This window comes from Henckelia pumila, chromosome 1 (genome assembly GCF_033568475.1).
Source record: "Henckelia pumila isolate YLH828 chromosome 1, ASM3356847v2, whole genome shotgun sequence".
NCBI lineage: Eukaryota > Viridiplantae > Streptophyta > Magnoliopsida > Lamiales > Gesneriaceae > Henckelia > Henckelia pumila.
The window spans coordinates 75,341,239-75,413,327 of NC_133120.1; the positions used below are offsets into that span (position 1 = coordinate 75,341,239).

At 37.8% G+C, this 72,089-nt stretch overlaps 2 protein-coding genes and 1 non-coding gene across 4 annotated transcripts; 2 read left to right on the top strand and 1 right to left on the bottom strand.

Moving 5' to 3' along the window:
• The first annotated feature begins 10,365 nt into the window (after nt 1–10,365).
• On the top strand, nt 10,366–40,297 carry LOC140875477 (protein SABRE). 2 transcript variants are annotated; one of them, XM_073279160.1, is made up of 23 exons: nt 10,366–10,671; nt 11,911–12,022; nt 12,428–12,688; nt 14,103–14,350; nt 14,678–14,900; nt 20,015–20,185; nt 20,252–20,329; nt 21,689–21,940; nt 22,613–24,709; nt 25,190–27,047; nt 28,240–28,340; nt 29,402–29,758; nt 29,866–29,984; nt 30,791–31,040; nt 31,455–31,679; nt 35,692–35,831; nt 36,226–36,298; nt 36,879–36,980; nt 37,075–37,257; nt 38,269–38,598; nt 38,682–38,849; nt 39,214–39,583; nt 39,784–40,297. In XM_073279160.1, the coding sequence occupies exons 1-23, from the start codon at nt 10,601–10,603 to the stop codon at nt 39,891–39,893; spliced, it is 7,899 nt and encodes a 2,632-aa protein (XP_073135261.1). In that variant the 5' UTR covers nt 10,366–10,600; the 3' UTR covers nt 39,894–40,297. The 2 variants fall into 2 exon arrangements, with proteins under 2 accessions (XP_073135261.1, XP_073135262.1); XM_073279161.1 differs by lacking the exons at nt 10,366–10,671; nt 11,911–12,022; nt 12,428–12,688; ... (1 more) ...; nt 14,678–14,900; nt 20,015–20,185 and having other exon boundaries at nt 20,259–20,329; nt 21,672–21,940.
• A 12,742-nt stretch (nt 40,298–53,039) lies between these two features.
• LOC140876879 (small nucleolar RNA R71) lies at nt 53,040–53,146 on the bottom strand. The gene has a single exon (XR_012149109.1). It is a non-coding gene; the product is annotated as a small nucleolar RNA R71 (small nucleolar RNA).
• A 14,640-nt stretch (nt 53,147–67,786) lies between these two features.
• LOC140865407 (uncharacterized) lies at nt 67,787–68,308 on the top strand. The gene has a single exon (XM_073270049.1). It carries the CDS (start codon nt 67,787–67,789, stop codon nt 68,306–68,308), a length of 522 nt encoding a protein of 173 aa, XP_073126150.1.
• Nucleotides 68,309–72,089: the final 3,781 nt, after the last annotated feature.

A 72,089-nucleotide genomic window follows, 5' to 3' on the forward strand; every position in this document is an offset into this window, starting at 1 on the left:
TAAAAAGAGATCTGAATGCTTAGCGTGTAGATTTTAGAGAGAGAGCTTGAGCGTACAATTGAAAGATCTGAGAATAATATTGGACGCTCGTTTTACAGCCGTTGTTGCTGAATTTATTGTTCGTAGATGCCATCTTGAAGATTTGAGAGCATTTGAAGATTGGTCGAAGACTTGTTGCTCTCGTTTTTGGCATCTAGGGCCAACTCCTTCTTTGTTTTATTATTATGCTTTAAGTAGATTTTTAAGGGAGTTGTTTTTATTATTTATTTTCTCACTTGTTTAGAGAAAATTGATTTTTAATGTCACTCACTAGTATTAGGGTTTTGTAAAACGATTTACAAAAAAGCCCAATAAAATTTCAAATATTTACTTTGGCCCAAGAATACACTTAAACTAATAATTACTTAAAAATAAAAATACCCGAGCCCGACTCACATAACCCGGACCCGGACCCATCTAACTTAACCCATGACCCGATGGACCCAACCCAGACCCTTAGACCCGACCGGCCCGCCAGAAAACCCAAACCTGATCCCCCTCCCTCTACCCCTTCTCGGCCACGAGCCCGGATCCAGCCACCCCTGGCCGGAGCACCATCGCCCAGACGTAGCCCACGTTTGGGCGGTCCTAACCTACCCCAGCCCCGCCTGGATCCCAGCCCTGCATGCCCCAGCCGAAGCCTCTTCCCTTAAACCCTAACCTACGCTCTCCTTGGCCCCAAACAGAAGCAGCTTGGTCCAAGCCTCATTCTATCCTTAAACACCGATCTAGTCCTCCCCTAAGGACCCTAAGGCAACCACGAGCCAGCCCCCAGCAGACCGGAACCGCCCCATGCTATGAAAACGTGAGGATGCACCATAGACAAGCCACAAAACGTGAGTTATGAAAATACAAATCAAGATCTTGCATAAATTCGATGATAGCAGTACAAAACATGGTGAATCTGACATAAAAAAAACGTGTATATAGCTTATATGGTGTTAAAGAAGAGAATTCGACATGCCTTGTAGAAGATAAACGAGAAACAACGCCTATATCGCATGTACGGCTCTCCGAGACGAACGGATCTCCAAACTAATTTTAAAAAAAACCTTGAAAAAATCGCCTATGGAGGTTTCTGGAGGATGAAGAACTCGGCTGGGAGATGGGGGTGACGGTTAGGAAAATGGGCGTAAGTTTTGGGTAGATTTAGGGTGTAGTTTAGGATAAAATTAAATTATTATTTAATATACCATAACATAATATTTTGAAACTCATAATTAAAATTTTAAATCTGATAATATCATGAAAATCCCGAAATAATATAGTAGGGGATTTTTAAAAGTTACTAAAAGTCATTAAAATGACTTATTTTGGGTAAAAATGGGCACATATTTAAATATATTAATAAATACTATAATTTTTATGAAATAATACCTTAAAATAATATTTTAAGGCTCCTAAAAATCTCATAAAATATTTTGAATGAAAAACTAATAATTCGTCCGTCCACGGTCCCGTCTACGTGATAAAATTAATCATTTACTCAAAATTCTAAAAATTTCATAATTGCTGGTTAAATGCTAAAATAAACATTAAATCATGCACATAATTCACATAATAACACATAAATATCATTTAACCCACATTTCTAAATTTTAAATAATTACTTTCCTAATCATGCATGCGAATTTACGTATAAAAATACCGCGTGTTAAAATTCTCCCCCCTTAAAATAAATTTCTTCCACGAAATTTAAGGTACTTACCCAAACAACTCCGGATAGCAAGTCCTCATGTCGGCCTCGGTCTCCCAAGTAGCTTCCTCCTCAAAATGACTCAGCCACTGGACCTTGACCATTGGTATGACCCGTGTTCTAAGCCTCCGCTCCTCCCTAGCCAAAATCCGCACTGGTCTCTCCTCGAAAGCTAGATCTAGCGTCAACTTTAGAGGCTCGTAATCAAGGACATGCAACGGATTCGAGATGTATCTCCGAAGCATGGACACATGGAACACGTTGTGCACTGCCGCAAGCTCTGGTGATAGCGCCAAATGGTAGGCCAACGTGCCAACCCTCTCCAAAATCTCGAATGACCCAATGTATCTCGGATTGAGCTTGCCTCTCCGACCAAAGCGCATCACACCCTTCATAGGTGACACTTTCAGAAACACATGATCACCAACAGCGAAATTAAGATCCTGTCGTCGTGTGTCAGCATAACTCTTTTGACGACTATGAGTAGTCCTCATACGATCACGAATCTGAGTCACAACATCTGCAGTCTGTTGCACTATCTCGGATCCAAGCAGAACTCTCTCTCCGACCTCATCCCAGTGTACGGGAGATCTGCATCTCCTCCCTTAAAGAGCCGCATAAGGAGTCATACCTATAGACGCCTAATAACTGTTGTTATAGGTGAACTCCACTAGCGGTAATCTCTGTTTCCCAAGAGCACTGGAAACCAATGACACAAGCCCTCAATAAATCCTCAAGGACCTGAATCACCCTCTCAGACTGACCATCTGTCTGGGGATAAAAAGCGGTGCTGAACAGTAGCCTAGTCCCCAATGATGTGTGTAGACTCTTCAAAAATGCAGACGTGAACCTTGGATCTTTGTTTGACACAATAGACACAGGTATGCCATGCAGTCTAAAAATTGCTCTGATATAAAGCTTTGCATACTGAGTCAAAGGGAAAGTAGTTCTCACCGGTAGAAAATGAGCTGATTTTGTGAGTCGATCTACAATCACCCAAATCTCTGTACAACCTCTGGCACTCCTCGGAAGACCTACCACAAAATCTATCGTGATGTTCTCCCACTTCCATTCCGGAATGGGGAGAGGCCTAAGCAAACCTGTTGGACGCTGATGCTCTGCTTTGACTTGCTGACAAGTTGAACACTCTGATACAAATCGTCCAATGTCTCTCTTCATTCCAGGCAATCAATACAAAGACTGCAAATCTCAGTACATCTTTGTACTTTCGGGATGAATGGAGTACGGAGATGTGTGAGCCTCTGTCAGGATCTCTGTCCTCAACTGATCGATGTTCGGTACCCACATCCGACCTCGGTACTGAAAAATACCATCTACGACAGTATAAAGAAGATTGCCCTTAGCCTCATCCTTCTGCCTCATCCGCTGTAACTGCTCATCAGCAGGTTGTCTATCTCTGATTCGATCTCGAAGAGTCGGCTGCATTGTCAATGCTGATAAACTCGGTGCGTGCCCGCCAGTAAACCTCTAGCTCAAACCTTTGAATCTCTATCTGAAGTGGCAACTGCACCGATAAACAAGATACTACTGATGTCTTCCGACTCAAAGCATCGACCACTACATTAGCCTTACCCGGATGGTAGCTAATGTCACAATCATAATCCTTCACGAGCTCTAACCATATGCGTTGCCTCATGTTTAACTCCTTCTGGGTGAAGAAGTACTTGAAACTCTTGTGATCGGTAAAAATCTTACACTTCTTGCCATACAGATAGTGCCTCCAAATTTTCAACGCAAACACAACTGATGCAAGCTCCAGATCATGCGTCGGATAATTCTGCTCATGAATCTTCAGCTGTCTCGACGCATAAGCAATCACTCTGTCACAATGCATAAGTACGGTGCCTAAACCCAACTTAGACGCATCGGTGTACACCACCAACTCCTAGTGTGCGACGAACATCGCTAACATTGGTGCAGAAGCGAGTGCCTCCTTCAACTGATCGAAGCTCCTCTGACAATCAGGACTCCACACAAACTTCGCATTCTTCTTGGTTAAGAGTGTCAAGGGCATTGCAATAGAAAAAAAACCCTTGATAAACTTCATGTAGTATCCGGCTAAACCCAAGAAACTGCGAATCTCTGATGAATTCTTCGGAATCCCCCAGTTTTGCACTGCCTTAACCTTAGACTGATCCACTGCTATCCCATCTCTAGAAATAACATGACCAAGAAATGCCACTTTCTCAAGCCAAAACTCACACTTGCTGAACTTTGCATACAATCGATGCTCTCTCAGAGTCTGCAAAGATGTCTACAAGTGCTGTCTATGCTCCTCAATGCTTCTGGAGTAGATCAATATGTCATCAATAAATACTATGATGAACTGATTGAGATACGGCTGAAATACCCGGTTCATGAGATCCTTGAAAACCGCTGGACCCAAAAGGCATCACTAGAAACTCATAATGCCCATAACGTGTCCGAAAGGCAGTCTTGGACACATCTGCATCTCTGATACGCAACTGATGATATCCAAATCGCAGATCGATCTTTGAGAAAACCGAAGCTCCATGCAACTGATCAAATAAGTCCTCTATCCTCGGCAGTGGGTACTTATTCTTTATTGTAACCTTGTTGAGCTCTCGGTAGTCAATACACAATCTCATGCTACCATCCTTTTTCTTCACAAATAATACTGGCGCTCCCCAAGGAGAAAAGATAGGGCGAATAAAGCCTTTCTCCAATAACTCCTGAATCTGCTCCTTCAACTCTTTCATATCGGTAGGAGCAAGTCGGTACGGTGCCTTAGAGATAGGTACAATATCAGATATCAACTCAATATTGAACTCCACCTCTCTCTCTGGTGGAATCCCTGCAACATCATCCGGAAATACATCCGAAAAGTCACGAACAACCTCTATATCTGATAAGGATCTGCTAGCCGGTTCTGACGCTGTAACAACACTGTCAAGAAACCTCTGGCAACCTCGTTGCAATAATTTTCTCGCACGCACAAAAGAGATGATATGCGAAGCATTACTGCTGTGGGACGCAAAGAAAATAAACAGGTCACCCTCATAAGGTTTCACTGATACTGTCCTCCGCCAAAAATCAACCGAAGCTCCATTGACTGTCAGCCAGTCCATGCCCAATATGAGATCAAAGTCTGTCATAGGCAATACAACTAGATCGACCTTGATTGTATGCCCCTGCAACTCATATTACAGGCCTCTGATGACACTCTTAGTAGTGAGAATCCTTCCAGATGGAACAGTGATAACATAACCTGTGGTAGCAATCTCGGGTGTGATACCTACCCGCATGATAAACTCCTTTGAGATAAACAAATGCGTAGCTCCAGATTCTAGCAACGCAAAGGTAGAGTTATTTCTAACCAGAATCCTCTCTGAACGCAAAAGATTTCCAAGCAGATGCACCCAAAACTTAAATTACCCAATTTCACACCTATGAACTACTCTTCTCCGAGGCATAATGCATCACCACTTATTCTTTACGTAAATCGCAATGCATAACTAAGTATTTTAAAACTTTCATAACATAAAACCTTAAATCATGAACACATGCTCCTAATAAAACATATTTAAAGCGCTTAAAACTTGCATATGGGTAGTGTGGCTTCTGAGCTTCACGTAGCAGACTAGTCACCCTCCAAGGACCGTGCTCTGATACCAAATGAAACGACTCGATCTGATAAAATGCTAGAAATTTTTTTTTTAAAAAATAATAATAATTAATAAAAATACAAATAATACATATATGCGCATACATATATGTATAAAAACTAAAATTAAACTTTTAATAAAAACTAATATAAATGATGTTCAAATATTTAATAAAATTCTCGAATCATGCAATAATAAAATAATATCTCAACTCAAAATCCGTAAACCATACATACATAATAAAAATAATAATTTTCAACCACAAAAAATGTGTAAATGCGAAATTTGTTTAAAAACACTGTTAAAATCTATCATGATATAAAAGTACTAATAGCATCGGTCACGGGCGCCGTCTGCAGTGAACTCATAGACCCTCACCGTCGGTCGGAGCTAGTGTGCTATCATCATACTCACCTGCACCATATAAGCGTAGTGAGTTTAGAGGCCCAACATGTTTTATCTCATAATAACAAGCTTTAAAAATCACACAAGCACATAATCATACTAATACATATAACTTACATGAACATGCATGCATGATCTTAAAAATAATGCATCATAAACATCTATCATCATCAGTCCATACATAAATCATAACTAATCATACATAGCATAATTGAGCATGTCATCATCATAAACGGTCTATGTTCATATCCATGAATGTGACTAATAACTGTGCCGACTGATCAGTCTAAAGAACCAACGTACGTGGCGGTGAATAATCACCTCTATGTTGGTGGTAAATTACCTCAGTGCTGGTAGTAAACTACCTCTATGCTTGTGATAAACCACCTCTGTGCTGTCACATCACTTCAATTTCCATCAAAAATATTTTTCATGCTCAATTCTCAATCATTAACACATCATAAAATATTTTATGTTTGCATGCACTTAAAATATGTTCGTAATATATATTTAATTAATTTTCATAATAAATATACTTATACTTAAAATAAACTTCATGCATAAAATAAATTAAATATATATTCCGGACTTAGTTATTTTTCATGGGATTGTCCAGACTGCTGGTCACTCAAAATTAAGCCCATAAATTTTTAGACTGGCTCATTAACTTAATTTAAAGCCTAAATTAAAATACTTAAACATAATTGAACCCAAATAAAATATTTAATCCCAATTGCTTAATCAAGTTCAATAGTAATCACTGACAGGCCCAAAAATTCGCAGACTGGCCCAATAATTCCCATGGGCTCCCAAGCCCACGAAAATTATTGGGCTCCCTTAATTAACTAATTTTAAGGCCTAATAAAAATAATTAAAAGCCCAATAAAATTTCAAATATTTACTTTGGCCCAAGAATACACTTAAACTAATAATTACTTAAAAATAAAAATACCCAAGCCCGACTAACATAACCCGGACCCGGACCCATATAACTTAACCCATGATCCGACGGACTCGACCCGGCCCGCCAGAAAACCCAAACCCGATCCCCCTCCCTCTACCCCTTCTCGGTCGCGAGCTGCAGCCATTCTATGGCTGGTGCCGCCCGGCTCCGGCCGCCCCTGGCTGAAGCACCACCGCCCAGACGTAGCCCACGTCTGGGAGGTCCTAACCTACCCCAGCCCTACCTGGATCCCAACCCTGCATGCCCCAGCCGAAGCCTCTTCCCTTAAACCCTAGCCTGCGCTCTCCTTGGCCCCAAACAGAAGCAGCTCGGTCCTAGCCTCATTCTAGCCTTAACCACCGATCTAGTCCTATCCTAAGGACCCTAAGGCACCCAAGAACCAACCCCCAGCAGACCGGAACCGCCCCATGCTATGAAAACGTGAGGATGCACCATAGACAAGCCACAAAATGTGAGTTATGAAAATACCATTCAAAATCTTGCATAAATTCGATGATAGCAGTACAAAACATGGTGAATCTGACATAACAAAACGTGTATATAACTTATATGGTGTTGAAGAAGAGAATTCGACATGCCTTGTTGCAGATAAACGAGAAACAACGTCTATATCGCGTGTACGGCTCTTCGGGACGAACGGATCTTCAAACTAATTTTAAAAAAAAACCTTGAAAAAAATCGGCTATGGAGGTTTCTGGAGGATGAAGAACTCGGCTGGGAGATGGGGGTGACGGCTAGGGAAAAAGGGCGTGAGTTTTGGATAGATTTAGGGTGTAGTTTAGGATAAAATTAAATTATTATTTAATATACCATAACATAATATTTTGAAACTCATAATTAAAATTTTAAATCTGATAATATCATAAAAATCTCGAAATAATATAATAGGGGATTTTTAAAAGTTACTAAAAGTCATTAAAATGACTTATTTTGGGTAAAAATGGGCACATATATAAATATATTAATAAATACTATAATTTTTATGAAATAATACCTTAAAATAATATTTTAAGGCTCCTAAAAATCTCATAAAATATTTTGGATGAAAAACTAATAATTCGTCCGTCCACAGTCCCGTCTACGCGATAAAATTAATCATTTACTCAAAAATCTAAAAAATTCATAATTGCTAGTTAAATGCTAAAATAAACTTTAAACCATGCACATAATTTACATAATAACACATAAATATCATTTAACCCACATTTCTAAATTTTAAATAATTAATTTCCTAATCATGCATGAGAATTTACGTATAAAAATACCGGGTGCTACATGTGTACTTTGTACTTGCACTTAATCATTCGTGTGTGTCTATTTATTTGTTGCTATTTTATTCATGCTTTTTAATATAGCTGTTGCATGTTGTGTCGAATGTTGTCAACATCTGAGACAACATCTTAATTTGTTTTTCTTTCCACACCACAATATTCCTTATAACATATTCTTTAAAGTCTTTGTGCAAAGACACTCATTCAACTAATCTATACAAATCATCTAACAAATGTGTGTGAGTGAGTTGATGTGTGAAAAACTTGACAGTGAAAGCTCAAGAGATCTGTTGCGTTCTTCACACCAAGGGCAATCTCTTGATATAGCTGAATGGATATGTTTTTACGCCTCATCGTCATGTGAAAAAGCTCTAACTTAGCTGAATAATCTTTTGGTTGTCCATACTCTCTTCTCCTTAACATCTTATTATATTTATAACCTCCAAGAATGATATGGACATTAGACACAAGAATATGACCGTTGAAAAAGATTTTGTATTGTTTCTGATAATACAATGGCCATATTTATGCTTTTGGACAGTAGCTTTGACCGGTTGACTAGATCTGGATCTGGAGCAGTCGAGTGACGAGAGCAGGTGACAAGTTTGGTGATCGGTCGAGTGAGAACAAGTGACAAGCTTGGTGACCGGTCGAGTGAGAGTTAAAACATGTGAGTGAATGCTGTCTGTCCAGGTGCTTACAATTCTTTATACGTTGGTTTTTGGGCAAATTAATAAACATTAAAGTTGTAGCCCTTTGTCTTGGATTTCCAACGAAATCAAGAATTACTCAATTAGGAGTTTATATGAGAAATTTATGCTCGAAATACTAGAGCTGCTCAACAACAGCCGAGGAGACTTTTCACCGGTCGAGGACCCCAACGGTCGAGGGAATGTTGACCAATCGAGTGCTTATAGTTATAGATCTTGTTGCGTTGATTTCTGGGAAAAGTGATGAACATAAAGTTGTATCTCTTTGTCTTGGTTCTCCAACGCATCAAGAAACACTAAATTTAGATTTCATATGAGAGAAAAACACTTGAAATACCATGCCTGCTCCAAAACGGTCGAGGACAAAATAGGCGAGTGAATATAGTTTGATCGAGTGATTATATCTCTTGATTCGTCGATTTTTGGACAAAGTGATACAAGTAAATGTTGTAGCCCTTTATCTTAGCTTTTCATGGAATCAATAATCTATCTACTTTGAGTTTGTATGAGAGAGATATGCTCAAAATATCATACTATGTATAAACTTGAGTTCTGCCATCAACTTGTACATAACCAACAAATTGCACTCAATATAACAGCAACTTAGGCTCTGATTCAAACTTCAACTTGTGAATATGATTTGTAGATCATTTTCTTATCTTTTCAACACATACTGAATCATTCCATTTGGATAACGGGGCTGAGAGATATGACAATTAAACCAGAGCTGGTCCGTCAAGCCATTTGCTGCTATACTTCATCCAACTCTATCTTGAGACGATGGTTTGGCCTAGATATCATCCGAATTGGTCCACCTGGAATGAGATACGACTTGTAGAATTTTGCGTTGGCTATGAGACTCTTTTGGCGGATGGTCATTTGGATCATCGAGCTATAAGATATGTTTAAAACAAACAGCTGTGACATAAACTAAGTTGAGCTAAAATTGTATTCCAACAACTTAACACTTCCAATTTGTGATCTATGAGCTGCACACTTAGTAAATATGTTAGAAACACAATAGCAAATTTTGTTATCATCAAAATCAAGATTAATCGTATTTTCGGACCCAACACTTTAGTAAAAGAATCTTGTTTTTTTGCTAATCAAAGTAACCGGTCGAGTCCACCGAGTCACATTGGCGATATTGTAGCTCGAAATATTTTTTTTGCGCAATAAAGTATTTTCGTTGGATTCAAAAAAAAGAAAAAAGAAAAAGAAAAGAATAATAATAAACTAGAAAACTAATAATATGGTTTCTAATTTGTTTTTAACTTTTTAATAACAAGAAAATCTTTTAAACTTGATCACAATGTTAAGGATGTTTTTTTTTTTTTTTTTTGAAAAAAGAGTAATGCTGTAGGAATTCTTACACCATAACAAACAAAATACGAAAATTTCATTTGTCAAAAATCTCTCTTATTTTGAATATAAAATCCGAGAATATAATAGCAAATCTTCACCATATAATTGACATAGATATCCATGTATTGGATTTAGGTTTAATATTATTTCTGGAAATTTTATTTATTTCAATTTCAAGGACCAAAAGTGTGAATTAAATTGTAACCAAGAATCATATATATTATGCCGGGTAAGCATCCCCATCTCCCCCATTACTATAATTATCGATTCTCTCTGTCCTACAAACACTCCCTTCACATCTACGACCATTTCTTCCTCACTTTCTGTCTGATCATATCCCAGGATAATGAATGCCCGATTCTCCATCCACTTATGTGATGGGCTCTACATGGAATCATCTAATTTGATCGAAAGATTCGTTTTTTAATTGCTTTTTTGCCAAATGCGTGCAGCTCGTGGAGCAGATATTGGTGCCGGATCGGAGAAATTTTGATAGGATTACAATGGGGGCTTCCCCGGCCAAGTTCTTGTTTGGATTCCTCATCGTTTCCATCTTACTATGGATTATATTCATGTAATGCCCCTGTTTTTATTTAGGATTCATGCATGTGGTGTGATGTGCACTCTCTTCCCCGTGTTTCTGTTGAAATTATGATGCGCTCGATATAGCTCTTGCTTGAGTTCTTGATTTGTTAATAATGGTGATCCTTTTGTTTAATATTGCGGGGGGATTTTGATTCCTTGTTTTGATCATCATGCCCTTCTGAATGTTTATTTAATAACTCATCAGATGGTTAAGATGTTTTATCGTGAATAATGCATCCAAGTGAAGCGTTAATTTGTTAAAAAATTGCTTGTGACATTTGAAGTTCTTCGGTGGACCGTGCCACTTCCTCCATGCCGATTCCTCCTCTGGATGACTATACTCAGTTCTTACCATATGTAGCTGTTCGTACTTGAATGTGACCCTCGTGGCACATCATACTTCCAACAACTTGAACTTTTAAACTAGCATTGTTTTTATTCTGGGCACCAGAATACAAACTGAGTGTCAACGCATCCACATCTTACTACCCAACAGTTGGAAATGGATTGGTAAGATGACTTTTCTGTTCCCAAGTTTGATTTCAAAAATAGACTGTGGTGGTATCTTTGCTACACCATGGTACCCAGCGATGTATGGTGATGGAGTGCTAAACAACTGATAAAATCTAAAGTCAGGGCATTCAGATAAATTTATTCGGAACAAACTTAAATACATTATAACTTATCATTCACAAAAATAGTTGTAAAAAATTTCTCTTGCAAAACATTTAGCTTTTTGGTGGTGGATGGATAGAAAAACTGTGAGGGTGGCATAAAATAATGGAAGTTAATTTGCATTGAAGGCAAGCTTGCACAACCTAGATGTCTACATGAATCTTCTTTTGAGTTCATCATAATTTTCACATGAAAGAGACTGATTATGTTTGTGTGACATTGCTATTTCTTGCTTATCGACCCATCTCTGCATAGGCATTAAATATTGAAGTGATGCAACATAATAGTTGCTAACTGTTCTATTTTCCTTCTCGTGTGCTGATGTCTGCTTGTTGTACAAAACACGCGTTGTCTATGAGTTCTCCGTGTCTTTGACTTTGTTCTTTCTATGTGCAGGGGCTTGTTGCTACTTGTAACACAATTTAATTATTTTATAACTATTCATGCCAATTCTTCATTAATTATTTCGATGTGCTACATGATATTCAAGTTTGTCTGCCAATGAAGGATTGCTTTACTATCATTTGACTTTGGGTGATGCATCTTGTTTCAGGTTTGCTTCCAGGTTGCTGGCATGGGTCCTCAGCCGAGTCATGGGAGCATCAGTTGGATTTCGTGTTGGTGGATGGAAATGTTTGAGAGATGTTGTTGTGAAGTTCAACAAGGTATTTTTTTATTTTAATTACTTTCTCTAACATATCTCTAAATAAAGATTCATTCAATCGTATTATTGAAAGCTGCATTGACTCCTCTAAATGTACGAAGTATTTGTGGACACTTAAACTTAGAAAAAAATGTTATGTGAGGAGAACTTTGGATTTTTCCTGGTTTTGTGTTGCTCATGTAGTTGAAAATGTGAAAAGCATTTTAAGTGGTCTCTACTTCGTAGAGTTCGTGCAATCGGTTGGATCATGTAATATCAGTTGCCACTGATGAAACGATATTTGTCACATTGGTAATTTTATTGATTTTCTGTTTTGATGAAAACATTTTTATTAAATGTTCATTCGTACTGCAGCAGTTCATTATTGAAATTTATTTGCATGTTCTGACGGGTCTGATGATTACAGGGTGCTATTGAATCCATATCTGTAGGAGAAATCAGGCTAAGTTTGCGGCAGTCTTTGGTCAAACTAGGAGTTGGTTTTATTTCCAGGGATCCAAAATTGCAGGTGTTAATATGTGATCTAGAAGTTGTTATAAGGTCTTCAAAGAAAAGCACACAGAAATCTAGATCAAAAAAACCTAGAAGTGCAGGCAGAGGAAAGTGGATGGTTGTGGCTAACATGGCAAGATTCTTGTCAATTTCTGTGACTGACTTGGTTCTAAAGGTACATGAACTTGTTAACGTCCACGATTCTTCCTGGCCTCTTTAGTCCTATATCGCTACATATTTCTCGTTCAATTCTTATTTGAAGACATAGGAAAGTTATTTGCGTTTTTGTCTACATTTAATTATATCTATATGTTTTAAATAAATAATTGTAATGAAAAGAGGTCTGTTGGTTGACTGCTGCAAAACTTTTATCCGCGCATCCATGCCTTTTAGATTTGTAAGAGATAGCCACAATAAATCTGCAAGAACATGTAATCAAATGAAGTGATCACAACCTTTATTGTTGATAATCTTATATAGGGATTGGAGTTTAGCTCTGATTTAGAATGATAGCTTACTTTGTTGGTGTTGGGCACTAGCACGCTTTTGTGGACCACTGGTTCACTGTTTGTATTCAAATCATTTTACATTATTAATAATATTATAGTTTTTTATCAAAAAAAAAAAATCTTATATAAACAATGTAGGAACACAAAAAAGGGAAATTATAGGCAAATAATTACCGAAGGAAAGAATAATAAAGTTGCGGTTATTTAAGAAAAAAAGTCAATAGATTAATGTGCGGTAGCTCCTGAGTGAGAACTCACTGCTGCAGCACAAATTGAAATTTTACTTTTTTTTTTTCAAGGTATAACACAGTGAAGTTTACTTTTAAGTCACTTAGCAATGACAATATTCTTGCATTAACCTCCTACAAAACATAAGCTTGAATTCACCAAAAGGAATCATAGAACTAAGCCTTTGATTTAGCCTTTCACAGGAAAACTAGATATGAAGAAGCACAACAATTTGAAAGTCCAAAACCGTTTAAATACAGCCAAAAAATTTCCCCTTGAACATTATCTCCAATCATACAGAGGCTGTGAGGACCATGTATTTAGGTTACAAAATTATTGCAGACAGACAATAGATTTTTTATTGAATTACTTGATATAATTTTGATTTGATTGGTGATATGTTATGAACCCCTAAAATTAGAGACATGGGAATGAAATGGGTAGTTATGACGAGGTCATATGGCCATAGCCCATAGCACTAAATTTATGATGGATACAACTAAGACAGACGAAGAATGGAGGAGAAAGAAACTAAGTTTCTATCGATATATTACAGTTTTCCATAACTTATATCTCTATTATTGCAGGCACGGAATAAAACTAGGGAAAAGGGGGATAGTTATATCTATTAAGTTCCCATTTCAGAAAAATGAAGAAGAAATAAAGTGTGGTGTTATGTACTCAAGGGAAAAGCTTCCAAATTTTATTACACTCATAGATCATTTACAACTTAATTCACTTTTTTTCTTCTCACGATCAGGATCTCCATTATTATCATGATATATACTAAAACACATTTCAAGGATCTTTACATTGTAAGTTGATATTGAATTCTGTATTTTAATGCCTCAGACATCTAAAGCTTCCTTGGATGTCAAAGAACTGAGGGTAGACATATCTAAAGATGGTGGAACAGAGGGAGGCTTGTTTGTAAAGCTGCAGCTTGTTCCCATTAATGTTCACTTAAGCCAATCACGAGTGACATCCAATCAGTCAATAATCTCTGATGGATCCATCACCACTAACCAGTTTATAGACAACACCTGTCCTCCTTTTAGCTGTGAAGAATTCTCTCTCTTGTGTGAGTTTGGCCATAATAGGTAAGTCTTAGTTCATTTCTGCTCTCCATTAATTTTCTTTAGTTTTTTATGAAATTAGATATATGATGGAAATATTGGTTTTCAGAAATTGTTGGCTTAGAAGCTTATGTAATGGAAAATGGAAATTATTTCTTAGGCTTTTATTTTTTTAGGAATTTCTACTTCAAAATAACCGGTTTGCAGATATTTATTAAGCCATGGATTGCTCAGTTAGTGAGATAAAAATATTATTACCGTGGTGCTCCATTCATCCCCAATGATTTCTCTAAATCTCAATATGAAGTGGTTTGTGAAGGTGTTTAATGAGCTTTATAACTGTTGATGCAGGGAAGCAGGTGTAGTTGTTAAAAATTTGGATACTACCTGTGGAGAAGTCCGCATAAATCTATGTGAGGATCTGCTGCTTAAGGAGAAGGATCTGTCTGACGCCAGTTCTCAGCCTTCTGCAGAAGTTTCCTCAGAAAAAAAAGAATCTGTGCATGCAAAAAAACCAAGGGGAACTAATGCATTGTATGCTATATCCAAATACAATTCTGTATTTCCAGAAAAGGTTGAGTAATTTTCTGTTCATAGTCTCCTTACTTAGCAATGTCTACTAATATGACATACCTATCATTTGGTAGATTGAATGCATCACTGTATTTGGAGGACGATGATATTACGACAACTTTTTTTTTTTTGATCAGAAACAAATGTCATGTTATTAATAGGTAAAAATGTTAAAAGTTACATACAAATGTGGACCAGAGGTCCACGAGTTAGTCTAGGGGTCTAATATGAAGATTATGCTAATTCAAAACCAGACTCCAACCCCTATACAAATCTGAAATCGCAAAAGCTTGGAAATCATTTAAACTATGTAACCACACTGCTACTCTCAGTTTGATCTTATCCCAAATCTCTTCAATCGAGTCTTCTACGTCTTCGAAGATTCTTCGATTTCTTTCCAGCCATACATTCCAACAAACACAATGTATTGTAAGTTCCCATAGAGTTTTCCCTCTTTTGCCCAATGAACATCCCAAATCTGCTGCGTACAAATCCTTCGTTGTCTTTGAAGTCACCCACAACAATCCCAGATCCTTTAGCACTGACCACCATAAGGTACTCGTGAATGGACAATGCACCAGTAGATGATCTATACTCTCTCCCCCTTTCTTGCACAGCACACACCAATTAGGATTTAAAAGACATTTCGGAGACCTCTTTTGGATCAAATCACAAGTCGGCAACCTACCCAACACTGCTGTCCATGAGAATACCTTTACCTTAGAAGGAATTGGCGCTTTCCAAATGGTTCGAAACAGATCGAATTTTGGGAACAGAGCTTCTGGAAAGAAAGAATCAAAGAAAGATATCACTGAAAACTCTCCCGAAGCATCCCACTTCCAAAGCCTGACGTCCTCTCCCCTCTCTGAAATAATAATCCTGCCCAAGATATCCAATAAAATTATTAAGTCACTAATTTCCTCGTCCCTAAGATCCCGACGGAAGTGGAGATCCCAAGATAATGAACTGGACGAAGAGGCTGGATTTAAAGAAATAAAATGAGATATTGGATTATTGTGAGATCTAGAAATCTGAAAAAGCAAAGGAAAACGGAATTTAAAAGCTGAATGCCCTACCCAACAGTCCTCCCAAAATCTAATTCTATCTCTCCCCTTGACCACTAACCTCAAAGATTGGATAAAAGCCGGATAAATCCTAGAGATGAACTTCCAAGGACTCCGAAAGGTGTTATTCCTTGCCAGCCCCGCGTCCCAACCATTTTCTTGCAACCATGGTTCTAAAATTCGCTAGGCGCTAGTCGGGCGCCAGACCAGCGCCTAGGCGAGGACTAGGCGGCACTAGGCGGATTCCACGGTTTCAACTTAATAAATGAAATATTATAACTCCAAGACAATAATATCAAATTTAAAATGAGTTCAGCATTTGAAGAAAGAGCAAACACCAATTTTTTCTTCAAATATGGCACTCAAAATGTGGGCTTCTTCATTCGCTTTGATTCTTCAGCCTTATAATTTGGGAGATGCTCTGGTTACTCAATCATGCAGACAATGAAAGATGAATTTTGATCTAGGGCAAGCCAACGAATCAATTTTCTTGTCGTACATCAGTTTAGGGCTTATAAAACTTTAAGCCCAACAAAAAAATTACATTTCAGTTTTTTTTTTGTAATTTGGGTTTTGAATTTAAAAGCCCAAATTAAAAAAAAAATCTGAAAATCCTACCCTATTTCCGCCTAGCCCCGCCTAGGACCGCCTAGGGCCGCCTAGGACCGCCTAGGCGCCAAGGCCGCCTAGGCCGACTCGATTAGCATGTTTTCGGTGCGGCCACCCGGCGCCTAGGCGGCCGCCTAGCCCGAGTTTTCGAACACTGCTTGCAACCCGTATTTGCTGACTACGATTCTCTTCCACAGTGAATTCTCTTCCTTTGAAAAACGCCACCACCATTTACCCAACAAAGCTTTATTCCTCAAGTGAATGTTTCCAATTCCCAAACCACCTCTGTTTTTCGGGATGTTAATCTTATCCCATGCTATCAAGTGGTTGTGTTTGTCTCCGTCCGGTCCATCCCACAAAAAATCCCTCATTAGCTTCTCCATGAACTCAACTACCTTTCTTGGGATTCTAAATAGCGACAAGTAATACAACGGTATGACATTCATAACTGCCGATATCAACGTAAGTCTTCCTCCCCTCGATAGGAAAGCTTTCTTCCAACTTGCTAGTTTTTTTGTCAATTTAAACATTACTGGTTCCCAAAAGGAGACTTTGACTGGATTTCCTCCCAAAGGAACCCCGAGGTATTGAATGGGCCAAGACTCCAACCCACAACCAAACTCAGTTGCCATGTCCATTTCTACTTCAGCCTCGTAGTTAATGCTCAACAAAGCACTCTTCTCTAAGTTTATTTTTAAACCCGACATGTCACAAAATGATAGCAGCATGTCCTTCAGAAATCTCAAATGTCCTTCGTCCTTCACAAAAAATAGTGAGTCGTCAGCAAATTGTATGTGTGAAACCTCGATCCCCTCTCTACCTACTTCCCATCCCTGAATAAGGTTCATTGACTTTTTCTTGTCCATCAATCTTGCCATAACGTCAGCCACCAGGTTAAAAAGAAAAGGAGATAAAGAATCACCCCGCCTTAGACCTTTTTCTCCTCTTATTTTGCCACAAGACCTGCCATTAATCATGATCGAGTATTTAACATTGTTGAGGCAGCCCTTAATCCATTTTCTCCATCTATCACCAAATCCCTTCTTCATGAGCACAAAATCTAAAAATTGCCAATCCACATTGTCGTATGCTTTCTCGAAATCTGCCTTAAAAACCCACCCTTTCTTCTTCTTCAATCTGAATTCTTCTACCATCTCATTTGCTGTGAGGCAGCAGTCGAGGATCTGGCGTCCTTCGATGAAAGCTCTTTGTGAATCTGCTATAGTTGTGTTCATCACTTTCTTCAGACGCAGAGCCAGCACTTTGGCCATTATCTTGTACAAACTTGTTACTAAGCTGATAGGTCTGAAATCCTTGATTCGACAAGAATCTTTCTTTTTTGGAATCAAACAAATATAAGTTTCGTTTGTCACTCCGTTAATAATACCTTTCTCATGAAACTCATCAAAAACCTTCACTAAATCGCTTTTGATCACATGCCAACACTCCTTGTAAACCTCGAGTGAAAAACCATCAGCGCCTGGAGATTTCGATCCGTCACAATCAAACACTGCCTTTTTGATTTCTTGTTCCGAAAACGGCTGCTCAAGCTGTAGCATTTCGTCACGATTAATTGGGCTCCACTCCACACCTTCTATGCCATAACTCTGATTTCCAGATTTACAGAACAACTTGCGATAGAATTCAATCAACTGATCCTTAATAAGCTCGCTGTCCGTACAGAGATTCCCGTCCTCCAATTCCAGCTTCTCGATCCTTGACCTACTCCTCCTCTGACTGAGTAGCGAATGGAAAAATTTCGTGTTACAATCCCCTTCCTTCAGCCACTTAATTTTCGATTTCTGTTGTTCCTTTAGCCACTATATTTATATTTTTCTTAGTTAAGTTTATTAGTTTGCCAAATGATGTTGCATTCTGTACTGTGCATATAGGACAGTTTGAACAATCCTGTTCTGTTGTGGGTTTTGAATGAAATTGATAGCATAAACTTGTGCTGTGACTTGGTGTATTATTCTGGAATGTTTTGGATGGAACTAAACCTGAATTTCAAATATGTTTGAAGCATACGTCTGTTAATCTTTGAACTGGAATTTCTAGAAATGATGCTATTAAAATTGTCTCGATAAAAGTAGTTCTTTGTTGGAGTTAATTTTGGTTGATTTTTTGTTAGTGATAAAACGTAAGGGATATAGAATGGAAATTAAATTAGCGATCTTGCATTTTGGGAGAAACATAGGAAAGAGAAAGGGAAAAAAGAGATGGGACTGCGCTTACCCTTAGCAGGAATTGAAATTCAGGAAAAACAGTTTGAAAACTCAATAATTTAGGATAGGTTACACAGATTTAAAATATTTCTGCAACGAGGAAAAAGTTTAGCACCGGGATTCAAATTTGGATTAATTACTTAATCAGTTTGATCTAATCTATGGGTTTGTATTGATCCAAAGAAATTTTAAAGTTATGGTATGTCCAGCAGAATCATGAAAAAGATCACAAATCTAAAACGTTGCCAGATAATCCTTTTCCTTATTAATTCTGAAATGATGATGTGACAAAGATTCTGAAGACGAAAAGGATGTTTTTTTTTTTTTTTTAAGTCAATAACCTTTGCTGGTAATAGGAACCGCCAATCTGATTTTGTGCATCAGAGTATCATTGTTTGTTTCCAGTATTAAATGACGGAATCTCATGAGAAAACAGAGAAGCTGAAGTTGGATATATTTAATAATTAAACCGTTCGAACAGTGTTGAGGGACATGATATTTTATCTGTGTTTGGTGGCTTTGAAGAGTTTACTGTCAAAAACTACAAAGCAAAAGGAATAAAAGAAGATTTCGGAGTATCTGGTTTGATGTTTATACTGACATGAACATTGGTCTGAGATATATTAAAACTTGATGATTGTGACATGAATCATTTAACCGCCAGGAGTATAGAACAGGATCACAAACTATGTTACATATTCTCCATCGTGGATGCAAGTTGTGGGGTTGATTTAGGAATGAAAAAGGTTGATACTAAAATAATTTGTGCCAGATCGCAGATCCTGGACTTTGTAAGGTGGACCTCTATTGTGGATGCAGTGGTTGGCTTTGAGAGAGGCAGAAGTTTTGGTCAATTATCACGATTGATTGTTATCCAGAGTGTGGCGAATGAATGAGAGAAATGCATGGTAACTAGAAAAGAGAGGTTCAATTATCCCAAACATGGTTTTTAATTTTTATTGTTGCTTGAATGTTGTCTTCAAAGACCTTGGTTTCAATACATCAATCCTCTTATAGTTTTGTATGAATTAAAAATTTATAGTTACATCAAATAAATACTTTTCCCCTTTATAAGAAAAGGACATTCTTGTGTAGATATCACAATGTGGTGTTTACAATTGGCCGCTTCTATTCTTTTTTTGCCTCGTTAAAGTGGGTGTTGACTTTGGCTATTTTCACTGATTAACATTGACGTGTCTGTGATATTTCTTCAACAGGTTGGCTTTACCTTGCCAAAACTTGATGTAAAGTTTATTCACCGTGGTTATGGTTTGGTGGTTGAGAATAACATAATGGGAATTCAACTGAAATGCATAACATCTAAATCTGTTGAAGAGCTTGGGGAAAGTGTGAGACTTGATGTTCAGTTGGAATTCAGTGAGATTTATGTAAGTTCAAAGATGTGCTTGTATTGTTTATTATCCTCTTTTATTAATGTAATTATCATGCTGTAGCTGCTCAGAGAAGTTGGCATCTCAATTGTGGAAGTGCTGAAACTTGATGTTGTTTCTTCAGTTTACATACCCCTACAGGTATGGTTTTCTCAAGTTCTATTCAGTGGAATTATCTTTTGTTGAAACAACTGAATCGAAATGTTTGCCTGTATCTGTTTTAGAAAATCCTTAGTGGTTTAGGGTGACTACCAGGGAAGTTATGGATCGACTGGAAATTTTCTTTCATTTTCAACTTCTGTTTAGATAAAAAAAAAAGAAAATTCATCTGCCTTGCTATTCCTAACTAATTTAAACCTTTTGAAATGTCTTTCCTCTTTCTTATTAACCGGATATTTTCTGTTTTCCTCTTGCTTACATAAGCCTTTTGAGATTAGTATTTGTTGCATATTCAAGGGGTAATTCAGAACGAAGTCAGGTTAATCGAAACTGTAATAGATGTTTTCTAGTTGTAAAGGATGTTAAGTTGGAGAAAGCTTGATGCTATTGAACATTTGTGATGGATTTCGGCTTTCAAGTGCGTCATGGATATTAGCTTGCCCAACATCCTATTTAAAAGTGCGAAAAACACACCATGGATTAACTAATTAAGTTATCTCAAGTCACTGATCGCTTTAGCACAGAAATTAGCAGACCGTTGAATGTCTAAGCGCCAATAACAAAAACGATGTTCCATGTACATGCATTTAGTTCACATGATATTCCATTTTTGTTGAAGATAGGTCACTTTAAAATAGAGATAGCAGGAGATTAATTATCCTCTCTTCAAACTTATTGACTAATCTATTAAGGCTCACGTATGTTTTCTTTTTCTTTCTTTTTAATGAGTCATATCACCACAAAATTTATTTAAAATAAGTCACTCTCTCTGTGAGAATTGCAATTTAAGAAGTTCATATTCATAGTTTCTATATGGAAGCCTTAGTTCTGATAACTTATCAACTAGTCATTTTCATGCTGTGGATATAGAACTGACAGACATCATAATGTCCATAAAGTTATTACCCCGTCAAACTTCATAATGCAGGCAAAATTCTGTGCTATTGACTCATCTTTAGTCTAAAATAGGCACTCTGCAGCTCCTAAATCTCTACTCATTTATCTACTTAACGAGGGTGTTTCTGCGGGCTTCCAGAATCACTGTTAAGGTTTAGACATGAGACAAGCTCTATGTAAGTTGGAGTAGCACTCGAACAAAAATAGGAACTGGGCAAAACATCCGTTTGGTTTTGCATGCAATTTCATACTGGAAATTTATGAGGTTGACTTTATCATTGCTATAACTGCCGAGACTTGGCACTTGCATTATATATGTAAATAGATCGGTGGAATGATTCAATTAACATCTACTGGACGATGTGAGACTCATATCGGTTTCTCGAGTCTTTCTTGTTAATTTTAGTCTTATCATTTACGTGTGTAGGATGCTTTCCTTTGCAGCATAACTCTCCCATCAGATCTGAAATTGATGTCAAGCTTGGAGGCACACAGTGCAACTTAATTTTGAACAGATTAGAGCAATTCATGCGTGTGCGCCAGCCGCGAAAGCCTAAAAGGGGACTCTTGGAAGAAAATTCTGTTAAAGAAAAATCACAGTCTCCTGAACAGAAAGCTGTTATGTGGACTTGCACTGTTTCAGCCCCAGAGATGACTATTGTTCTTTACAGTTTGGACGGTTCTCCTCTGTATCATGTAAGAATCTACTGGAATAAATTACCAGTCTTTTTTTTTTTTTTTTATAGGAAACGAAAAATTACCAGTCTTTCTATAACTTCAAAGAGCTATAATGTACTGAAATGTAATTTCAATCAATGGAGGCATGCGTGCTTAATGTATTTATGCTATAAGAATGAAAAGACACGTGATTTATGAACTTATTAGTCATATATATGGTTGGATCGATCGTAATTTTGGAATTATGGTGCTTTGGCGACCCTTAGCTCCCTGCATATTACATGATTTTGCATGGGTTAATGCAAGTTATCTTAAAAACTTGAATTTCAATGCTTTTATGCTATGGTCCTTTGTCTTTCAAAATTATGGTGAGACGTACTTGTTACATGCGTCTGTTGATTTTTAAGGTAGTTCCCTTTGCTTGTTTACCTTTTACATTGTGGTAAGGCACTATTTTTTAAAATATTTTTAGTTAGTTACTATAGGTATATATGAAAGACATCAATTAATTTCTTCGAAAAAAGCAGAAAGACATCAATTAATTTTGAAAGACGTCAACAAGTATATTAGTTTTATGACACTTCATGGGCCTCGTCTTTTATTCCTAAAAGTAGTTGCTTCGGCTCATTTTTCCCTTTAGCGTTGATTGCAATGCCATTTACTAAATAATTAGCTATTTTGCAACTGCAGGGTTGCTCACAATCATCACATATTTTTGCAAACAACATATCCAGTACTGGTGCAACTCTACACATGGAACTTGGTGAAATAAATCTACACATGTCTGATGAATACCAAGAATGCTTGAAAGAGAGCTTGTTTGGCGTGGAAACAAACACAGGCTCATTAATGCACATTGCTAAGGTGAGCTTGGACTGGGGCAAGAAAGACATGGATTCCCTTGAAGATGGGTTGCAGTGTAAGATGGTTCTTGGAGCCGATGTCACTGGCATGAGTGTCTGCTTGACTTTCAGGCGTCTTGAATCACTGATATTAGCTGCTCTATCCTTCAAGGCTTTATTGAAGGATTTATCTGCTTTGAGTAAGAAACCATCACAAAGCAAAGAAACAAGGGCTTCCAAGCCATCAGGGAAAGGAATTCAACTATTGAGACTCAACCTAGAAAGATGCTCTGTAAATATATGTGGAGATGTGGGGTTGGAGGATACAGTTATTCCAGACCCCAAACGTGTTAATTATGGATCACAAGGTGGTAAGGTTTTAGTTACTAACTTGGTAGACGGGTCTCTGCGAACTGCACATGTAATGTCGAATGTGTCACATGATTGCACAAGGTTGAAGTATTCTCTTTCTCTCGATGTTTACCATCTCAGTTTCTGCATGAACAAAGAAAAAAAATCAGTACAGATGGAGCTTGAAAGAGCTAGGTCTATCTATCAGGAATTTCCTGAAGACAACAATCCTGGACCAAAAGTTATGTTACTTGACATGCAGAATGCGAAGCTTCTTAGGCGATCAGGAGGTCTCAAAGATATTGCTGTTTGCTCTCTCTTCAGTGCCACCGATATATCAATAAGGTGGGAACCTGATGTGCATATTGTATTAGTTGAACTAGGATTGCACTTGAAGTTAATGGTCCACAATTACAAGCTGCAGGAGGAGTATAACAAGGAAAAGATTTCTGTTATGAATGACAATGAGCCAAAGAAAGAGACCACTTTGGAATCATCCAACAAACAACTGAACAAAAGGGAATCCATTTTTGCTGTTGATGTGGAGATGCTTAGTGTATCTGCTGAGGTTGGAGATGGGGTTGAAGCCTTGATCCAGGTGCAGTCCATCTTCTCTGAGAATGCTAAAATAGGTGTGCTTCTTGAGGGACTTCTTCTCCACCTCAACGAATCCAAAATTTTTAGAACCAGCAGAATGCAAATATCTCGAATTCCTAATGCTTCCGTTAGAGTTCCAGATGCGAAATCTGAAACTGTAACTATCTGGGACTGGGTTATTCAAGCCATTGATGTGCATGTATGCATACCATTTAGGTTGCAACTGCGAGCCATTGATGATTCTGTGGAGGATATGCTTCGAGCTTTGAAGCTTGTGACTTCTGCGAAAACTAAATGCATGTTTCCAGAGAAGAAAGAACAATCAAAACAGAAAAAGGCTAGTTTATCTAGAACTGGTTGTATAAAGTTCAGCATACGTAAATTAACAGCTGATATTGAGGAGGAACCAATACAGGGTTGGCTTGACGAGCATTATCAACTCTTGAAGAATGAGGCTCGTGAATTAGCTGTAAGGTTAAATTTTCTTGATGAGTATATTTCTCGGAATGGACAATGCCATGATGTTGAAAAAGACGACTCTTCATTCGAAGGAAAGATTCATCACAATGGGGAGGAGATAGATCTTCGAGATGCTTCATCCATTCAGAAATTGCGTGAGGAAATATACAGACAGTCATTCCGGTCATATTACCAGGCATGCCAGAACCTTGTACAGGCACAGGGATCTGGGGCATGTAAAGATGGCTTCCAATCTGGTTTCAAGCCTAGCACTTCCAGAACTTCTCTTTTCTCTGTTTGTGCTACAGAATTAGATGTAAGCTTGACAAAAATTGAAGGTGGTGACGCAGGGATGATTGAAGTTCTGCAGAAGCTAGACCCTGTATGCCGTGCTCATAACATTCCATTTTCAAGACTTTATGGAGGAAACATCCTTTTGCATACAGGCTCCCTTGTAGTTCAGATAAGAAACTACACATGTCCACTATTTGCTGCTAATGCTGGTCGATGTGAAGGTCGGCTTCTGCTGGCTCAACAGGTCTGTGTTTTTTGGTGTTTTTCTCTCTTGCATGCACTTTTATGCCCTGATTTGGCAGTTAACTAATTGATAAATTTCAGAACTCACCAAGCCCTTTGTATAAATTTTCAACAAATGTCTTCTAAGTGCTACCGTTCTATTTGTACTTGGTAAAGCGGAGACATACTTCTAGCGGTAGAAAGAAAAGTATTTTCCATCAATCAGAGAAGCTAAAAAGGGAAATATTCTCTTGCATAAATAAAAAAATATTGGTTCTGGTTGACATGTGTTGCAAATAATTCTTTTAGCCTGACGGCTAACACACACCAATGTCAAAATCATACGCTGGTAACAAAGGCACCTCACATGTTTGACTTCCCAGTCAACAACCTTGTACTCTATTTAATATCATACAGATTTGTTATGCGGTTTATATTTAATATCTTGAGACAACATGAGCATACACACAACATTCTCAATCGTGCCTATTTGTGATTGCAGGCAACTTGTTTTCAGCCGCAGATTCACCAGAATGTTTTCATTGGAAAATGGAGGAAAGTGGATATGCTACGTTCAGCTAGCGGCACAACTCCTCCGATCAAAACTTATTGTGATTTGCCCATTCATTTTCAGACAGGAGAAATTTCGTTTGGCACTGGTTTTGAACCGTCTTTTGCTGATATTAGCTATGCATTTACTGTGGCTCTTCGTAGAGCTAATTTAAGCACAAGAAATCCAAATCCAGATGTTCAACCACCTAAAAAGGAAAAGAGTTTACCTTGGTGGGATGAAATGAGAAACTACATTCATGGAAACACAACTTTATATTTTTCTGAGACAAGATGGAACATTCTTGCAACCACTGATCCCTATGAAAACTTAGACAAACTTCAGGTTATATCAGGTTACATGGAAATTCAACAAACAGATGGTCGTGTCTACTTGTCCTCGAAGGATTTCAAGATTTTAGTGAGCAGCTTAGAGAGCTTATTAAAGAATTCCATCTCGAAACAATTTGTTGGATTTTCTGGGCCTTTCCTTCAGGCCCCAATTTTCACGGTTGAAGTGACTATGGAATGGGATTGTGAGTCTGGAAATCCCCTAAATCATTATTTATTTGCACTTCCTAATGAAGGTAAAGCTCGTGAAAAGGTTTACGATCCCTTCAGATCCACATCTCTTTCTCTCAAATGGAATTTCGCCGTTAGGCCACCCGTTCCTTGTGGTGATCGCCAGTCACAACCCTTTTCCATTAATGATCAGGTCATTCAGGGTGGAGCTTCAGTTTTTCCCGCACAATTAGGAACCGAATCAATTGATTCCCCGATTATGAATCTTGGACATCATGATTTGGCATGGTTGATCAAGTTTTGGAACTTAAACTACCTGCCTCCCCATAAATTGCGAACCTTTTCTAGGTGGCCCCGTTATGGGATCCCTAGGATTCCAAGATCAGGTAATCTGTCATTAGACAAAGTAATGACAGAATTTATGTTCAGGGTTGATGCCACCCCCACACATATCAGGCACATGCCTTTACATGACGATGACCCAGCGAAGGGACTAGCATTTAAGATGACAAAGGTGAAATATGAACTCTATTATAGTCGAGGTAAACAAAAATATACGTTTGAATGCAGACGGGATCCTCTTGATCTTGTGTATCAGGGTCTTGACCTACACATGCCCAAAGTATTTATAAATAAGGAAGATTGCCCAAGTGTTGCAAAAGTAGTTCAAACGACAAGGAAGCAATCCCTGCCTGCATCAACGGGCAGAGTTCTCGGCGATAAACATAGCTCCTCTAGCAACCGCACAGAAAGGCATCATGATGATGGGTTTTTGTTGTCATCTGATTACTTCACAATCCGCCGGCAAGCTCCAAAGGCTGACCCTGCAAGGTTATTAGCATGGCAAGAAGCTGGACGAAGAAATCTTGAGATGACATATGTCAGATCTGAGTTTGAAAATGGGAGCGAGAGTGATGAGCATACAAGATCTGACCCTAGTGATGACGATGGATATAACTTTGTCATTGCTAACAATTGCAGGCGTATTTTTGTTTACGGACTGAAGCTTCTGTGGACTCTTGAAAACAGAGATGCTGTTTGGTCTTGGGTAGGTGGGATATCTAAGGCATTTGAACCTCCAAAACCTTCTCCTTCTCGTCAATATGCTCAAAGGAAATTGCACGAGGAGAACGAGGTCCTTGACAGACCTGAAACACCCAAAAATGATAACCAAAAGTCGCCATCTTCCTATCATGATTCCACACCTTCTCAGTATATTGAGACTTCTAAAGCCCTGCCTTCTCCGTCAGATTCAGTTGCAACGGAAAATCCCTCCTCTAGTGTAACTGGTAAATTCAAAGTTCTTTCTCTCAAACAATGGTGCAATTTCTGTTTCCATGTGCATTTGAGTGTCTGCATAATTCATTTATGCTACCATAATGTGTTGCACTTATGTTTTTGTTTTAATCATAACTTATAGTTGTAGTTTTGTACTTTTGTTTTAATCTTAACTATAATGTGTTGCACTTATCAGTTTCTTATATAAAAAAAGTAGTCTTGTAGATTTTTAATTAATAACAATGATAGAGCAGTTGGTGAGAGGCTGCTTTCTACTTGAGTTGATTACTTCTATTAGACTCCAAAATAATATATTTATGGTAGCAAAAGCTAGTTGCAACTATCTTCTCTCTGTAATACATGATGTGTTGAGTTGACAAAAAAAGATGGTATAACAAGTTGTAAAATCTTGCATATTGTTGTATTATATATAGTTTAACAAAATGCATGAACTTTCATCTCTTGCGTAATCTGTTTATTTTTTAAATGTCCCTTATTCTCTTAATTACATTTCCAGATATGAGATTATTAAAAAAAATTATACTCTTATTGTTTCACTTGACCATGTAATTGTTTGGAAACAACTACCTTAAATTGTTGTGGAAATGTGGAAGTTCTCGAGTACAGTACCACTTTAACAATCAGCCTCTTTGCAAAGTTGTTACATGAGTTAGTTATTCTTAACATGGTGCCATATATCTGAAAATATATTTTAATTTTATTAAACCGTCAATTGTGTTCCCTAGACAGTCCCTTCTAGACTGTATCTGTCTTTTTTTTTTGGGAAGAACATTATATTAATTACAAAAAACAGACAAATGGTCCGCAGAAAACCAAGCAAAAACCCTGATAATATTAAAAGTAAATAAGACTCCAATCCCTAACTAAATCTGAGACCGAAAGTATCTTAAACTCGTTATGCCTCCCAATCCAAGTAGGTGCCTTTAAACTGGATCTTATCCAAGCATTGTACCTGTCTACCACTGATTTTATTTTGCCAGCAATGCTGTTGCCTTTTACTTGGAATTGTTTTCATGCATTGATAAATTAGTGTTGTTACTTAGTTATAGGCTTTCATGCCGTGAATCTATCCTCTATCATCCATAAGCCACATCATGCCTCCTTGATTGAAATCCTCCAGTTATGCAAACATTAGCTACCTTCTTTTCTCCATAAATGTGTATCTTTTGTGCCTATCTACAGCAAAATGTAGCAATCTCGATGACTCCGAGGAAGAGGGAACACGCCATTTCATGCTGAATGTTATTGAGCCGCAATTCAATCTTCACTCAGAAGAATCTAACGTGAGTTACTATATGCTACTAAAGTGTTTATTGGCATCTTCATAGTTTATGTATCCGAATGTTGATAGGACAACTTTGGGGAACTTATTTTCAAAACCTCCTAAGATAAATCTCCTGGTACCTCATTTACCCAAAAATAAAATTGGTAATTTTGTGATTACATGCTCCATGGGTTTTTATGTTTGTTAGAAACGATATTTGAAGGGAAGGAAAAATTTTAACGAGCTTCTTGGCTTTCTGGTGCTGATGTACATTGACAATAATCTTATGAGGAGAGTAAAGAGAGAGCAGATATGAATACCAGTGGTCTTATTCCTTAATCTCTCAAGCAATGCATGCCACAAAATTTTTCATCAAACGACCTTTAATAGTTAAAGATGAACTGGTGAATCTTACTCGAGAATCCTAATATTGATTATTTGATTTTTAGATGATTGCTACAAAACCCATGGCCGTTGGCTATTCATTACAGTACTTATTGATGCATGTGTACCCTTGACAGTAAAAATGTCATAGATATTAATTAAGACTTGTTCAACATCAGATTAAGCTAGGTTATTCTTTCAAAATGTGCTTATACGATGTTTAACTCTTATCACTTTAGACTTTGTCATCTTGCCACACATGTTTCACTGCCCTATATGTAACACTTGTATCATATGTGAAATTGAGGTGTTCAAGCTTGTGAAAGCCACCTTCATGCTTTAATTGTGGAAATATTGAATTTCACGCTGATTAGGGTGAAAATAGTATATATTAGCAGGGGAATCTAAAACACAATACAACACAGCTGATTTGTGGACATTCTTAAATAATAAAGCCTTTGTTTAACCACTTAGCAAGATGGGTCTATTTTTTAAGAAAGGGTTTGAGCCATATCAACTTGCTCTACTGGTGGAGGGTCACAAACGAGATCAAGGTAGAAATCAACAAAATAGTGAAAAACCAAGCAGATGGATGATTGAAATATTAGTAATAAATTCTTTTTAATTCTTAGTCATGATTAATTCTTATCAAAAAATTATTAGTCATGATTAATGCGATAAATACTTGATTGACAGGGTAGATTCTTGCTTGCTGCTGTAAGTGGTCGTGTCTTAGCTCGGTCATTTCATTCAATCCTTGCTGTTGGCTATGAGATGATCGAACAAGCACTTGGGGGAGAAAAGATTCACCTACCCGAATCTCAGCCTGAAATGACATGGAATCGCATGGAATTCACTGTTATGTTGGAGCATGTGCAGGCTCATGTAGCCCCAACTGATGTGGATCCAGGGGCTGGGCTGCAGTGGCTTCCTAAAATTCGTCGGAGTTCACCCAAAGTGAAGCGCACGGGAGCTTTACTTGAAAGGGTTTTTATGCCCTGTGACATGTACTTTCGCTACACACGGCACAAAGGAGGAACTAATGATTTGAAAGTAAAGATCTAGGTTTCAGGGGATAAAAGTTCATAACGGCTGAAAGAAAGTTAAATATGCTAAATATTAATGCTGAATTTATGACATTTACTTTATTATTATTGCAGGTAAAGCCTTTGAAAGAGCTGTCATTCAACTCTGATAATATTACAGCTACAATGACGTCCAGACAATTTCAAGTCATGCTTGATGTGTTGACCAATCTTCTTTTTGCTCGGCTTCCTAAGTATGAATTCCACAATCTGCTATTTGTTTATTTTTACGTGATATACTGGCAATGTAGTACATGTGAATGCCTTAAAGTGGGATTTTCTCATTTCAATTATGCTAATGCCAAATTTGATGCAATGATTATGGAAAGGCATATGTTTTGGCACTGGTTAAAACTACAGTGAGTACAAATATTGCTCCTCTAGATCTTATAGCATGGGGACCACTCACATGATATATCATTGTTAAACTTTTAATGTTTCAGGCAAGAAATGATATGGATGACCAAAATTTTCTTTTTATGTGAAATTAGATACTTCATCACTTTAAGAATTTTTGTTGGTAAAAATTTTAGTTGATTCTGTCAAATATGGATAACATCTTTATTTAACCTGTTCTAGATTAGACTGGTGTTTATTTGTCACATATTTTAACTTGCTGGATGGGGTTCCTTTTATATTACTGATATTACTGGATTACCTATTTTGAAAGTTTTGTGCGTGTGTGTGCGCGTGCGCATGTGTTTAAACTTGAAATTAACCATCAACATAGAATTATGAGTTGATGATACAAAGTAAGGTTGATAATTGAAGTCTTGATGTCTATTATGCTATGGCAGATTGTGTTCCGAATTTAAACTCGAAATTGATTTTTTCAACAAGTAGTAAGTTTGGTCCTTCCAGGTATATTTTCATGCTAAGCAGAAACTTTGTAGTCTATCTAGAATCAACAGTGCACTTTGATTTGACAGTATTTATGTTAATTGCAATTTGTAGTTGATTTCTTGTTCATGCACTTCAAGTGATGAGGTTGATTATTCAGGCCTCGAAAAAGCAATCTATCATATCCCGTTGATGATGATGAAGATGTTGAAGAGGAGGCGGATGAAGTGGTCCCTGATGGCGTTGAAGAGGTAGAACTGGCAAAAGTAAATCTTGAACAGAAAGATAGAATCCAGAAGTTGATTATTGACGATATGCGGAAATTGTCTCTTCGAGTTGACAATTCTGGAGACCCATACCCCGAAATTGAAATGGATCTATGGATGATAACTGGTGGAAGATCCACATTAGTAAGACTTTTGAACACGTTGAGGATCTTTATATTTGCATTTTGCAATATTTCTCTTTCTAATTTTTATTGGGATTGTGTCTTTTTTGGTGTGCTAGCATTTGCTTTGTTACAGCATACGTTCTTCTTGTGTTGTGTGTTTCACGAGTTCACTTGCAATGAAACCGTGATCTACAAACGTTGCAAGGATATATTCAATGTTTGATTTTGCTGTTTATAAACAAACGCCAATTCTTGGAAATAATCTGAATATGAGAATCTTTAAGTTTTTGTGGTCAAAGAGTTGATTCCTGAAAATTTTGTTAATACTTTGTTGACTTGAAATTTTAATTATAAAAATATAGGCACCTACTTGCTCCTGCATATGCCTGATTCAATGTGATGGAATTTATTACTTAATCGGGGCCATTCTCAGGTGCAAAGACTGAGAAAAGAGCTTATGAATGCGCAGAAGGCTAGGAAGGCTGCATCAGCTTCACTAAGAATAGCTTTGCAGAAAGCTGCACAGTTACGATTAATGGAAAAGGAGAGGAATAAAAGTCCATCCTATGCTATGCGAATTTCTTTGCAAATTAAAAAAGTTGTTTGGGGCATGCTCGTTGATGGAAAATCTTTTGCAGAAGCAGAGTTAAATGATATGGTGAGTCTATTTATAAAGATGCTGCGTGGTGCATGTTGATTGTCTGTTGTAGTGTAAGTTAATGAAAGAGAGGAAAAACTACTTTTTATTTTATTTCATCTTACACCTTCATACAAAGCACGGTCTTATAAAGTAGAAAATAATGCAATAAAAGGAAAGAGTACAATCCCATATATCATGGGATTTAAATCAGCTAATCTCTTAAATCATGGGATCATTATTTTCCTTGATTTATTAACACTCTCCCTGAAGTTGGTGCAAAGATGTTCGTCATGTCCAGCTTGCTGACTTGATCTTCAAACAGTTGCTTAATAGTCCCTTGGTAAGAATATAAAGTGCTTAATAGTCCCTTGGAACAAATGGAATACAATATCTCCCTTCTTCAGTTTCTTTTATAAAGTGCTTATCAATCTCTATGTGATTTGTTCTGTCGTGCAAAACAGGATTATGAGCAATGTTGATGGCTGATTTGTTGTCACAGTACAACTTTATTGGCAAAATCACCGGCATCTCAACATATTCTAAAACCTTTTTTAACCACATGATCTCACTCCTAGAGCCATTGCTCTGAATTCGGCCTCGGCACTGCTTCTAGCAACCACACTTTGTTTTTTGCTTCTCCGGGTTACAAGGTTACCCAAAGAAACATACAATATCTAGATGTGGATTTTCCATCAGTATTTGATCCTGCCCAATCAGCATCTGTATGTCTCAAATCTTCTTTCTTCATTTTTCTTGGAAAGAAGTCCTTTCCCTGGTGAATTTTTCAAGTAACGAAGAATCCAATATATTGCTGCAAGATGTGAACAGTGTGGAGTGTAAATGAATTGACTGACCATGCTAACTACAAAAGGAATGTTTGGACGTGTGTGGGATAGATAAATCAATTTTCCCACCAATCTTTGATATCTTCCTGTGTCAACTGGGGGACAAGGGTTTCTATATGGATAAGGAAGCATAAGGAGTTTAAAGCTTTCTCAGTTTCAGGCTTATTAAGGGATTGGAGTTTTATATGTTGTTAATATGATCCGAGCTTTTTTTTTTTTTTTAAATGAAAATAGCTTCTTTAAAAGAGGGTAAAAAATACAAGATACACTGGGCATCCCCAGGAGATATACAGGCTCGCCGTCTAGTGTGCGGATCTCTTGTCCGCCTTTTGTAATTACTTACTGTTTATAATTTAATACAATATTGTTCCTATAAAAGATACTGGGGTATCATTCTTTACTTCTCCAAGTTTGATATTAGTATCAATTGGAGTGTCTGATCTGCAACCGCTCATCCCAGGATGTATTTTCGTTGTGTTAAACGACGATGCCTTTCCTAGATCTTGCCACTTCCATTCCCAGGAAGTATCTCAGCTGCCCTAGATCTTTAGTTCGAATTCCGTTGCCATTTTTTGTTTCAATGCGCTCATTTCTTCCAGTTTATCTTTTAGAATGATATCATCCACATAAACAATCAGAGTGACAACTTTGTCTCCAGTGGATTTTGTGAACAAAGTGTGATCTGCTTGTCCTCGAGTATATCCTTGACTTTTGATGAAAGTAGTAAATCATTCAAACCATGCTCTCGGAGACCGTTTAAGTCCATACAAAGGATTTCTTCAGTCTATGTAGCTTGGTTCCGAACCTTTCAACGAACCTAGGTGGTTGTTCCATTTATACTTCCTCTTCTAAATCTCCATTCAGGAAGACATCTTTTACATCAAGTTGATACAATACTCAGTCAAGGTTGGTAGCTATATCTAGTAGGACCTGAACAGTATTTAATTTTGCAACAGGTGAGAAAGTTTTTCTTTGAATAATCAATTCCATATGTATGAGTAAATCATTTTGCTACTAACTGTGCATTGTATCTTTCTAAGGATCCATCTTATCCATATTTCAAGGTAAATACCCATTTACAACCCACAGTAGTCTTCCTTTTTGGTAAATATACCGTCTCCCATCTAGCATTCTTTTCCAAGGTTTTCATCTCCTAGAGTATGTCTTCCTTCCACTCAGGAACTTCTAGAGCTTCATGAACATTGTTAGGGATGATCACACTGGACATTTGTGAAATAAACGCACCGTACAAGGGTGGCAAATTTTTATATGAGACAAAATTTGATAGAGGATGTTTCGTGTAAGACCTAAAATTTTCCTAGGGTAATAGGGATTTCAGAATCATTGTAGTTTTTAGAATTGCCTGGTAAGGTATTATCAGGAATAGTGGAAATTTCATTATGAATTTCCAGATCCCACCTCTGAGTAGTTTTTCTTTTCTTTTAGGAAACAATATTATATTATATTAAACAAAAAGGAATAATTACAAAAAGCGGTCCACGTAGGATGAGGTAAAAACCAGAGTCAAATTAACATAAAATTAGACTCCAGTCCTTGTACAAATTTGTAACCGCAAAAGATTTGAAATCGGCAATCTTCGAAGTCCAACTTGGAACCCTAAAAATTATCTTGTTCCATACATCTTCAAGCGAGTCTTCTTCGGTTTTGAATATCCTTGTGTTCCTCTCCAACCACAATGAACTATCATAACGTAGAAAATTCTACCCCTCCTGCCTAAATCCCAACCAAGATCTGCTGCGAATAAATCCTGGTTGAGTTCAGGAGTGCCCATCCCAACTCCTTCGGTACTCTGAACAAGAGCAAGATCGTAAACGGACGATGGAGGAACAAGTGGTCTGGGGTCTCCACCTCTTGCCTACACAACACACAACAATTTGGACAAAGAGAACAAGTGGGGGTACCTCATTTAAATCATGTCACAAGTTGGTAATTTTCCAAGCGCAACAGTCCGCGAGAATACTTGGACCTTAGATGGAATCAGTGCTTTCCAAATGGTACGGAAGTGAGGACAGGATGGAAACAAATTATCTGGAAAGAATGAATCACAGAAGGATTTTATTGAAAAAAACCCTCAGGAATCCCAGACCCACTTCCTAACATCCTCAGCTCCTATAATCAAATTAACCCTTTCCAAGGGCCTAAACAGTACAGTCAAATCGTTCAGCTCCTCATCCCTCAAATCCGGGCTTGGATGTAGTGTCGGTAGGAAGAAAGCATGTGCATCTTCCCATAATCTATATCTTGATTCAGTTGGGTGTAGGAAAATCGTTTTAGCCTCAAAATCTTCCTAAATGCCTACATGTCAATGTAGCATCTTCCTGGCAAAGGTAAACCTCTCGGCAGGTTCATTTTGTTCGCTATTTTTTGTTTTATTATTGACATGTCTATGCCCAATTTGCTTATGAATATGATTATTTTTCTCCAGAAGATTAAATCTGTGTGTGGGTTATTGTTTAAGAGTGATCAAAATGTGGCGCTTGGCTGCTCTATAGGTTAAAAGTTAAAACATTTGAGCTGCATTGTTATTTCTAGTTATTGTTTCTGGTAAATTGGTAAGCATTTCAACCTTTTCAATTGGTACTGGAACCGATAACGCATGTTCGATTCCATTAAGTGCAAGTGGGTGCAATAATTGGAACGGAATTGTAATGGATCACCGATTGGCCCAATCAAGAAAGTAAACGAAATGTGACACTTGGGATGTTGTGTGATTCAAAGATTTGGGTTGTATAGTTACTAATAGTAATAGTTTTGGTTAAAACGGGAAGTGGTGGCTCCTAAACCATGATGTTTGACAAGTGCCTCACCTTGAACAAATTAAAATAAAATTTATATTCCAACTTAATCTTATCTCTAGTGTTGGTATGGTGGTACGCACCCAATCTTTAATCAAATACTGATAATTCCTAGTTCAATTATTTCTCTAGTAAACACTTGTCGACCTTAACATCCACATCTTTAAATATGTAGTCTTCCAAGTTAGCTTTTGTATATTATCTTCCCAAATTTTTTCTCTTTCCAAATAGTCAACGAATCCAAGGTAGGTAACCAGTTGTGTTTGACTCCTAATATTTTGTTGTATAAAATAAATACATTAGACCTTATTAGAACTGTTCATTATACTTGTAACAGAAGATCCTATCTGAAAAAATCTCTTGCTGCAGATCTATGATTTTGACCGGGATTACAAGGATGTCGGTGTTGCTAAGTTTACAACAAAGTACTTTGTAGTAAGAAATTGTCTTCCCAATGCAAAGTCTGACATGCTTCTGTCTGCATGGAATCCTCCTTCTGAATGGGGAAAGTATGCATTTCTGTTTCATGAATCTCTCCTTTGGTCATTTTCGTCCCTGGTTTACTTTTCTTGTTGCTTTCTTTCAAACCATTTCCAACCTATGTTCTTATGATTGGCTTAGGGTTTAATTTCATGAAAGAAAATTTGTGTGCCCCTAAAGTCACTCCAGGTTTATTAAATTCTTGTGTCCATATCCCTTGAAATATGTTTTTCTCATTGTGAGAAGAAAAACAGACATTTAAATTACCGCTTACAGTTTATTTTCACGATAGTGATCTGGCATGACATTTTATATTTACGAATTTCATTGGATTCAGTAAGGCATTCGAAAGGCAAGTTTGATGGATGTTCCTCTTGAATAAATTAAAAGTTTGAGATGCTGCTTGTGTCATCTTGAATGCAGACAAGTGATGCTTCGTGTGGATGCTAAGCAAGGATCTTCCAAGGACGGAAACTCCCCTCTTGAATTATTCCAGGTCAGCAGAGTAATGAATTCTTTTATATAGAAGCATATAATTTTATTTAGCTGATGTGTAATATCGCCAAACTGTACCACAATTATTCCTGACATCAGCTGAACTGCTAGTCTCAGTTCCATGGCTTGCTATGTGGGTCATCCCTACTGGAAAGTCATTGATGTGTTACTTGTGCTGTAGTGAAGTTTTATTTGTAGCCCAGTGAAGTTTTCTTGGTGTTCTTCATTAAAGAGAAGTGTCCTACAAGTGAAACTGGTCTTCTTTGGTAACTTGTGAGGGCTTGTGTCTGACTCCAGAATGATGGTAGTGAGTTGTCTTACAGCAGAGAATAAACTTGGAAGTGACTAAGGGCTGCTGAATCCATCCTTTCCATGGAATGGATGGTGGTAGTGTCTTTCCGTTGGATGGAGAAAGAGTACAAAACTTTCTTAAAAATGTGGCAGCGTGTGTTTGACATATGTGAATGATGGAAACACTTTGACTTTTAAATTTCTACTTGGTAAATGAAACAGAGTTTGAAATGTGGCAGAGTACTAGTTTTAATTTTTTGCGCGTAACAAGATTCTATCTTCTTGTATAGGTGGAAATTTACCCTTTAAAGATACATTTGACTGAGACATGTTACAAATTGATGTGGCAATATTTCTTTCCTGAAGAAGAACAAGACTCCCAAAGGCGGCAGGTTTGTCTCACTATGTTCTTGAAGCTTTCAGTTAAATAATCACCTTATCAGAAAAAAAAAACTTTTAATCTCTGTATTTCAATGTGATATATAGGAAGTATGGAAGGTTTCGACGACAGCTGGTGCAAGGCGTGTAAAGAAAGGGTCAACAGTTCAAGAGGCATCTTCATCTAGCACCCATACAAAAGATGTTGATGTTTCCAAATCAAGCACATCTACCCTCTCTGCAATATCTTTAACTAACCAATCTGGCAGCATTCAAGATGATGCACTGCAAGTGAGTATCTAAAAGTTGCAATAATAATGCATATGTTTATTATTGGTGAAATAATTTTATTGAAAAATATATTTGATCAAGATTAGACTCAGGAAAACTCTTCCTCATGGATCTGTCGAGGTCTGTCAGCAAATTTCCAGAGCAGTTAAGCTGGAGAAAACTGACAAATAATGACTTTGTCAGATTCATCAGTGACTCGTATATAATCTGTTAATGCTGTTTTCAATTTCACAAAAGTATTTTGAAGGTTCCAGTTTTAGTGATATGTTTTGTTTGTGCCTGTTTCAATATTTTCAGCTTACAGAATTATTATATGATATTTACAAGATGAACTTGATGATACCCACGAGAATAGCCAAGGCCTGAGCTATAATAATGAGTGCTATTAGAGTAGAACAACAGGGAAGGAATCCAAAAGCCTCTCAACCACCTATAATAGATAAAGTTGACCGAGTTCAGATCCTGACGACGCCTCAAAATCTCATTAAATATCTCATATTATCTCATCCATTTAGTTTACTAGTGACAGAGAGAGAGAATTTACACGGTCAAACTCTGCAATGGAGGTGAATTGAAATCCCATATATTTGAACACCTAAACCATCCATGTCACAACCAATAAGGAGTATCACTTAATGACCGTATTGTTGAAATGGGAAACATGATAGACATGGTAAAATTCTATAGCCAGTAACTTGTAGACGGGTGAATCCATCTGTTGGCATTCCACAGGGTTGGCTGATTATTTGAGTGCCAACATAAAGGCTTTGCAATTTGGCTACACAATATAAAAGAATTTCAACCTTTTGCGATTTCAGATTTGTATAGGGATTGGAGCTTAGCTTTGAGCTAGATTTACTTGAACCTCTTTTTGAGGATTAGTGGATCACTGGTCCACAATTTGTACTCTAATTATCTTAATTATTAATAATATTTATGTTTCTGATCAAAAAAAACATAAAGGCTTTGCAGATTATCTGAATGTTCCTTGCGTTGCATGTTTATGCACAGGTATCAAAGCTTCAGAATCTAAAAGTGAACATTGTTGGTGATTCAACCCCAGAATTAAGAAGAACGTCGTCCTTTGATAAAACTTGGGAAGAAAATGTGGCTGAATCTGTTGCCAATGAACTGGTGTTACAATTGCACACTTCAACAAAAAGTGGGCCTCTTGCTATTCTTGACCAGCATGACGAGCCCATTAAAAATAAATTGAAGGAGATCAAAGTAGTCAAACCTGGTCGGTCCTCTCATGAGGAGAAAAAGGTGGTTAAAATGCAAGATGAGAAAAGGTCCAGACCCCGAAAACTGAGAGAGTTTCACAATATCAAGATTAGTCAGGTTGGTTCTCAATAAGATTTTTGTCTTGTTTGTTTTCCTTCTATTAGTCTCTTTGTATCTTACTTAAGCATCACATGGTGTAGGTTGAGCTGCTAGTTACCTATGAAGGATCAAGATTTGCGGTAAGCGACTTAAGGTTGCTGATGGACACATTCCATCGTGTTGAGTTTACTGGAACTTGGAGACGGTTGTTCTCTCGTGTTAAAAAGCATATTATTTGGGGAGTTCTAAAGTCTGTCACGGGCATGCAGGTAAATTGGTGTGCTTTATCTGCTATCTCTAGATATCTTTCGCTCAAACACATATACCCCGTGTACAAGCATGATATGGATCCTTACAAATGATGAAAATCGTGTAACTTATACATCAACTGACAAGACGAAAAGTTTTTCCATCCACCAGAAAACACACATACCCCCATTCAAATGTGTAAATGTGTAAACCTGCCCGCACAAGCATGATATATATTGATTGTGACTGATTGATAAATGCTTTAGTTTTTCATCAAAAGATAAATGCTTTAGTTTTTCATCACGGAACTGTCTTAAATAATTTGCATGCCAGTTAAGATTTTACCTCAACGAGATTTCATGCCGGTACTGGTGTTATTTACAGGGGAAGAAGTTTAAAGATAAAGCACATCCAACTGGTGTTACTATTACAGAAAATGATCTCAATCTCAGTGATAGCGATGGAGGTTCGGCTGAAAAATCTGATAAGCATCCAATATCCTGGCCAAAACGTACTGGTGATGGGGCAGGTGATGGTTTTGTTACCTCTGTAAGGGGCCTTTTCAATTCTCAGCGTCGCAAGGCCAAGGCTTTTGTTTTACGGACTATGAGGGGTGAAGCAGAGAGTGAGCTCCATGTGGATTGGAGTGAAAGTGATGCAGAGTTCTCTCCGTTTGCCAGACAGCTAACTATAACCAAAGCTAAAAGGTTAATTAGACGGCACACTAAGAAGTTCCGTTCTAGGGGACAGAAAGGTTAGTGCACCTCACTCTCATTAGACTTTGTCGTATCTGTTATATATCTTTGTTTTGTTGGCAAATAAAATCCAGTGGTAGTGTCTAAAGATGTAATTATTCAGGGTTCAGCTTGTTCTAGTACAATATCTCAATTCGACAAGACTCTATCATTGTCTTTTATTTGATAAAAATCAAGTTAAACGTTGTATCTATGTCAGGTTTATCGTTGCAGTCAAAAGAATCACTTCCTGCATCTCCTAAGGAGACCACACCCTACGAAAGTGATTCTTCAAGTGGATCCTCTCCTTATCAGGATTTCCACGATTAGAATTTGAAGATATTATCGAATTTTCAGGGTTAGATTCGTGACACGAGCTTCAAATGGTCTTCTATTACATTTCTCTGTAGCTAGATAAACCAGATGCGGCTTGTTCTCGTGGTTACTGCCTATAGGATTCAATATGCTGGAGAGCAGCATGGGAAGTAATTATATTCAAGGTTTGACCCCGAGCTAGTGGAGGTACATGGTAATTTGTTTTAGCATTTGAAGTTCACCACTCTTAATTTCTGTGTGAGAGTTGTGTTGACTTCTCTCATCTCCATATGTTCTTTTCTCCGACTCGTGAAGAGAAATAAATTTTGTAGGATAGTTAGAGGCTTGGCAAGTTTGATAAAGTTATACTATCGTCATTGGGTCAAATATTTATGTGAAGAACCAATTATTTTTCTGCATCCATATGTATATGTTAGATCTGCATCCATATGTAAACACGCTTCCTATATAACGTGGAACTCGAGTACATAGCTTACGTTTCAAGTTCTTGAGTAACTAGTTTGAGCACATGTGAATTTTCATCGACGCTTGCTTGAAAAATTAGCTTAAAGAATGGTTGTTTCTTCCCCAGAAATTGAGCTTGAAGGTCAAATATTTAACCAACACAGCCGCAAAGAGGCAAGAGAACTCCCTTCAAAATAAAAGCACACCACAGTTCAAAATGAGCTAAATGACATTCTCTTTTCTTAAAATTGTATTGCGTTTTTCTGTCTTATCGTTGTTGGCCTGCATCATAAAGATGATGAGTATTGACGTAAATAAATATTTATGATGATGTATTGAATATATAAATGTCGTCGTTACTAACAAGCTAATCTCTCAAGAAGTTGGTAACGTGTGAAAAAATATTCTCTCATTTATTCGAATTCAAATAAAATTTTAAATTCAAGTATCATGATTCTAAACAAGTGACTAGACTCCAACAAATAAATGAAGAAACATGTTACAAGATTCCTACAAATGTACAAGATTCTTAAGCAAAGTATCGATGTTACATGCATAACAAAAAGGTACATGATTCTTACGCAAAGTATCGATATCACATGAATAACAGGGTTTTTTTAAAGCAAATGCTAGCATCGTGGCACACACGTTACGTGTATATAATATATAAATATTATTACCCTCAAAGAGGTGTTCAAGTTGGTGATGTAGGTGAACGTTTGATCAGTAATAAAAAATTCGATTATCTATACCAATACTTTCTCGGGCTAGCAACAAACCTTAAGCATAGTAGATGAGCGCTTGATATATGGTCAAGAATTTGATTCTCTTTACCAATACCTCTTGAACGAGTCTGTCGCACGAGGTTTGCTTGATGCGGTTTACATGGCTAGCGTGATTTATATGTTATTGTGTTAGTTCGAGAATTTACTAAGTGCGAGTCGAAAGGTAATGGTTGCTGGTTCTCATGTCATATATATCTATACCAATTATAAAAGTATGAACCAATGTCAAAAATTTTCAATTTTGTATTTTCAACTTTGTCATTGATTTGTACACACTTGATAAATTATGTGAGGATGTTTTTGTAAAATCAATTATTATGATGAGGTCAAAATTGACAAAGTGTGTGCACATATTAGATAAGGATCAAATTTTCAAAAAGATTGAAATACTAAAATATATACTTTGCTTTTATTTTCTTGTACATAAAGTGAACAAATTTGTTCCACAAAAATCTTAATTAAATACTCATCCAGTTTCCTAAAAGACTGAAATACCAAAATAATTTAATTTTTATTTGTTTTCAACAAAAAATCTTATGCATTTTAATTTGTGTAAGGAGTTATTGAGCTAAATAGTATAAAAATATCATATTTGTAAATGTTATTAAAATTCACACACACACACACACACATATATATATATTAATTAAATTACACACCGGTGTTGAAATAAATCAATTCAAGTGGAGTAAAGTTTTAATCGAAAATAATAAATAAAGATCATACCAACACACACATCATATATATAAAAGTTGAAATTAAAAAATTTAACTATTTTTCCTCCTCACAAAAGCTAAAACTATAACAATTATTTTATGAGTTAATACTACAATTAACGAATGAATAGTTTTACAAGAGTTTGATGTGAATAAACCGATTATCACTTTCTGTAACTTAAAAATATATGTTTAAAGATATAGTTTTTATTTTTTTGTAAATAAATTTTTACAAAAAATAGTTATTAACATTACTCACTACTTCTTTTATTGACTAATAGTAGGAAAGATTCAACTCAAAACAAGAACGATGTTCACAAACCCTTCTTGCATACAAAAAAAAAAACAACAAATATATGGTATGAATATCTTAATTGTTTTTAACAAAACTATAAGATTCATATCATTAATTATTTAAGTCTATAAATATATATATAAAAAAATTTCAGCTGCCCAACAAATGATGCCCACTTTGTGCCCAACCACTAAAACCTGGTGCCGTGTTTTAGTGGTGCGAAAAATCAAAAACAAAAACAACTAAAACCCGGCATCGGTTTTTAGTGATCGCGAACAAAGTGGGCAGAAATTTGTTGGGCAGCTTAAAACTTCTCTCTCTCTATATATATATATATATATATATATATATATATATTTATATTAATCAATATTCTAATACGGGTTAGGTAACAATTTCGAAAAAAAAGTCTAAAAAAATTATGGATGATGTCTCACATCAAATTAAAGATCCTAAAAAAAATTTACCTTGATGAAAATTCTCAATTAGATTAATAATCTAAAAAAGGTACAATATTATTTATTATTTCATTTTTTTTTATATATCATTCCACGAGCAAAAATTTGAATATTTTATCATTGGAGCAAATATTTTATAAATACATTTATATAACCTGAGATAGGAAATTACAAAATCCAGATTTAATTTGATTTAACGTATATTACTTATTAAAAATATATATAACGAATTATATTGCTTCAAGGTATACATATATAAGATAAAAAAAAAAGGTAAATTCATGACACGAGACATGTAGAAATTTCTCAAGATCAATCAGCAAAACAATGAAAAACCCGAGCTGTAATAACTGGATGATGAGCTTCAATAATTAATATTGTGTCAAGGTAAAACTATATTTTAACATTATATTTATAAGTTTAATTACACGAGTTATTGAAATGTCTTATCTTAATTATGTAAATATAGAAAAAAGATATATGATCATAAATGATGACACTGAAACTGCAACAGTTACATTATTCGAAAAAATTGTAAATATTTTTATTGGTTGTAGTGTTAAATATTATATCGATTGGATATATCATCAAGATATATAAATAATTTTTTTCTTACAAACACTATATAATGATTAACAATTATTAATAAAATCAGTTTTATATATATAAGACGACAACACTTCAATATTTCACAATTATTTAGATACACCAAATAAAGAAGAATATTATTTACTCTTAAATAGACAAAACAGTTGAAATAAAAGATATATAAAATGTTAGCATTTGTAATTAAAGACATTCAAAATTCAATCAAAAATTATAGCAACGAAATAATTGTAAGCAAACAGAGATCAGTAAAATTTGAAAAATAAGAAATTAAAAATAAAAGAGGATGTATAATAAATACATTGATCGTTAACGATATTAACATAAAAGTAATAGAAGACGATAACATACCATAATGCAGTTGAGATTGATGAAATTATTGTTATTCTTGCAAGTAAATATTTTTAGCATAAAAAAAGGATCGCCCAACAAAATAATAAAATAATAACAATAAAAAAACACAAATGATTGATGGAGACATCATCACAGGAATTGCTGAGATGGTGAAAATATTGATTCTTTCATAGAGAATAAACAACAGATGGTAAATGGAAGAAATCGTGAAAGAGAGAGAAATCAAAAATAAAAAATAAAAAAATATTTGACGCGATAATTGAAATTAAATTTTAGAATGAATTATCTATATTACAATTCTTTTTTCATAAATCAATAGTCACAAAATAAGTAATCAACAAATAAGATAAAAAAATTATAAAATAAATATTCACTTTAATTTGATTAACATAACTCACTTATTAACAAATACAAAATAAATTATATATGTTTCAAGGCATACATACATGAGATAGAAAATAAGACAAAGTACGAAGCATGCCATAATTACTCCAATTAATCAATAAAACAATAAAAAACCCGAGCTGTAATAATTGTATATAAGTTTCAATATAAATATCGTGTCAAGGTAAAACTACATTAATAAACACAATATTTATAACCTTATATGAGACATTATTGAGTGTCTTATTGTAATGACCTGCTTCGAAATCACCTACTAACAGAGACTAAAACATGCAATTAACATTAAATGACAACAATTAGAGAAAACCGCATAAACTTAAATCTAAGTACTAACCTGACAGAATACGACCGGTAAATATCCGAATCCCAAAATAACAATACAACCCAATCGAAAACCCAAATGCAATCCTAACTAGCTCTGTTGGCACCAACTTCGCAAACTACAAACTGGTTCCCGAACTTGGAAAACCTGCAACTACCTCGTCAAATGGGGTATCCAATGAAAATATATGGATGTGAGCTAACGATGCTTAGTACGAAAGTATGAGTATACACATGCTATGAATACAAAATGCAAGTGAACGGGTACCGAAAACCTATCACGAAAGAAACTCTTGCTCAACAAATGGTGTCATGATATGTAGCACACTATATCGTTGCATCAGGAGGTACTCCCGTACCATATGAAATAAGTGGAATATCCAGACCCAAATCCATGGAATCCATCCACAAAAACCTTCGGGGCTTGAGCAACCCTTCTACTGGTAATATCAAGGTATATTATCAACGTGATAATGCATGCAACATAATAATCGTGACATAATAAATGCACATAAGTCATGCCATATAAATCATGCATATATAGGCATGCACACTCAACCAGGATATCTCAGATAATACGTTCGTAACTCAAATCAAGCGACTCAAGCAACCTAGCCACCCGGGTACTCAAGTCCAAGCCTGCATCCGATTTTTTGCTTATTAATCTCATTAGAGAATTCCATAATCATGTTTTAACCATTTTAAACATGCTTAGTCCTTATAATTACTAGAAACGGAATCGGGTTACTATACTTATTCTAAACTGTTAATGTGTATATATAATAATTATGACCGTAAATAATAAAAACATTGAAACTGCAAGTGTTACTTTGTTCGAAAATGTTGTAAATATTTTTATTAGTTGCATTGTTTAAGATTATACTAATTTCATCACTAAGATGACATGTAATAGTTTTTCTTTTAAAGAGTATATATTATTACCAATTATTAATAAAATCTATTTTATCTAAAAAACGACAACATTTCAATAAAAAAAATGACAATGGTTGAACAAATATAGTTCTCATTCATTTTATAATACATGTTGCATATATTATATTACGTTGAATTTTACTATTGACTAAAATACCGTGAAAAAAATTATTAATTAGCTGCACGTTAATCTCTTCTCATCACAACTCATTTATTTAACAATGCTTATCGACATTAATAAAAGGTGTTTCCACGTGCATGACACGTAACTTTTACTAGTATATATATATATATATATATATATATATATATAATTTTGATCCCCTGCACCCTAGGATGCAAGAAAACTATGTGCGACCACTAAAACCTGGTGGTGGATTTTAGTGGTGCAAAAAAAAAAACAAAAACCACTAAAACCCACTATCGGGTTTTAGTGGTCGCACTAAAATTTCCTGCACCCTAGGGTGCAGGGGATCGGATCTATATATATATATATATATATATATATATATAGTTTTAAATATATTATTATTTTTCAAATTATTTTTTGAAATATAATTTTCATGTTTAAATGTTGACTAAATATATCAAAAAATTATTTGCTAAATCTTTACAAATCAGTGAAAGAAATGTGGAGAAATGTTGGTGAGATGTGTTAAAAATATTAATAATTATATTTGCATGGAATTGGGAAGATTTCACTTTTCAAGTTAGGTATGAAATTCGATATTGGTGTAACTAAGTCGGATCAAAACCGTTTTCACAAGGTCATTTAATTTTTAACCCAAAAATCTATTTTAGTATAGTTTTGCACTGAAATAGTGTAATACACCAAAAACACAACATCCATTCCAACTCATTTACTTCAAATTTTACACAAAATATTCTCGGAATATTCTTTTTTATTTTTCATACATTATTTCGTATCCTATATTTTATATCTATTTATAAATTTAATGCTTAATATCAATATGACATTATTAATATATACAATTATTATAATATTTAAATTGTTATTTTAATTGTTTGTTAAATTATAATACGAATTAACACACATAAATTATTAAAATTGATATATAACTTGAATACATAAAATTCAGTTAAATAACATGATATAATATATATATATTTTGTACATTTAACTATTAAAAAATTATATTATTAATCAATTATATATAATCATTAAAAAAATTTAAAAAAATAATAAAGTCTTTGTTAGGATCTATTTGGACTGCTCTTATGCAACTTCCTTGAACAGTTCACTTGACAAACTTTTTCTATGAGAGCAGTTGTTTTTAGCAACTAACTCTATTTTTTCTCGCGTGTCAATGTTAATTGATCATCAAATATATGTGCGAAAAAAAGCCAAATGTAGTAGCCTGACTACTAATTTAACTAATTCATTTCCTAAAACATAATTATGAAGTTCTCAAATGAGTTAAAGGAGTGGAAAATAGGATTAATGACATTCGAAATAGTCCAAGAGGAGTTTCTAGTGCCTAGGAGTTCGGACTATGCGAACTAGGCAAGGCAATAGATCGGAAGCTCCGAAGAGATCGGACGATCCGAAGCTAGGATCGGATGATCCGATCTCCATTGGATAAGATAAGATAAAATTGAGATTTGATTGGACAGATGCATGAGTTCGGACGATCTGAAGAGAAGATCAGACGATCCGATCCATTCGGAGACTCCGATTGAGTTCGGAAACATAGGGAGTTCGGATGATCCGAACTTCCATTCCCATCCGAACTCTGTCGACAACCAGATGTTAGGATAAGGGGACACGTGTTCGGAGAGGAATCGTTGGGGACGATCGGACGATCCGAACTTGGGGATCGGATCATCCGATCTCCGTCTATAAATAGGGGTCCGGGAGCTCCATTTGGAAATCGCACAATCCACTCCCCTCTCCTATTCTAGGTCAATTCTAGGGGTTTTAAGCGTTCTTATCCGAAAGAAGAGGATGGTCTAATTGGGGAATAACGACTGGTTGCGGTACCGGCGGAGCCTTGGGGCCTATTTGATATTCGGGCAGGTGTCCTCTATTTCGCCCAGGATTCTTTGTTTTCTTGATATTAGCCCCGCCCTCCGGGGGTTATATGAGTGAAAAAAGCTCTCCTGCCCTTCGCTGGATAGAAGCTATCAAGCCCTCCTAGTCATCGAGGCTCAGAAGTGGGCCAAGGATTAAACGCTTGAAAGATAACTTGTCTTAGGGCCAGGGGGCGACGGAGCGCTGCCGAGGTTATAGCAGAGTTGTGCCTAAGTTTTGGGACTATTGACATCAGTGGGCTAACGACAAACGCAGGTATACTACTAGAATCAGATTAGTCAAAGTGAGTTTCTATTAGTCTAGTTAAGGCTTTTGGAGGATAAATAGTGATACGATGATTGTCTGATTATAGGCTTGGACTAGAGGACTTGTATCGCTAGGTTGCTTACTTTGAGGTACGGACGTATCATCCGAGATATCCTGGTTGAGTATGCATTTTCATGATTGCATGTTTTATGTGACATTAATTATATGAGCATTTATCATGTCACGGATATTATGATGCATGCATTGGTACGTTGAGCATGTATTTTATTGATACTACCAGTAGATGGGTCTAGATCTGGTCACGGTCCGGGTTTGGGTCGGACCCGCCGGTTCAGGGTTGGTGTTTTACCAACCCTTAACCGGCCTACCCATGGCCGGTTCCGGTCCAGGTTGGTGAACCGGCGGTTCGGATCCGGTTAACCGACGGGTCCGGGTCCGGGTCCGGGTCAACCCTTATAATTTAAAAAAAATAGCGCCATTTTTTTAAATGTGCAGGGGTGGCACGCCCGCGCCAAGCACCTGCGCGGCCGCGCGGCTGTTGCGGATTATTTTCTGCAAAGTGGCCGCGCAGCCGCGCCTCTTAAGGCGCGGGTGCACCAATGCTGCGCATTCCTGTGCAGCAGCCGTGCGGCCGCCCAAATGAGAGGCGCGGTCGCGCAGATGGGAGGCGTGGCCGCGCCTCCTTGGCGCTAATATGATTTTTGCTATTCAAATTTTTTTAATATTTTTTGTAATACATATTCTTTAAATAAACTCAATCAAATAGTTCATATATCTACAAAAAATATATATTACATTTATTAAATAAATATATATTAGAATTTCAATAACTATTACATTTTATTCTGCTTCACTCGCATTTCCTCCCGTCGTAGTTCCGAATGTTCCTTCGGTATCATCTTGGTCTTCTTCATCACTTTGAATATGTTGTGTTCGAGTAGCAGCTTTTGACCAATCATTGAGCAAACATTGGGATTCCAAATTTTCCTGCCTTAAGCTAGAACGTCTCTCGTCCAATGTATTTCCTTCAATACTAAATGCTTGCTCCACTGCAACTGTTGAAATCGGACAAGCTAGAATTTCTTTTGCCATTATAGACAAAATTGGATATATTTGTGTTTTTTGCGACAACCATATCAAAATGTCGAAGTTTTCCTCATTTGTATCACTAAAATCAAAAATAGTGGTAAAATAATTCTCAAGTTCTTGACTAGAACTTGAGGATCCTCGTGGACGTTTCGTCTGGTCCCTTAATAAAAGTTGTGTTTTAGTAAGTTTAGAAGTAACATTACTAGTTGCAGTGGATTGTGTTTCATATGAAACAATTTTTCCACCATATTTGATGTTATATTCATTATAAATATCAAGTAAATGACTTTTAATATTAAACAAAATCAATGAGAGAGAAGGAATCGTTTCCGCAATAGGCTCCAAAGATTCATAATATAATGTTAACATGTCGCTTAAGACAACTAATTTAAGTCTAGGATCTCAAACAAAAGCACATAAAAAAATTTCAGGAATGACCGAAAAATATTTTTTCCATTTTGCTTTCATGACGAAAATACATTGAGATAAAGCACTATCATTAGATTTAACATGTTCATGAAAAACACAAGCAATGTAGCAACAATGTGTTAAAACTAAATGTGAAGTAGAATAATAAACACTGGATAATTGGTCTCTAGCATCATTAAAAACTTTAAAATTTCACAAATACTAGTGCATATGTTCCATTGATTTGAAAACAAATAAATATCACGAGCTTGAACAAATTGATGAAAAAATGTACATAATAAATTTTTATATTCAAAAGAAAATAATAACAATTTATATGTTGAATTCCAACGAGTTGGAACATCTCGTGCAAACCGCTTAGGCTTCATACCATTTACTCTACAAAATTTTCCCCATTGCTTCATAACTTGGGGATGCGTCCATAAATAATGAATAGCATTCCTAATTGGTTGAATATGTATGCCTAAACTTTTTAGCCCATCTTGAACACACAAATTTAAAATATGACATGTGCATCTAATATGAAAAAATTTGCCACCTAGTGATGGTTTACATACTTCAATAAGCTCACTAATACTAGAAGTATTTGCACTAGCATTATCAAAAGACATTGAAAAAAATTTGGTAGTTAGATCATATTCTTCTAAAATAACAAATATAAGTTGAGAAATATTTTGTGCCGTGTGTGATTCGATGAAACATCTATATGCAAACAACTTTTTTTGAATGTTCCAATTATTATCAATCCAATGACATGTAATACCCATATATGAACAACTTTGCCAATGATCACTCCAAATATCGGAACACAAAGAAACTTTATTATTCAAACTATAAAATTCCTTAATTAATTCTTTCTTTTGATCGACAACTAACTTTTTCATTGTGAGTTTGAGACTATTTCTTGGAATACGTCTAATAGAAGGATTTGCACTTGTAGAAAGCCAATTTTCAAAAGATAATTTATCGCTAAAACTAAAAGAAAGTTGTTTAACCGCACAAAATTTATCCGGTTCTTATCTAAATATAGCTTCGTTATATTTAAATAGTTGAGATTCATTACCCGATTGAGAAGATAATGCCGGAATTTGAGTTTGAGCACGATCAATCCCAATTTCCACCGGATGATTTTTCTCGATATGCCGCGTCAAAGTTCCATAACCACTTCCTTTTTAAATTTGTAACATTTTGAACAATATTTGCATTTGGCTTGCAAATCACCGGAGGAAAGCGTCACCTTGTCAAAATGTTTGGTGAAGATATTGGATGTCGGGCGAGGCACCGCTCGAGTTTGTCTTTGAGAGGCCGCCAGATCATTCATACTTTATTGACTTGCATGATGACGTGGTGGTTGTTCAACTTGTTGTCTTTGTTGCGCCTCTTGTTGAATTTCTTGAATTTCATCATCGGAATATTCAAGGTCAAAGCCATCGACATTGAATTGAGGATACTCGACCTCGGGTGGTACGATGCTCTTTTCCTTTCCTTTTCCTTTGTCACCCCTACGACTTGATCCCGCTCCGGACATTTGTAATTGTATGAATATGAAAATAAATCAACAATTGACAATAAACCAATAATCAAAAATTGATATTTTTGATCATTCAAGAAATTAAAAGGAATTGAGAATGGAGAGAATGAAGAGAGAATTATGTAAACAAAATGAAAGGGGACTTGGGGTATTTATAGATAAAAAGTAAAAAAAAAATTAAAAAAAAACCGGCAAGCCGGCTGGTCGGCCGGGTTTTAACGGCCATGAAATCGTGGCCTTTGATCTCCAATGCCCACAAAATTGTGGCCATTGATCTTGTGGCCGTTGGATCATCTGGCCATCTGGGCGCCCATTTGGGCGCCAAGTGTCCAACCCGCCGGGTTGTAACCGACCTGTGGCCGGACTGCCTAGTGGCCGGTCCGGTCTCGGTTCCGGATTGGACCCATTGATTCGGTTACTGATAGGAGTCGTTTTTCCTTGTTTTATTGTTTGTTTTATTAGTGTTTTGCATTCGTTCTTAGTCGTCTTGTTAGTGTTTTTCTAATTTTGTTTGCATTTAGTGTAATGTTGTGTGTTTTGTCTACTCATATTGATTTGTGGTTAAATTTGCAGGAAAACTAAAAAAAAAAAATATTTCTGGCTTCAAAAGGGGGTGCGCTCGGTCTGTAGAAAAGAGCAGACCGAGCGCTGGCATAATCAAAGGAGGCAGTGAGTTGAAGACTTTTGAGCGCTCGGTCGATGAAAATATGTAGACCGAGCGCTGGCATTATTTGCTCGGGCAGAAGGTTGGCCAACTTTGGGCGCTCGGTCGGTGAATTTTTGCAGACCGAGCGCCCGCGCAGAATTTTGGAAACTTTTATTTTGGGAGTTTTAAAAGGAAAGGACTCTGGGGGCAATATATATATATATAGCATCTTTTCAGACGTTTTGAGTGTTGGAAAAACACAGCAAAGCACGGTGGAGGCGGCTCTGAAGATCGAAGTTTCTTCTTCTCGTTGGGAGTTCTTTTTCTTTACGATTTCTGAATTCTTTTGTTAAAAACTTTATTAGTTTGAATTTTTTTATGAGTTGTAGTAGCTAAACTTTATTTTGTTGGAATTGAGGGGATCCTAACCCCGAAACATGTTTTTGTGATTGAATCGTTGGACAAATTGATTGATTTTTATATGAGTAATTGATTTTATCATGGTTTATTATTCTATGTTGAGGAGTAACTAACTTTAACACAGATTCGTAAGTTGTGAATTGCTGTCGAGAGATAGATTCATGGTTAGGACGAGTGATAAAATCCATGAACTTAAAATATGCATAGAGATATGATATTTAGTACATGTTGATAACCATAGACAACCAGGTTGAAATTTGTAGGAATTCAATGAACGCAAAGCAATCAGTAATGATAAATAATCGAAGAGATTTGATTGTTTCATTAACTTGAATTAGATTGGCATAAACTCGAGAGAGAGTGTCGATATTTCAGGAATTCTTGTCAAATCTATGAGTGTAAAAGTAATTTCAATTGTCCAGATTCAATTAGGGGGAAGGTGAACCAAGATTCCAACAAAACTTCTTCATATTATATTTTTTGTGCTAAGCATTGCTGTTGTTTATTTTATTTTCATTCAAGTAATTTTAAATCGAATTCTTTACTTTATAATTTTAGAATAATAACAAAATAAAATTTTCGTTACTTTGGGGTATAGAAATTAAATAATTGAATCATTGTGACGTAGTCCCTGAGGACGATACTCGTACTCAGTACACTTTTCTATAACTTGAGTCGTGCACTTGCGATAATTTTGAGCAGAAAAGAGATATTATTACATTGAATTTAAGTGTTGGTATTTTCTCGATCAAGTTTTTGGCGCCGTTGCCGCGGACTATTGATTACTTTGATTTTTCTTATTTTATTTTCTCTACTTCAATTTTAATCACTATTTTCATATGTGAACTGCAGGATTCTCTTGCAGTGCATGCAACATTCACCCGAAAGAGAACTCTTGCCTTTTGATCCAGAAATTGAAAGAACTTTTTCGCAGAAGAAGAAGGCAACAAAGAGAAGCAATGGAAGAACAAGAACGACTACGTGGAGATGGAGAAGCAGAGAATATTGCACCACCTATCTACAGATCCATGATGGACAGTGCTTTGCCATCCATCGAAAATGCCAGACCAAGCATCATCAGGCCAACTATAGCAGCAAATCAGTTTGAAATAAATCCTGCCATCATTCAAATGGTGCAAAACACAATCCAGTTTGGTTGGATGACAATCGATGACACATATGCTCAACTGACGAATTTTCTAGAAATCTGTGATACTTTTAGGATGCAGGGAGTTTCTGATGACGCTATTCGTTTGCGTTTATTCCCTTTTTCTTTAAGAGATAAAGCTAAAGCATGGCTAACGAATCTACCTGCAGGGTCCATCACTACTTGGGATGATCTAGCAAAGGCCTTCCTGACTAAATACTTCCCACCGTCCAAATCAATGAAACTCAGAGCTGACATCACAACATTTACTCAAGGTGAATAGGAAACACTCTATGAAGCATGGGAGCGTTACAAAGATCTACTGAGGAGATGGCCACATCACCAACTACCAGATGGTCTTGTGGTACAAACTTTTTATTATGGTCTTCCTCACTCAAATCGTACCATATTAGATGCAGCTGCAGGTGGAAATTTGTTACGAAAATCACCAGAGGACGGATATGAGTTAATTGAGGAGATGACATCCAGTAGCTATCATCCTCAATCAGAGAGGAATGCATTCAGAAGACCCGCAGGAATGCATCAAGTTGATTCATTCACTTCAGTAGCCGCTCAATTAGAGGTCATGAATAAGAGGATAGAAGAGCTAACTCTAGGGCAGTCTGCGATGCGTATTCAGGAGGTGTGGTGTGAGAAATGTGGTGCTGAACACTTCACGAAAGATTGTCAAACTGGAAACCCATAATATCAGCCAGATGGAGGAATGGTAAACCATGTAGGAAATCAGAATCGCCCCAGGAATGATCCATTCTCAAACACTTATAATCCAGGGTGGAGACATCATCCGAATTTTTTTGTGGGGAGGACAGAATAATAGGCCATATGGGAATCAGAACTACGGAAAACAGCCTCAAGAGGAGAAGCCAAGCATGGAACAGATGATGCAGAAGTTCATATCATCCACTGAGACCAGAATGCAGAATCAGGATGCATCGATTAAGAACTTGGAAAATCAGATTGGGCAGTTAGCCAAAGAGATGTCCAGCAGAGACATAGGTACTTTACCAAGTGACACAGAAAAGAATCCAAAGGAGCAGGTCAAGGCTGTTGAATTAAAAAGTGGGAATAAAATCGAAGGTGAGAGACAAAGAGAGAAAGAGTCAGAACCGTCTACACCAGGGACAACTGCTGTAGTAACCCAGATTCTATTTTAAGATAATAATATGTTAAACATGATTAAGGGTTGGTGATTAACCAATTCCGGGGTTTAATCGGACTTCAGAATCAAGAATTGGATTTTCATTTTCTGAGCCAGCTCGGAAGGTCCGAAGAGGATTTCGGACGGCCCGAACTCAGCACACGGGGGGCTTTGAAGGTGAGCTTGTTGACTTCGGAGTTAAGGCACGTTTGGACGATCCAAACTAGGATCGGACGGCCCGAACTGCCTCATGCCATGCAAGAAAGATTACTCAGCCATGAATTTTGACAAGTGTCAGACGTAGAGAAGTTCGGACAATCTGAACCTGAGTTTGGAGGCTCCGAACCCGACGTGGCTTGCATGCATGCATTGAGTTGGATCGGACGATCCGAACCCCAGTTTGGAGGGCCCGAACTCGTCCAAAAATTTTCCTATAAATAGAAGCCTTCAGATTCATTTCTGATTACGAATTTTCGAGTTTCCTTCTCCAGTTATATAGTGTGAGTTATACACTTGAGAGCCCTATCGGTAATAGTGAGATTTTGGAATAACAAAGAAGTTGTTATAGTCATCCAGAGTCAGCGACATCAAAGGGCTACCTACGGACGAAGGTATGGTCAGGAAATCTATTTAAGTTTTGGAAGTACTTATTAGCTTAGTTAAGGCTTATAGAATTATATAGTGATACGGTGAACTTTTGAAAATAGGCTTGGAACCTAGGATCTACTATACTTGAACTAGCCTAGAGGTACGTACACATTGACTGAGATTGCCAGCGAGTATACATGTTTATATGTTGCATTTATTTGGCATTATTATATGGCATGATATATGATTTACCGTTTTCCATATTCATATGTCATGTGCATATACACGTTGAGCCTATACCTTGTGATACCTGATTATAGATCCGCTCAGCTGTATACTCGATAGTCTGTCACTGAGAGTATCGCGACGGCGGGGACATGTATGTCTGACTACTCTGGTGTACTAGACGAGTGTGGTTGCACCCAGAGGTTGATCCGTGCGGTGGCAGCACTCATGTGGCATCGGTACTGAGCATGACTTTTCAGATGACCATTTACCAGTCATCATGTTGCATGCATTATATACATATGTTTACTCATGTTTATGTACTGGGCGTTAGCGCTCACGCCCTAGTTGTTATTGTAGTGACCCTGCATGGAATCACCTACTAACTGGCAACTAATAGCATGCATTAAACTTAATACAACAAAATACTTAACAGAGTAAAACGTGCGGAAACATAATCCATACATTACATATCAGCTTAGTAAAATATATAGAGGCTTAATACTGTAGTGATACAACCAAATCGAAAAACTTAAAAGTAAACATTATACAGCTATATCGAATCCTGCTGTATAATAAACTCCTCAAGGCTCCTACTCCCTAGTCCTGCCTTGAACTACCAGCTCTGTCCATCCTGCGACCTACCCCGTGGAATAGGGTGTCCAAGATAACAAGTAAGACGTGAGCGCTAACGCCCAGTACATAAACATGAGTAAACATATGTATATAGTGCATGCAACATGATGACTGGTAAAGGGTCATCTAAAAATTCATGCTCAGTATCGGCGCCACATGAGTGCTGCCACCGCACGGAACAACCTCTGGGTTCAACCACACTTGTCAAGTACACTAGAGTAGTCAGACAAAAATGTCCCCGCCGTCGCGGTACTCTCAGTGACAGACTATCGAATATAGAGCTGAGCGGCTCTATAATCAGGTATATCAAGGTATAGGCTCAACGTATATATGCACATGACATATGAATATAGAAAGCAGTAAATCATATATCATGCCATATAATAATGCCAAATAAATGCAACATATAAACATGTATACTCGCTGACAATCTCAGTCAATGTGTATGTACCTCTAGGCTAGTTCAAGTATAGTAGATCCTAGGTTCCAAGCCTATATTTAGAAGTTCATTGTATCACTACACATGTTCTATAAGCCTTAACTAAGCTAATAAGTACTCCCAAAACTTAAATAGATTCCCGGACCATACCTTCGTCCGTCGATAGCCCTTTGAAGTCTCTAGTCCCGGATGACTATAACCACTCCTTGGTTATTCCAAAACCTCTATTATAAACGATAGGGCCCTCAAGTGTATAACTCACACTATAAAACTGGAGAAGGAAACTCGGAAATTTTTAATTCAAATTGAAATTGAACGAGTCCTATTTATAGGAAAATTTCTGGTCGAGTTCGGGCCCTCCGAACTGGGGTTCGGATCGTCCGATCCAACTCACTGCCTGCATGCAAGACACGTCGAGTTCGGACCGTCCGATCACCACTTTGGGTCGTCCGAAGTGTCCTAAATTCGACACTTGTCAAAAACCATGGCTGAGTAATCCTGCCTACTTGGCACAGGTGAAGTTCGGGCCGTCCGATCCTACTTCGGATTGTCCGAACTTGCCTTAACTCCAAAGTCAACAAGCTCACCTTCGGAGCCCCCGGTGTGCTGAGTTCGGGCCGTCCGAAGTCCTATTCGGACCGTCCGAACTGGCTCAGAAAAATGAAAATGAAATTCTTGATTCTGAAGTCCGATTAAGCCCCGGAATTGGTTAATTACCAACCCTTAATCATGTTTAACATATTATTATCTTCAAATGGGTTCTAGGTTACTACATTCTCCCCACCTTTAGATATTTTGTCCGCGAAATAAAATCTAAAGACAAATCAAGATAACAATATGAAACATCAAACTATGTTTTATTACAAGAACTGTAATTACACCTTTACATGGTAATCAAAATTACAAGGCAAATAACTCAGGATATTCTGCTCGCATATGGCTCTCGGTTTCCCAAGTTGCCTCCTCAACGCCTCGGCGCTGCCACTGTACCATCACAAGTGGTATAGTCTTGTTTCGAAGAACTTTCTCCTTCCTGTCTAAAATACGGAGTGGTCGTTCAACATACGACAGATCTGGCTTTAGCTGAACATCAGTAGACTGAATCACATGTGATTTATCAGCTATATACTGTCGAAGTAATGACACATGAAAAACATCATGTATACTGGAAAGAGATGGCGGTAACGCCAAATGATAAGCAATATCTCTAATCTTCTCCAGTAGCTGGAAAGGCCCAATGAAACGAGGTGACAACTTGCCTTTCACACCGAATCTCATCACCTTCCTGAAAGGTGATACTCGTAGGAACACATATTCACCAGGCTCAAACTGCAATGGCCTGCGATGAATATTAGCATAACTGGCTTGTCTATCTTGAGCAGCTTTGATCCTCCGCTTGATCAAATCTACCTTATCTACAATCTGCTGCACCAACTCAGGACCCTCGACTTGTCGTTCTCCGACTTCATCCCAGAATAACGGAGTACGACACCGTCGACCATACAATGCCTCGAAAGGTGCCATATCAATACTACGATGATAACTGTTATTGTAGGAAAATTCGATCAAAGGTAACTGATCCTGCCAAGATAAGCCAAAGTCCATGACAGAAGAACGTAGCATATCTTCCAACGTACGAATCGTCCGCTCTGACTGCCTGTCAGTCTCCGGATGATATGTAGTGCTTAAACTCAGAGTGGTACCCAAAGCCTGCTGAAAACTACCCCAAAAACGTGAGGTAAATCGCGGATCTCTATCACTAACTATGCTCACTGGAATCTCATGTAATCGCACTATCTCCTGGATATATAAGCGTGTCATGCGATCATAAGAATACTCCCGGTTGTAAGGAATAAAGTGTGCTGATTTCGTCAAACGGTCAACTACGACCCAGATAGCATCACACTGACGTGAATTCATAGGCAAGTAGGTGACAAAATCCATAGTCACGTGCTCCCACTTCCATTCGGGAATCTCAAGATTCTGCAGTAATCCACCTGGTCGTCGGTGTTCAGCCTTGACCTGTTGACAAACCAAACATCTCGAAACAAATTGATACACACTCCGCTTCATCCCTTTCCAACAGAATCTAGTTTGCAAGTCCTTATACATTTTCATGCTTCCAGAATGAACTGATAATCAACTCCTATGATCTTGAGAAAGAATATCGTTCCTGAGTTCCGCAACATCAAGTACAACCACTCGATTAGATAAGCACAATAATCCATCTGCCTGAAAATGGAATCTAGATGTATTAACCCCATTGGCTAGACGTGCCAAACGCTGAGTCTTAACATCAGATATCTGAGCATCTCTGATCCGAGAATACAATGCTGGCTCAGATAGAATAGTATACAATCGAATCCCATTTCTCCCTTTCCTGTGCTTGAGCATAAAACTCAATGAACAACACTCTTGTATCATATGAGATATTTCATTAGTCCGAAGTGCAGACAGTCTCACCTGCCGACTCAAGGCATCATCAGTAAGATTAGAAGAACCTGGATGATATTTGATTTCACAATCATAATCCTTCAAAAGATCCATCCAGCGTCTCTGTCGCATATTCAACTCCGCCTGAGTGAATAAATACTTCAAACTCTTGTGATCCGTAAATATCTCAAATTTCTCGCCAAAAAGATAATGCCTCCAGATCTTGAGTGCAAATACAATGGCGGCTAACTCGAGATCATGTACTGGATAATTATTCTCATGCATCTTCAACTGTCGAGAAGCATATGCAATAACATGTCCATGCTGTGTCAGAACACATCCTAACCCCTCACCAATGGCATCAGTATTGACAACATAACCTCCTGATCCAGAAGTTAGAGCTAGCACAGGTGCAGTAGTAAGACGTCTCCGCAGCTCGTGAAATGACTCCTCACAATCCGAGGACCATATGAAGGAAACATTTTTTCGAGTAAGCTGGGTCAAAGGCCTGACCAACTGTGAAAAATTCTTGATGAACCGACGGTAATATCCAGCTAGACCCATGAAACTACGAATCTCAGCAACCGTCGTTGGACGAGACCAGTTCAGCACTGCCTCTATCTTACTTGGATCAACAGGTATCCCTTCACTAGAAATTACATGACTGAGAAACACTACCCAATCAAGCCAGAATTCGCACTTGCTTAATTTCGCATACAGCTGCTTATCTCTTAACGTCTGTAAAACAATCCTCAGATGCTGTGCATGCTCATCCTTGTCATTAGAATAGACAAGAATATCATCAATGAAGACGATGACAAATCTATCCATATATTCTCGAAATACTTGATTCATCAGATTCATAAAGACTGCCGGTGCATTCGTCAAACCAAATGGCATCACCAAAAATTCATAATGCCCGTATCTGGTCCTAAAAGCAGTCGTAGAAATATCTGAATCTCGTACCCACATCTGATGGTATCCAGATCTCAGATCTATCTTTGAGTAAACAGAAGTACCCTGTAGTTGATCGAACAAATAATCAATTCGTGGCAAAGGATACTTATTCTTGATGGTGACACGATTTAACTGCCTGTATTCAATACATAATCGTATCGATCCATCATTCTTCTTGACAAACAACACAGGTGCTCCCCACGGAGAAACACTCGGACGGATATATCCCTTATCTAGCAGATCCTGAAACTGCTGTTTCATTTCCCTCATCTCTGACGGTGCCAGACGATAAGGTGCTCGGGATATAGGCGTAGTTCCTGGTACTAGATCAATACCAAATTCAACCTCTCGAACCGGAGGAAAACCAGGAATCTCATCAGAGAATACATCAGGAAACTCGCTGACAACCGGTAACTTATCGATACCCGGACTACTCGTGGACATATCAACTTCTTGCTTGTTCAGGATTCTCACCTCCCACCAAGGGTTTCGGTCCTACTTGCATGAACGTATTAATAGTGTAGCGATGTCTACCCTCATGAGGACGATACTGATCATCACGATGGCGATGACGACGATGATGACCACCTCCCTGGCCAACACTACCGTGACTCTCGTCAGCCATATCCTGAAAATAATTGCACATTAAAATTCCAAATGCGCAAGAATTACTTAAGACTAAACTAAATCCCAAGTACTAATTCCCAAAATCTATGCATGCTCTGATACCAAAAATGTAGTGACCCTGCATGGAATCACCTACTAACTGGCAACTAATAGCATGCATTAAACTTAATACAGCAAAATACTTAACAGAGTAAAACGTGCGGAAACATAATCCATAAATAACATATCAGCTTAGTAAAATATATCCAGGCTTAATACTGTAGTGATACAACCATATTGAAAAACTTTAAAGTAAACATTATACAGCTATATCGAATCCTGCTGTATAATAAACTCCTCAAGGCTTCTGCTCCCTAGTCCTGCCTTGAACTACCAGCTCCGTCCATCCTGCGACCTACCCCGTGGAATAGGGTGTCCAAGATAACAAGTAAGACGTGAGCGCTAACGCCCAGTACATAAACATGAGTAAACATGTGTATATAGTGCATGCAACATGATGACTGGTAAAGGGTCATCTGAAAATTCATGCTCAATACCGGCGCCACATGAGTACTGCCACCACACGGATCAACCTCTGGGTGCAACCACACTCGTCAAGTACACTAGAGTAGTCAGACATAAATATCCCCGCCATCGCGGTACTCTCAGTGATAGACTATCGAATATAGAGCTGAGCTGTTCTATAATCAGGTATATCAAGGTATAGGCTCAACGTGTATATGCACATGATATATGAATATAAAAAGCGGTAAATCATATATCATGCCATATAATAATGCCAAATAAATGCAACATATAAACATTTATACTCGCTGGCAATCTCAGTCAATGTGTACGTACCTCTAGGCTAGTTCAAGTATAGTAGATCCTAGGTTCCAAGCCTATATTCAGAAGTTCATCGTATCACTACACAAGTTCTATAAGCCTTAACTAAGCTAATAAGTACTCCCAAAACTTAAATAGATTCCCGGACCATACCTTCGTCAGTCGATAGCCCTTTGAAGTCACTAGTCCCGGATGACTATAACCACTCCTTGGTTATTCCAGAACCTCTATTATAACCGATAGGGCTCTCAAGTGTATAACTCACACTATAAAACTGGAGAAGGAAACTCGGAAATTTGTAATTCAAATTGAAATCGAACGAGTCCTATTTATAGGAAAATTTCTGGTTGAGTTCGGGCCCTCCGAACTGGGGTTCGGATCGTCCGATCCAACTCACTGCCTGCATGTGAGACACGTCGAGTTCGGACTGTCCGATCACCACTTCGGGTCGTCCAAAGTGTCCTAAATTCGACACTTGTCAAAAAACATGGCTGATTAATCCTGCCTACTTGGCATAGGTGAAGTTCGGGCCGTCCGATCCTACTTCGGATCGTTCGAACTTTCCTTAACTCTGAAGTCAACAAGCTCACCTTCGGAGCCCCCGGTGTGCTGAGTTCGGGCCGTCCGAAGTCCTCTTCGGACCGTCCGAACTGGCTCAGAAAAATGAAAATCCAATTCTTGATTCTGAAGTCCGATTAAGCCCCGGAATTGGTTAATTACCAACCCTTAATCATGTTTAACATATTATTATCTTAAAATGGGTTCTGGGTTACTACAGTTATCTTGGACACCCTATTCCACGGGGCAGGTCGCAGGATGGACGGAGCTGGTAGTTCAAGGAAGACTAGGGAGCAGGAGCCTTGAGGAATTAATTATACAGCAGGATTCGATATAGCTGTATAATGTTTACTTTTAAGTTTTTCGATATGGTTATATCACTACAGTATTAATCCTGGTTATATTTTACTAAGATGATATGTAAATTATGGATTTTGTTTCCGCACACTTTACTCTGTTAAGCTTTTTGCTTTATTAAGTTATTGCATGCTATTAGTTGCCAGTTAGTAGGTGATTCCATGCAGGGTCACTACATTTTTGGTATCAGAGCATGTATAGATTTTGGGAATTAATACTGGGGATTTACTCTAGTCTTAAGTAATAATTGCGCTTTTGGGATTTTATTGTGCAATTCTTTTCAGGATATGGCTGACGAGAGTCACGGTAGTGTTGGCCAGGGAGGTGGTCATCATCATCGTCATCATCGCCATCATGATGATCGATATCATCCTCATGAGGGTAGACGTCGTTACTCTATCAATAAGTTCATGCAAGTAGGACCGAAACCCTTGTTGGGAGGTGAGAATCCTGAACAGGCAAGAGGCTGGATGTCTAAACTCGAGAGTGTGTTTCGAGCTTTCGAGTGCACTGAGGAGCAGAAACTGGAAGTTATAGAATTCGTTCTAGAGTATCGAGAACGCTTATGGTTGGATGCCAAAGCTACTCAAGCACGTACTGAGAGAGGACATGTAACTTGGGGGGATTTCTATCAGCAGTTTCAGAAACTGTATTTTCCTCCAGCAGTTCGACAGGCACGATCTATGGAGTTGCTGACTCTGAGGCAAGGATCAATGACTATTGATCAATATCAGCAACGATTTCTTGATCTTCTACCTTTTAGTCCTCATATCAATGACAGTGATGTGTCCAAGTATGATATTTTTCTGCAAGGCCTGAATCAAGATATCTACTCACAAGTTGTCGTATGTGATAATCCGACATCTTATGAGACTTTGGTGAACCGTTGCCGTCAAGTGGAGAACAACAATAGGCGGGCACTGTTGATGATGCCAGGATAGCATAGTGGATCTCTTGGGCCTAGGGCTCAATCTGTTGTGCAATCTGGACCTATGTCTTCTTCTACTACTACTACTTCGTCTGGTTCTCGTAGTTCACAAGGTACTTTCCGTTTCGGGAAGAAGAAGAAGAAGGAGGAGTTTTGCAGTCACTGTGGTGGGAAGCATCCTGCAGCTTCGTGCCGAAAAGCTACTGGTGCTTGTTATATTTGTGGTGAGCAGGGACATCTGCGGAGAGATTGTCCTCAGCATATGGGTTCTGCTAGTGGATCGGGATCACAGGTTGGATCTCAGGCTTCTACTTTTCCACGTCAGCAGTTAGCACCACAGAGTTCTTCTGGTTACCGTCCACAGACTCAAGGGAAGGTGTTTGCTCTGACTCAGGAGCAGACTACTGAGGGAAGCGATCGCATGTTGGCAGGTACCTTTTTGTTATGTGGTATTCCTGCACTTGTTTTAATTGATACTGGAGCATTGCATTCCTTTATATCTAGTCGCTTTGTTAAGAGATATAGATTATCTTATGTATCATTAGATATGGATTTAGTTGTATCTACTCCGCTGGAGCAGGAGGTAGTAACTAAGCGTCTAGTGATGGGTTGCCTTCTAGAGTTTGAGGGTAATGTGTTATCGGATAATCTGATGATATTAGCGATGACAGATTTTGATTGTATTTTGGGAATAGATATGCTGACTTTGTATCACGCTACTGTGGATTTTTATCAGCGTCTGGTACAGTTTCATCCGGATGCGGGTGATAGCTGGCACTTTTATGGTGAGGGTGCGCGACCTTCGATGCCACTTATATCGGCTCTGAAGGCATGTCATGTCTTGGAGTCAGGTGGGGAGGGCTACCTCATTTATGCAATTGATATGTCCACGAGTAGTCCGGGTATCGATCAGTTACCAGTTGTCAGCGAGTTTCCTGATGTATTCCCTGATGAGATTCCTGGTTTTCCTCCGGTTCGAGAGGTTGAATTTGGTATTGATCTAGTACCAGAAACTACGCCTATATCCCAAGCACCTTATCGTCTGGCACCGTCAGAGATGAGGGAATTGAAACAGTAGTTGCAGGATCTGCTTGATAAGGGATATATTCGTCCGAGTGTTTCTCCGTGGGGAGCACCTGTTTTGTTCGTCAAGAAGAAGGATGAATCGATGAGATTATTTATTGACTACAGGCAGTTGAATCGTGTCACCATCAAGAATAAGTATCCTTTGCCGCGGATTGATGATCTGTTCGATCAATTACAGGGTACTTCTATCTACTCTAAGATAGATCTGAGATCTGGATACCACCAGATTAGGGTACGAGACTCATATATTTTTACGACTGCTTTTAGGACCAGATACGGGCATTATGAATTTTTGGTGATGCCATTTGGTTTGACGAATGCACCGGAAATCTTTATGAATCTAATGAATCAGGTATTTTGAGAATATCTGGATAGATTTGTCATCGTCTTCATTGATGATATTCTTGTCTATTCTCATGACAAGGATGAGCATGTACATCATCAGAGAATTGTTTTACAGACGTTACGAGATAAGCAGTTGTATGCGAAATTGAGCAAGTGTGAATTCTGGCTTGATCGGGTAGTGTTTCTTGGTCATGTGATTTCTAGTGAAGGAATATCTGTTGATCCAAGTAAGATAGAGGCAGTGCTGAACTGGTCTCGTCCGACGACGGTTGCTGAGATTCGTAGTTTCTTGGGTCTAGAGGGTTATTACCGTCGGTTCATCAAGAATTTTGCACAGTTGGCCAGGCCTTTGACACAGCTTACACGGAAAGATGTTGCCTTCATATGGTCCTCAGATTGTGAGGAGTCATTTCACGAGCTGCGTAGACGTCTTACTACTGCACCTGTGCTAGCTCTACCTTCTGGATCAAGAGGTTATGTTGTCTATACTGATGCCTCTGGTCAGGGGTTAGGGTATGTTCTGACACAGCATGGACATGTTATTGCTTATGCTTCTCGACAGTTGAAGACACATGAGAATAATTATCCAGTACATGATCTCGAGTTAGCCGCCATTGTATTTGCACTCAAGATTTGGAGGCATTATCTTTATGGCGAGAAATTTGAGATATTCACGGATCACAAGAGTTTGAAGTATTTATTCACTCAGGCGGAGTTGAATATGCGACAGAGGCGTTGGATGGATCTTTTGAAGGATTATGATTGTGAAATCAAATATCATCCAGGTTCTGCTAATCTTACTGCTGATGCCTTGAGTCGGCAGGTGAGACTTTTTGCACTTCAAACTAGTGAAATATCTCATTTGGTTCAAGAGTTTTGTTCATTGAGTTTTACACTCAAGCACAAGAAAAGAAGAAATGGAATTCGTTTGTATACTATATTATCTGAGCCAGCATTGTATTCTCAGATTAGAGATGCTCAGATATCTGATGTTAAGACTCAACGTTTGAATCGTCTAGCCAATGGGGGTAATACATCTGGATTCCATTTTCAGACAGATGGCTTATTATGCTTATCAAATCGAGTGGTTGTACCTGATGTTACGGAGCTCAGGAATGATATTCTATCTCAAGCTCACAGGAGTCGATTATCAGTTCATCCTGGAAGCATGAAAATGTATAAGGACTTGTGAACCAGATTCTGGTGGAAATGGATGAAGCGGAGTGTATTTCAGTTTGTTTCAAGATGTTTGGTTTGTCAACAGGTCAAGGCTTAACATCGACGACCAGGTGGATTACTGCAGAATCTTGAGATTCCCGAATGGAAGTGGGAGCACGTGACTATGGATTTTGTCACCCACTTGCCTATGACTTCACGTCAGTGTGATGCTATCTGGGTCGTTGTTGACCGTTTGACGAAATCAGCACACTTTATTCCTTACAACCGGGAGTATTCTTATGATCGCATGACACGCTTATATATCCAGGAGATAGTGCGATTACATGGGATTCCGGTGAGCATAGTTAGTGATAGAGATCCGCGATTTACCTCACATTTCTGGGGTAGTTTTCAGCAGGTGTTGGGTACCACTCTGAGTTTGAGCACTGCATATCATCCGGAGACTGACGGGCAGTCAGAGCGGACAATTCGTACGTTGGAGGATATGCTACGTTCTTCTGTCATGGATTTTGGCTTATCTTGGCAGAATCAATTACCTTTGATCGAATTTGCCTACAATAACAGTTATCATCGTAGTATTGATATGGCACCTTTCGAGGCATTGTATGGTTGACGGTGTCGTACTCCGTTATTCTGGGATAAAGTCGGGGAACGACAAGTCGAGGGTCCTGAGCTGGTGCAGCAGATTGTAGACAAGGTAGATTTGATCAAGCGGAGGATCAAAGCTGCTCAAGATAGACAAGCCAAGTATTCTAATATTCATCGTAGGCCATTGCAGTATGAGCCTGGTGAGTATGTATTCTTATGAGTATCACCTTTCAGGAAGGTGATGAGGTTCGGTGTGAAAGGCAAGTTATCACCTCGTTTCATTGGGCCTTTCCAGATACTGGAGAAGATTGGAGATGTTGCTTATCGTTTGGCGTTACCGCCATCTCTTTCCAGTATACATAATATTTTTCATGTGTCGTTACTTCGACAGTACATAACTGATGAATCTCATATTATCCAGCATACTGATATTCAGCTAGAACCAAATCTGTCTTTTGTTGAACGACCACTCCGTATCCTAGATAGGAAGGAGAAAATTCTTCGGAACAAGACTATACCACTTGTGATGGTACAGTGGCAGCGCCGAGGCGTTGAAGAAGCAACTTGGGAAACCGAGAGCTATATGCGGGCTGAATATCCTGAGTTGTTTGCTTTGTACTTTTGATTACCATGTAAAGATGTAATTACAGTTGTTGTAATAAAACATAGTTTGATGTTTCATATTGTTATCTTGATTTGTCTTTAGATTTTATTTCGCGGACAAAATATCTAAAGGTGGGGAGAATGTAGTAACCTAGAACCCATTTGAAGATAATAATATGTTAAACATGATTAAGGGTTGGTAATTAACCAATTCCGGGGCTTAATCGGACTTCAGAATCAAGAATTTCATTTTCATTTTTCTGAGCCAGTTCGGACGGTCCGAATAGGACTTCGGACGTAGAGAAGTTCGGACGATCCGAACCTGAGTTCGGAGGCTCCGAACCCGACGTGGCTTGCATGCATGCCCTATCGGTAATAGTGAGATTCTGGAATAACAAAGAAGTTGTTATAGTCATCCAGAGTCAGCGACATCAAAGGGCTACCTACGGACGAAGGTATGGTCCGGGAATCTATTTAAGTTTTGGAAGTACTTATTAGCTTAGTTAAGGCTTATAGAATTATGTAGTGATACGTTGAACTTTTGAATATAGGCTTGGAACCTAGGATCTACTATACTTGAACTAGCCTAGAGGTACGTACACATTGACTGAGATTTCCAGTGAGTATACATGTTTATATGTTGTATTTATTTGGCATTATTATATGTCATGATATATGATTTACCGTTTTTCATATTCATATGTCATGTGCATATACACGTTGAGCCTATACCTTGTGATACCTGATTATAGGGCCGCTCAGCTCTATACTCGATAGTCTGTCACTGAGAGTACCGCGACGGTGGGGACATGTATGTCTGACTACTCTGGTGTACTAGACGAGTGTGGTTGCACCCAGATGTTGATCCATGCGGTGGAAGCACTCATGTGGCGCCGGTATTGAGCATGACTATTCAGATGACCATTTACCAGTCATCATGTTGCATGCATTATATACATATGTTTACTCATGTTTATGTACTGGGCGTTAGCGCTCACGTCCTAGTTGTTATCTTGGACACCCTATTTCACGGGGTAGGTCGCAGGATGGACGGAACTGGTAGTTCAAGGCAGGACTAGGGAGCAGGAGCCTTGAGGAATTAATTATACAGCAGGATTCGATATAGCTGTATAATGTTTACTTTTAAGTTTTTCGATATGGTTGTATCACTACAGTATTAAGCCTGGTTATATTTTACTAAGCTGATATGTAAATTATGAATTTTGTTTCCGCATGTTTTACTTTGTTAAGCTTTTTGCTTTATTAAGTTATTGCATGCTATTAGTTGCCAGTTAGTAGGTGATTCCATGCAGGGTCACTACAACTGCAGGTAAGTCCTCTAATTCTACACAACCACCCACATCACAGTCAAATATTGTTATTCCACCACCTTTTCTTGCAGCTCTCAAGAAGGCCAAACTAGATTCTCAGTTTGCCAAATTCCTATAAGTATTCATGAAATTGAATATAAATATCCCCTTCGCTGATGCACTGATGCAAATGCCTAGTTACGCTAAATTCCTGAAGGAGATTCTCTCCATCAAGAGAAAATTGGGGGAGCATGCAATGATTAGCCTAACAGAAAATTGTTCTGCGCTAGTTCATAACAAGATTCCACCAAAGCAAACAGATCCATGGAGTTTTTCTATTTCTTGTGTTACTAATGATGTGCAATTTCAAAAAGCTTTGTGTGACTTAGGTGCGAGTATAAACTTAATGCCATATTCTGTTTTCAGGAAACTAAACTTGGGAGAGCCGAAATCCACCCGGATGTCGTTGCAACTGGCAGACAGGTCTATCAAATATCCCAGAGGAATAATAGAGGATGTGCTGGTGAAAGTCGATAAGTTCATCTTTTTGGTCGATTTCGTGGTGCTTGATATGGAAGAGGACTTGGACATGCCACTTATATTGGGAAGACCTTTCCTGGAAACAGGGAAAGCATTAATCGATGTCCAAAAGGGAGATCTACTCTGAGAGTGGGAGAGGAGAAAATTTCCTTTGATGTTTTTAATGCGCTGAAATTTTCACAAAATGATGAAGAGTGTTTTCAAATTGATGTTGTGGACTCACTTCTATATGATTATGTGCAGGATACATTTCAGGAACCATTAGAAGCCGCACTAATATCTCCTCATCATGATTGCATAGTCAATGGGGATAAAGAAGAGATGACGGCTTACATGAATGATAACCAGTCATGGAAGGCAAGCTCAGACTCAAAGATCTTGGTGACCGGAAGGATTTAGTCCTCCAGAAACCAAGTCTTGAAGAACCACCAACTGTGGATTTGAAACCATTACCTACGCATCTCAAATATGTCTTTTTAGGTGAGAATGAAAATTTACCTGCCATAATTTCTTCTTCTTTGATAGATGAGATGGAGGCCAGACTGCTAGACGTTCTCAAAAGTCATAAGAGTGTGTTTGCATGGAAGATTGCAGATATCAAAGGCATTAATCCATCTATCTGCATGCACAAGATATTAATGGAAGAGAACATCAACCCCATGGTCCAACCACAGAGGAGATTGAATCCCAAGATGCAAGAAGTGGTAAAGGTTGAAACGATAAAACTTCTGGATACAGGTATCATTTATCCCATTTCTGATAGTGCATGGGTAAGTCTGGTTCAATGTGTACCGAAAAAAAGGGGAATAACTGTCATTAAAAATGAACAGAATGAGTTGATACCTACTAGGACAGTTACAGGGTGGCGTGTATGTATAGAATATAGAAAATTGAATGACGCAACCCGTAAATACCATTTTCCCCTCCCATTCATTAACCAAATGTTAGAAAGGCTGGCTGGGTATGAGTTTTATTGCTTTTTAGATGGGTATTCAGGATACAATCAAATTGCGATTGCACCTGAAGATCAGGATAAAACAACTTTTACTTGCCCATATGGTACGTTTGCCTATAGACGCATGCCTTTTGGTCTTTGCAATGCTCCTGCGACTTTTCAGAGATGCATGACTGCTATATTTCATGATATGGTCGAAAATTTTCTAGAAATATTCATGGATGATTTCTCCATTTTTGGTCAGTCTTTTGATGCATGTCTGAATAATCTTAACACTGTTTTGATGAGATGTGAGGAAACAAACTTGGTACTCAACTGGGAAAAGTGTCACTTCATGGTGACCGAAGGTATTGTATTAGGACACCGCATATCAGAGCAGGGAATCGAGGTGGACAGGGCCAAGGTGCAAGTCATTCAGAATCTACCTCCATCGACGACAATCAAGGGAGTCAGAAGTTTTCTAGGCCACGCCGGTTTTTATCGGCGGTTCATTAAAGATTTCTCAAAAATTGCAAAACCTCTGTCTTCATTATTAATGAAAGATAAACCTTTTAATTTTGATTCCACTTGTTTGCAGGCATTTGAATTTCTGAGAGAACGATTGGTAACTGCACCAGTGCTGATGTCACCAGATTGGGATCTTCCATTTGAGGTAATGTGTGACGCCAGCGACTCGGCTGTCGGAGCTGTACTTGGTCAGAGGATAGACAAGGTATTCCGTACTATTTACTATGCTAGCAAAACTCTGAATGAGTCTCAATTGAATTATGTTACCACTGAAAAGGAATTGCTGGCTGTAGTTTTTGCACTGGACAAATTTCACTCATACCTTGTACTCTCAAAAATCACTATTTACACTGATCATTATGCAATTAAACACCTTTTGGCTAAGAAAGATGCAAAACCTAGGTTGATTAGGTGGATTCTACTCTTTCAAGAATTTGACTTAGAGATAAAAGATAAAAAAAAAAAAAGGAGTAGAAAATGTTGTTGTTGATCACCTATCTAGACTAGAATGCATTCCTGATTGTGCACAGAAGGATACTGAGGACATAGATGATTGGTTTCCTGATGAGAAGTTGTTTGCCATAGAACACTCACCGTGGTATGCTAATTTTTCAAATTACTTGGTCACGAGCACACTCCCACATAATTTGTCTTTTCATCAAAAGAAAAAGTTTCTATCAGATGTAAAGCATTATTTCTGGGAAGAACCTTGTTTAAAATTTGTGCTGAATCTATGATCCGGAGATGTGTGGCGGAAGGAGAAATGACAAGCATCCTCAGTCATTGTCATGATCGTGAGGTAGGTGGCCATGCTGGGCCTATCAAGATGGCAGCTAAGGTACTTGAATGTGGGTTTTATTGGCCCAATCTTTTTAAAGATGCGCGTGCTTATGTTCTTGAGTGTGATAGATGTCAGCGGAAAGGTAATATCTCAAACCATCATGAAATGCCATTGAATAATATTATTGAGTGTGAGATATTTGATGTGTGGGGAATCGACTTCATGGGACCATTTCCAAACTCTTTTACAAAAAAATACATTTTGGTCGCCGTTGATTATGTTTCTAAATGGGTAGAAGCTGAAGCTTTTACAACTAATGATGCACAGGTGGTTCTAAAATTCTTGAAGAAAAATATTTTTAACCGCTTTGGTACACCCCGTGCAATTATTAGTGATGGTGGCACCCACTTTTGCAATAAAGTTTTTGAAAAACTTTTGAAGAAATATGGTGTCAAGCATAAAGTTTCTACAGCTTATCATCCCCAAATGAGTGTCCAAGTCGAAGTATCCAATCGAGAAATTAAGAAAATTTTAGAAAAAAGTGTGAGTACTAATAGAAAGGATTGGGCACTTCGACTTGATGATGCATTATGGGCCTATAGGACTGCTTTCAAAACACCTATAGGCACCTCCCCTTATAGACTGTTGTTTGGAAAGGCATGTCATTTGCCAGTTGAGTTAGAGCATAGAGCATATTAGGCTATCAAAGCATTAAATTTTGAATTTGCTGCTGCAGGTGAGAAAAGATTGCTTGAGCTAAACCAATTGGAGGAATTTCGTGATCAAGCATATGATATGGCGGTGTCATACAAAGAAAGGACCAAAAGAATACCTGATCGGCGCATTCGTCATAGAGAATTTAAGGAAGGGGAAGCAGTTCTTCTGTTTAACTCCAGGTTGAGGCTCTTTCCTGGAAAATTGGAGTCTCGGTGGTCCGGCCCTTACAAAATCACTAAGATGTATCCATCGGGGGCCATTGAAATCAAAGATGCAAGAAACGAGTCTTTCACGATCAATGCTCAGAGACTGAAACACTATGTAGGGGGTGATGTCGACTCTACTCCAGTCATCACCACATTGACCGACCAAGACTAGTTTGGGGAGGAGAACAGTCGAGCTCTAGACTCTAAATTGAGAACTACTCCCTTACTTTTCTTTTATTTTATTCTATTTTGCTTTGAACTTTTTAATTTTCCGTTCTTTTGATTTCTAGTAGTTTTAATTTTTGTTTATTTCTAAAAAAAAAAAGTTTCAAAAAGGGTTGCGCTCGGTCTGCAAATTTCAGCAGACCGAGCACCCAAAAACACCCGAGTTATTGTTTTTTTAAAACAGGGGTGCGCTCGGTCTGCTGAAATTAGCAGACCGAGCACCCAAAAATACCCAACTCTCTGTTTGCTTAAATCGGGTATGCGCTCGATCTGCAATTTTCGGCAGACCGAGCGCCTAGCGCAGATACAAATTTTAAAAGTCCCGATCCCCTTCTCCTTTCTTATTTCTTTCTTTCCTTCTCTCAATTGTAACCCTACGCCGCCTCCTTTCCTCCCGATTTCTCACTCTTTCCCATCTAATTCGCAGGTACTTTCTCTGATTTTTCTGATTTCAATCAAGATGGGTCCTAAAAGAACAAATACTGCCACCTCTCGTGCTACTCCTTCTTCTTCCAAC

Coding starts and splice junctions, on each gene's coding strand:
- LOC140875477 (XM_073279160.1), top strand. CDS start 10,601: ATGGGGGCTTCCCCGGCCAAGTTCTTGTTTGGATTCCTCATCGTTTCC. Junction 14,351..14,677: donor TGTGAGTTTGGCCATAATAG/GTAAGTCTTAGT, acceptor CTGTTGATGCAG/GGAAGCAGGTGTAGTTGTTA. Junction 39,584..39,783: donor CCGTTCTAGGGGACAGAAAG/GTTAGTGCACCT, acceptor TATCTATGTCAG/GTTTATCGTTGCAGTCAAAA.
- LOC140865407 (XM_073270049.1), top strand. CDS start 67,787: ATGAAATTGAATATAAATATCCCCTTCGCTGATGCACTGATGCAAATG.